General features: G+C 43.3%; 1 protein-coding gene and 1 long non-coding RNA gene across 2 annotated transcripts; one reads left to right on the forward strand and one right to left on the reverse strand.

The window, feature by feature from the left end:
* Window positions 1-8108: 8108 nt before the first annotated feature.
* LOC143987700 (uncharacterized) lies at window positions 8109-9870 on the reverse strand. Its single transcript, XR_013276689.1, has 4 exons — window positions 9140-9870; window positions 8889-9041; window positions 8455-8588; window positions 8109-8322 (listed from the first exon to the last, which is right to left on the reverse strand). It is a non-coding gene; the product is annotated as an uncharacterized LOC143987700 (long non-coding RNA).
* Window positions 9871-14917: 5047 nt separating this feature from the next.
* On the forward strand, window positions 14918-21449 carry LOC143987701 (uncharacterized). Its single transcript, XM_077486638.1, has 6 exons — window positions 14918-14994; window positions 15093-15245; window positions 15546-15679; window positions 15812-20821; window positions 20920-21072; window positions 21373-21449. Exon 4 carries the CDS (start codon window positions 16393-16395, stop codon window positions 17452-17454), a length of 1062 nt encoding a protein of 353 aa, XP_077342764.1. The 5' UTR covers window positions 14918-14994; window positions 15093-15245; window positions 15546-15679; window positions 15812-16392; the 3' UTR covers window positions 17455-20821; window positions 20920-21072; window positions 21373-21449.
* Window positions 21450-72089: the final 50640 nt, after the last annotated feature.

A 72089-nucleotide genomic window follows, 5' to 3' on the forward strand; every position in this document is an offset into this window, starting at 1 on the left:
GCGAATTACAGACCAATTTCCCTCCTAAATTTGGATCTTAAAATTTTGACCAAGATCTTGGCTAATAGACTGAGCCCACTTTTGTCGGAATTGATTGGTCCAGAACAGGTGGGCTTTATGCCAGGGAGGGAGGCCAAAGATAACATTATAAAAACACTTTTATTGATGCAGAAAGCGCGTTTGGAGAAGATCGGAGGCCTTTTCCTGTCCACAGATGCGGAGAAGGCCTTCGATCGGGTGGCGTGGGACTATATGATGGCCACGTGTGAACAGGTGGGACTGAAGGCACGGATGATGTCCTGGATCTCGGCAATTTATCAAAACCCCACAGCCAGAGTGAGGACTAACGGCTCCTTGTCGAAACTTGTGAGCATTACGAACGGAACTAGACAAGGTTGTCCTTTGTCACCCCTTCTGTTTATTTTATCCCTCGAGCCGTTTATTAGAGCAATCAATAACGATAGCTCGATCAGAGGATTCAGGTTACGGGACAGGGAGTTCAAGGTTGCGGCTTACGCCGACGATCTGATGTTCTTTCTGACAGACCCACATACGACAATCCCCAATTTAATGGAAGCATTTGCAAAATTTGGCTATATTTCAAATTTAAAAATAAACTACTCCAAGTCTGTAGCCTTAAGTGTAGATCTGACTCAAGAGGAGTTAAGCAGAACTAAACATAATTGTCCCTTCCAATGGGAGGATGTGGCACTTAAATACCTGGGAGTTTGGGTATCCCCGGATACCAAAAAGATCTTCGAACTCAACTTTACCCCGCTCTTGAAAACCATTGAGAATGACTTACGGTCTTGGGATGTGGGGTGGTTCTCCTGGTTTGGGCGGGCAGCAATCCTGAAAATGTCTGTGTTACCAAGGCTGATCTACCTGTTTAGAGCTTTACCAGTCCACATTCCTAGAAGTTTCTTCCATAAACTAAATTCCTTGGCCCTGCGATTCCTTTGGCATAAGGGGAGAGCGAGGATCAAATTTGCTTTACTGACGAAACCTAAGGAGCAGGGAGGGATGGGGCTGCCAGACTTTAAGAAATATCAGTTAGCAGCGCACATCACTAGGATAATTGACTGGCACTGTCATGAGGCGGACAAAGACTGGGTGAGATTGGAAGGAATACTATCAGAAAATAGACTGCGCTTTTCGCCTTGGACTGCCTTGAGCAGACTCAAGGAAACGCTCAGTTTAAACCCTCTGACAGAGACTACACTGACGATACTGCATGCCAACACAAAGCGATTTGCTGTGACGTCCCCTCTCAGCCCTTTGACACCACTCCAAGACAATCCTGACTTTATCCCAGGTATGGGGAACGTTCTCTTTCATAAGAAAACTGCTGCTACCTCAAGAGTGGTGAAAGATTGCTTGGATCGGGGCAAAATGAAAGATTTGGAGACTCTTAGGAGGGATTGGGAGGAACCTTCGTTTCCCCTGTGGGTATACTTTCAGACTAGAAGCTTTGTCACCTCCACAAAACATAAAAAAACACTTCAATAGACCGATGACTGATTTGGAGATGGTCTGTGCATCTGGTGAGAAATTACAGAGGGCGACCTCAGTGGCCTACAGTTGGCTGCAAAAGCTAACAAGACAAGTTGCTGACAGATCCAGGGAAAAATGGTCTCTTGGACTACAGAGGGATATCACAGATTCCCAATGGGGGATCGCCTGAACACTGGCCCACAAGTGCTCTATAAGCACAAAAACACAAGAGACATGCTACAAGCTGTTGACCAATTGGTATCATACACCTGACAAAATACATAGATGGTTTCCACAAGTCCCAGAAATGTGCTGGAGATGCCAAGGTGATGTGGGTACACTCACGCATATTTGGTGGAGTTGTGCTAAGCTGACGCCCTATTGGGATGAGGTGAGACATTTGATCGTACAAATTACAGATACCCCAACCACATTAGATGCGGCTTGTTGTCTTTTGCACATTAATGATGTTCCCCTGAAGAGATACAAACATTCACTGCTTAAGCATCTCCTTAATGCAGCCAAAGCGCTGGTGCCGGTGTACTGGCGTTCCCCCAGAGTCCCCACGTTAGTTGAATGGTTGAACAGAGTTACAGACACACACTCAATGGAAGAAATGGTGGCCCAGGCCAACGAATCTGTGGACAAATTTCATGCTACTTGGTCTCCCTGGATAGCATTCCCATACTCCAAAAAATATGCTGAAATTCAGAGAGACAAATGCAATATAATTTGGCCTAGTCAGAGGATCTAATCCTACCTTGTTTCTGTTACTTAGGTTTTTTCATTCTTTTTTGTTCTCCTTTTTGTGTTTACTTTCAAATTTCAACTGAGAATAATATTGGAATAACAGCTCGGTACATATGGTTGATGATCACTTTTAGCTTTCCTTACCACTAGGTTTGGGCTTTATAACTAGATGTAAGAATACCAGATATAGACTTTGGATTTAGGAGGGTTTACCAACATCTCTTTAGCAAAGGTGGGGGTTTCCACATGGCCATGTACAGGCATACCTGATGAGGACACGTTCCCAAATACTCCAAACCACATTGAGCTTAATGCCCTATATGATGTATAATGCTCTATATCACCGTACGAGTGTGGAGCAGTGATGTGGTATAATGAATGTAAAATTATAGATGTTTCTTAGAAATGTCAGATCTCAGTTGAGCTGTTGTATAACATGTTAATGCCTTCTTTTCAATAAACGCTTTTGATGTAAAAAAAAAAAAAAAAAAAAGCTGAGTTCCACTCAAAAGTAAAAGCTCCGCTTGTTTGCTAACCCCCCCCCCCCCCCCCGTGCCACATTTAGCATTTTCGGGTGGGGGGGGGGGGGGACATTCACCTGTTTTTGTCAGGTACCTGGCTGTGGCAAGATGCGGTGAGGTCCCCTCAAAGTTTGGCCCCCTCCTCTACCACTGGGCCAGTTAGAAATCGCAGTTTGCTTTGCGCATGTACAGTAGGGAACCAGCCGTGGAGCAAAAGGCTTTGTCACGTACCTTCTAGTAGCGAGCTCGGATTGCGGAAAGAGGCCTCCCTTACAACTCCCACTACCGGTTTCCTGGCAATGTAACAGGGAACACAGGAGTAAGGAGGGGTACAGGTGCCTGGCAGGATCAAAAGATGAGAAGGATGGGTAGGTGAAGTTCAGTGGAGCAGGTAATCACAGCGAATGGATCAGCAGGTAATTTATAGCAGATAACACGGTTCAATGGAACTGGTAACTTGCAGCAGATGAAAAGCAGTGCAGGGAAGTAGGCAACTTGTAGCAGATGAACAGTGTAATATACACAGGTACTTGCAGCAGATGAACAGTTCAATATGAGCAGGCTACTTGCAGCAGATGACACAGTTCAATATAAGCAGGTACTTGCAGCAGGTGAACAGTTCAATAAGACAAGTGACTTGTAGCAGATGAACAGTGCAATATAAACAGGTACTTGCAGCAGGTGAACAGTTCAATACAAGCAGGTTACTTGCAGCAGATGACACAGTTCAATATAAGCAGGTACTTGCAGTAGGTGAACAGTTCAATACAAGCAGGTTACTTGCAGCAGATGACACAGTTCAATGTGAGCAGGTTCACCTTTAGCAGACGGATGGTCAAAGCAAGCCGGGTCGGATATCAGACTGGAAGCGAAGTACAAGGGAACAGGCAGAAGAATCGTCACAACAAGCCGGGGTCGGGTGCAGGCAGATAGCAGATGGGTCACAGGCAGGCCGGGTCAAACAGGAACGAATGCTATGGATCAGGTCTCACAGGTATAACACTGTAGAGCAGACAGCAGAGACCATTAGCAAGAGGCTAGTTTAAATAGGCCGTTTGGCGCCAACACGGATGCACGCACGCGACCACGCACGTGCCCGCGCACGCGCACTGTGTACGAACGCATGCGCGTACATACGATCGTGCGCACCCGCGACGATCGTAAACCAGAAGACCTGGAGGTCAGTCTCTTCATGCGATTTTCATGACAGGTTTCATGACCTGTTTCCCTTGCCATGAATGGTGGCGGCAGTACCCGAGAGCCGATCGGAAGATAAGCTGGGGTGCCAACATTGCGTGATCCTTGGACAAGTATGTATCCTAATATTAGTATTTGTAGCTGCTGACTTTTAATTCTGGGGTGGGGGGGGGGGGGGGGGGGGGCTGGAGCTTTGCTTTAAAGTAACCTGTCCTTTATATCCCTTGTGTTCTAACTGCACTACAAGTTGAAATATCAAAAATGAGTGACTCTGACACTCAAAAAGTCTTCATTTATCAGCCTCCAAATGTGTAATTCTGCAAGGGAAAAATGTAATTGAACTAAGTAATTATGGTAATATGGAATGTTACCAATACATATGTTCTACAAACATTGGGAAGTTTTGCTAGCCCCAGTTGCTACTTTATACATAAACTTGATACCAACAGTTCTTTTATATGAACTAAAGTTAGTTTTGTAACAGTCCCTAGGCAAACTCACAATAACTTAAGAGGAAGTAAACCCTGATGGGTTTACTTCCTCTTTTTTTCCCTGCAAAGGTAAAGCATAATGGACTACTATGCATCGCATAGTAGCTCATTATGTGTCACTTACCTGACACAGGAGCCAGCGAAGTCGCCGCTGATCCCTGTAGTCCGCCGCATCCATGTTGCTGGTGGCGTCTCGCAGCTCCGACGAATCACAGCGGCGAAGCCGCGATGACGTCACTCCCGCGCATGCGCACGGGAGTCGCGTCTCGCAGCTCCGCCGCTGCCACTCGGCGAAGCCGCGATGACGTCACTCCCGCGCATGCGCACGGGAGTCGACAAATTTGGCAAATCCATTCATGGATTTGCCGCATTTAGTGCGCCTGTGCGCCGCTGTCTACGGCGCATGCGCCGTAGACAGCGGTGCCCATTTTCGGGCAAATATCTCCTAAACCATATAGGTTTAGGAGATATTGCTTGGACCTACAGGTAAGCCTTAATCTAGGCTTACCTGTAGGTCCAAGTTGTTTGGAAGGGTTTACTTCCTCTTTAGTAACAACTTCATTCACTTTTCTATGGGACCCACAAGGGGTTTTCTGACCCAATTGTCAATCAATAATACTGCTATCAATTATCTTCTATGGAACTCAGGCTACAGTATTTTAGGGTTTTGGCTGTAATCCATATGTGTTTTTACAGGGGGAAGATATTGGCACCTGAACTTTTACTTTGATCCTCACTATTCCATGCCACTTTTCAAAATGGCTTAGGAATGGACTGAAAACATGGAAGATTAAGAGAGAATATGAGTTCTGTTCTAAACCTGAGACTGTTTACTGAAACAGTTCACAAGCTTGCAGGCCTCAAAGGCACCATACATGCATACACTCTAAGCATGAACCACTAAATACAATGTAAATTTCAATAGAAATTGGTTAGTCTTCATTGGGCAGTTCTTAAAGTGGAACTTCACTAGTAAATAGATAGGAAAGTATATCATATTTACTTATTTTAAACTTTTTTTTTACATTGCTTCAGTTACTTCCTCAGTTTCCAGGTCTAATTACGGCATACATCCCAGGAGTCTTGGGGGGGGGGTTCTCAGCACACCCTCCAGCCTGCGTGCGAGCTAAGGCAGATGGATTCCAGGAAGTAAATTCTACATGAATCATCTGCCCTTACTCAAGATGGCAAAGACCAGAATTGCTAGGAGTTGTTTTTTAACCACTTCAGCCCCAGAAGATTTTCCTGCTTTCCATTTTTGGCGATATGGCATTGCGTCGCTTTAACTGATAATTGCATGGTCCTGTGATGTTGTACCCAAACAAAATTTATGTATTTTTTTTCCCCCACAAATAGAGCTACCTTTTGGTGGTATTTGATGACCTCTGCATTTTTAATTTTTTTGCGATATAAACAAAAAAAGTGACAATATTTTTTACTTTTTGCCAAAAATGTTTTTATTTTTTAAAAGCACCTTATTCATCACTTTAGGTCAATATGTATTCTTCTACATATTTCTGGTAAAAAAAAATCACAATCAGCGTATATTTATTGGTTTGTGCAAAAACTATAGAGTCTATGGCATTTTTAGTATTTTTTTTTTACTAGTAATGGCAGTGATCTGCAATTTTTAGTGGAACTGTGACATTTCAGTGGGCAGATCGGACACCTTTGACACCTTTTTGGCACCATTGACATTTATAGAGTGATCAGTGCTATAAAAATGCACTGAATACTGTGTAAATGTTACTGGCAGGGAAGCGGTTAACACTAGGGGGCAATCAAGGGGTTAAATGTGTTCCTTTGTGAGTATTTCTTGCTGTTGGGGGGGGGGGGATGGGGTGGGACTGATTGAGGGAGGAGACATATTGTTTGTAATTTCATTTCATGGGTGGCTGACGTACCAATTCGGTGATTCGCGTGAATGTGCCACTTTGCCGACGTATATAAGCTTGAGCCGGTCGGCAAGTGGTTGAAGTGATTTCTCAGCAAAATAAAGCATGCAGACATGGATGGTTAGGAGAGATCACATTGAATATTAAAAAGAAATTAAAAAGTGTTTTTAGTTTGTGGTGCTCAAATGAAGTGTAGTTCTGCTTTATTTTAAAGACCGGGCCTATTTTTCAGACTTGGTGTTTACAAGTTAAAATATTTTTTTTTTGCTATAAAATTACTTAGAACCCTCAAACAATACATATTTTTGTCAGACACCCTAGAGCAGTGATGGCGAACCTTGGCACCCCAGATGTTTTGGAACTACATTTCCCATGATGCTCATGCACTCTGCAGTGTAGTTGAGCATCATGGGAAATGTAGTTCCAAAACATCTGGGGTGCCAAGGTTCGCCATCACTGCCCTAGAGAATAAAATGGCCATTGTTGCAATACTTTGTGTCACACCATATTTGCCATATTTGCGCAAGCGATCTTACAAGCGCAATTTATTGGGAAAAAATGCACCTTTTTGAATTAAAAAATAAGACAACAGTAAAGATAGCCCAATTTTTTTATATTTTGAAAGAGAATGTTACGCTGAGTAAATTGATATTCAACATGTCATGCTTCAAAATTGCACCCGCTCGTGAAATCGTGACAAACTTTGACCCTTAAAAATTTCCATAGGTGACATTTAAAAAATTCTACAAATTACCAGTTTTGAGTTACAGAGAAGGTCTAATGATCGTGGCAATACCTCATATGTGTATTTGAAGACCATTTTCATATGCAGGCGTGACTTACATATGCGTTCGCTTCTGTGCGGCGAGCTTGGTGGGACAGGGCGCTTTCAATTTTTTTTCTTTTTTCTTTTGGGTCACTTTTATTCCTATTACAAGGAATGTAAATATCCCTTGTAATAGAAAAAAAGCATGACAGGACCTCTTAAATGTGATATCTGGGGTCCAAAAGACCTCAGATCTAACATTTTCCCTAAAATGCAAAAAAAATAAAATAAATTACATGTCATTTTTTTTGCAAACTTTTTTTTCCCATTTAAGACCATTGGGTGGAAGTGACGTTTGACGTCGCTTCCGCCATCCAATGGCGTGGGGCCATCTCTCCCTCTTTAGGCATGCAGCCTGTGAGGGGAGAAGACCCAATCGCCTCCGCTGCCACCGACGGCTCCGCTAAGCGGCGGAGACCAGCGGAGGGAGGAGGGCCCCCTCCTGCCCCTGATAAAAGTGATTTTGTGGCAAATCCACTGCTGAGACCACTTTGATCTGAAAGCGGACTGCCCTCTCTTGAAGAGGATATAACAAACGGTATTCCACGTCAAACAGCCAATGTACAACTGCGGTGGGCGGTCGTTAACCACTTCAATACCAGGCACATTCGCCCCTTCCTGCCCAGGAAAATTATCAACTTTCAGCGCTGTCACACTTTGAATGACAATGACTACTTTTTTATAATTTTCTTCCCACAAATAGAGCTTTCTTTTGGTTGTATTTGATCACCTCTGTGGTTTTTATATTTTGCTAAACAAACTAAAAAATTTAGTTTTTCTTAGAAATAAGTTGGTCCACACTATCCCAGAGACACATTCCTGTTAAAGGTACCTCATCCCCCAATAATTCTATAAATATTATATCCACGAATAGGAAAAAGGGAGGGGGGGGCCAGGGGATTTTTTAACGGTACATTAATTAAAGAGACAAAGATTTCTTAAAAAAGAATTCATAGCTTTAATGTTGGAAATATGTTAAAATTATTTTGGAGAAACCAAAATAGCAAAAATATAATAGCAAATACACATTTTATACAAAAAGTTACATGACACAAGATATAGGGGATCCTGAAATTGTTAGTTGCTGAGAATGATCATATATCCTCCCGACATGTTTCGCGTTTTTGCTTCTTCAGGGGAGTATGCAACTAACATGAACATAAACATAAAGAGAGGTTTAAGAATACAGAAAATACAATTATGCCATACAATTAGATACACATAAATTTCAGAACATTAGGTATGAAATTGGTCTCAATTTGCTCAGTCCAAATGCTTACCCTGATATAATCATTTCCTGCATCGCAACCCACAGGCCAACAGATGGTGAAATAGATGACAAGAATTAGGTGACAGGATCAAATGCTAAAAACAACCCAGCCTCATGCAGGGCATAGATGGAGGTAGACAAGCGCTACAAAGATCAAAAACAAAATCCAGAGATAAATACCAAGTATGACAAGTCCAGCACAGGTATTAAAAAATGTTAGTTTGTAACAAAGTGGGTAAGTAAATATCAATCCCTAAATTATAAAAGGGAATTGGGGCTGAGAAACATGCCTCCATAGTAGGATATGAGATGCTTATTATCAGAGGGATGGAACAATTGATTTTAATTAAGCCTAATTAGTATAAGGGTTGAAAGAAGTGGCTACTGGGGGTATACTACAAAAATACTGTTAAAGAGAGTAGAAGGAATAAGAATTATTTTTACCTGCAGTTAGAATCAGAGATGAAAGAGTTAATTCCATATGATGGTATTGGTGCAATACAAATGCAACAAGTTACAAAAAAGGAATCAATTGATTCATTATGATGTTTTATAAGTTGCAGAGTGCAGCGATATGCTGCCACTGCCAGGCTGAACCTACAAGTAAATAAAAAGAAGGATGACTAAATATAGGTATAGAAAGATGAGAGGCGGTATTATAACAGTATAAAATTCAGCTAAAGAAATATATTTACCAAGAGGAAAAGTTAGCGTGGCGGTAGTATCTGTGCTGAACCTGCGCTACAGATGAAATGACAGCGCTGCCTATTTATATCCCCCATCCATCGAGCCGGCGTCTGACGTCACCGGCTCGATGCGGACAGCCATAGGTGGAAGCAGTGAGCATGTGCAGAGCCTTTCAAGTCGGCATTTGAACTACCAACCCCATAATGCCTCAGTGCTGACACGAGGTTAATTTGGACAAATGCTGATGGAGATGGGGCTAAGCTGACTCTCCGCCCTTGAAGGGGGCGGGAAGACACAAGTCAGCATAGAGGGCAGAAGAAACGACGATTATCATGGCTTTTAACCCTAGAGGGGATTACATGCTCCCTGCCACCTCAAATCGGGCGCCGCCTGGGGATAATACCCAGCTGCGCCCTTGGGTGTCCATATGCCCTTGCATACTTGGAGCAAGGGAAGATAAAAAGCAGAGTATCAAGTCCAAATCAAAAAATATATGGCTTTGGATTGCGGTGCAGGGAAGGAGGGAGAAAGCAAAGCTCCTCAATGTGGGTGGGACTCATAGAGAGCAACAGAGATCCCAAGTGTGCAAACCATGAAACCCACCTTGGGCCAAGCAAAGCGAGACATTAGACGGTATATATTACCGGTACAGCGTTAATAATAATTGATAATGACATTAATTGATGTACAGAGATATTTTTTTGATATAACATAAATATAAAAAGAAAATAAAATAAAATAAAATATTTTGTTGAAAACAAAAAGACAAAAAGAAAAAGAAAAACCAATGACTTGGGGAGGGGGTAGGAGGAAAGGAAGGAAAAGGGAAAAAGATGAACAAAAAGGGGAAAAGGGGGATATCACCTCTCTCTCTTCATGCCAGGTTCCACGGGGGCTCACAGCTAAGGTAGGAGGGTTCATGAAACAAACAAACAGAGATTAGCTATAGAAAGGATCTGTAGCTTATATTTTCATTGAAACCAGGGTATTTAGTGGCTTTTAGAATAAAGATCCACTTAGCTTCAGTTTGTAAGAGAAGCTTGTCCACTGAGCCACCTCTTGAGTTTAGAGGTATATGGGCCAGGGCTGAGAAACGTATCCAGTTGGGGTCAAAGGCATGATAGGTGCCTATGTGCCTACTTATGGCTGTGGTGATTTTTTTATTAAGAATAGGTTTGATGTGGTCTTTTATGCGGATAGAAAATAGTCTTTTAGTTTTACCTACGTAAAATCCTCCACAACGGCATTGGGCCAAATATACAACGCCTGGAGTGGAGCATGTAACGTGAAATTTCGAAACAAAACGGTTGCCGTTTGGCAATCTGATCTTTTGAGAGTTATGTATATAGGGACACATGTCACATTGCCCGCATGCATAGGTACCTGGATATTTGGATTTAGTATCACCTGAGGAGTCCTGAAAGTGACTTCTAACTAAGCTGTCCTTGAGTGATTGAGGTCTCATATAGGTGATTGATGGTGCATCATTTATGTACTGATTAACAATAGGATCGGCTTTTAAAAGAGGCCAAAACTTATTGATTATAGCACGGAACGAATGATGTTGGTTAGAGTATTTGGTAATGATACGTACTTTGTTATCGAAATTTTTTTGTTTATTGGAGAAGAGAAGGGAAGTCCTATCTTTATTTTTTACTCTATTATATGATTTTTTCAGAGATACATGACTGTATCCACGTGCTCTGAGTCTATTGTATAAGTCATTGGCTGCAATCTTAAAGTCAGAGTCAGTACTGCAATTGCGTTTGGCCCTTAGATACTGGCTGTAGGTACGATGAATATGCTAAAATAACCTCCACTTCTAAATTTAAACGCAAGGAATCTGAATTATCCAAACACATTGAAAATTATACCTTAGAGATAATACGTTTAAAACAAAATAAACTTACACGTGATAGTAATTCCTACTCGAACGGTTCGGCATACAAATGGCCAACAGATGGTAAAAATAAAAATAAGTTCTTTAGAGCATCACGCCCCTCTAACAGGAGGGATTATAATGATGATGAAACTAGATCGAGTGCTTCATCAACCTCCTTTCCATCCAATCATTCCACAATTTATCGTGATTTATCGGGAGACAGACTCCCAAAGAGGAGAAAAAGCGATTTGGAGGGCGCCGCTATGGCAGCACCCAACCAACACCTCAGTACCCCTTTACCACCTCGAACTCATCCTATTTCCAACCAAGTCCCTGTTCGTCCCTTAATGATGTTCCATCACCCACCACCACCCCCACCTCTCATCACTCCCACCCCCATTAACACATCCTTGTCCATTTCCACCTCCAGTAACACTTCTATGTCTACCACTCTCACGTCTTCCTTCACAAAATCAGCCCCTTTGACATCATCCCTACCCATCACCAACACTAATGACATCATCATTTCACCTAGTGGTGCTCCCCTACCGGCGGACCTCCGAATCGCCCCTATTTTTTTAGGGAAAGATTCCCCTCAACCACCCAATACCTAACCCAATCTTCTCCTACCTACCCAGAACTCAATTCAGGGAATGAATTATCTATAGTCAACTTATCGTCTTATGTGCTCACGAGTCATGAACTCGATGTTCTGAAACTAGGACTGACCTTCTGCCCTGATTCAAGCTCGGACAAATTCTCTCTGATAAAGGATATACATTTATTTGCACGAAAACTGATATTTAGAACCCTTTTTCATAAGCCCAAGCAACCTACTGTACAAATAAATACATTGAAACTCACCAATGAGGTAAATAGTGCTGATCAACAAGCCCTCTCCAATTTGATGGATCTATGGGAAGAGGGCCAAGTACCTCCTGATGATGAGATAACCATCTCTTCCACTGGTTTATCGGTACAGTCAGTTTCTTTTCCCCCTTTAGAAATGTTTAAACCTAAGTCAACAAACTTCCCACTCCTAAATACAAATCCAAATATTTGGGCATTTACCCAACAAGTTTGCCAGGCAATCGAACAAACGCATTTTCCATTGACCAACAAACATAATCTAACGCATAATCAATTAAAGGCATTAAAACAACTCAAAACTAATCCCAATATAGTCATAAAACCCGCGGATAAAGGTGGAAACATCGTAATTATGAATACTTCACAATATCTCAATATGTGTAATAAGATTCTTCAAAACTCTGACTGGTATCGACCAATTTCTGTGTCTTTAATCTCTCATTTTGACACACAATATCGTTCGATAATCTTTAATGCATACAAATCTGGTACTATAGACAAAGGCACATGGAACTTTTTAAATTCTAAAGATCCAAAAGTTGCTACTTTCTATGCCCTCCCGAAGGTGCACAAATCTCTAACTGATCCTCCGGGACGTCCCATCATTTCCAGCTGTGATAGTTTGACAGAAAATGCAAGTAGCCTTGTAGATAAACACCTTACACCGCACGTCATTTCCCTTTTTTCTTATGTAAAGGATACCATCGATCTTCTAAAGATACTCGAGGGTATCAGCCTACCGGCACAGTCATGGTTGGTTTCCATCGACGTGGAATGTTTGTATAATGCTATACCACATACCAAAGGTTTACAAATAATACGCTCCTATTTGCAAGAAAGAGGCTCAAATTTCTTCGCTTATAATGAATTTGTTATGAAGCTATTGGATTTTATTTTAAAGCACAACGTATTCCAATTTAACCAATCCCACTACCTCCAGGTGCAGGGGGTTGCGATGGGGACTAAATGTGCCCCATCGTATGCCAACCTGTACCTGGGGGGGTGGGAAAAAGATACCTTCGCGCGTGAAGACCTCGTCCCTTTTCTAAGTAACATCACAGCCTGGTACAGGTACATTGATGATATTTTATTTTTTTGGTCAGGATCAGAATCAGATTTGTTGCTCTTTTTCAATTTACTTTCTGTGAATCCATTCAATTTAAAGTTTACGTTGAATTACAGCCAAAACTCCATTGAATTTTTGGACTTAACTATTAAAATTGATGCCACTGGACATGTTTATTCTGCCTTATACAGAAAGCCTACTGCTGGCAATACGGTCTTGCATGCGACAAGCTTTCACCCAAAACCTCTCCTAAAGAGCATCCCCTACAGCCAGTATCTAAGGGCCAAACGCAATTGCAGTACTGACTCTGACTTTAAGATTGCAGCCAATGACTTATACAATAGACTCAGAGCACGTGGATACAGTCATGTATCTCTGAAAAAATCATATAATAGAGTAAAAAATAAAGATAGGACTTCCCTTCTCTTCTCCAATAAACAAAAAAATTTCGATAACAAAGTACGTATCATTACCAAATACTCTAACCAACATCATTCGTTCCGTGCTATAATCAATAAGTTTTGGCCTCTTTTAAAAGCCGATCCTATTGTTAATCAGTACATAAATGATGCACCATCAATCACCTATATGAGACCTCAATCACTCAAGGACAGCTTAGTTAGAAGTCACTTTCAGGACTCCTCAGGTGATACTAAATCCAAATATCCAGGTACCTATGCATGCGGGCAATGTGACATGTGTCCCTATATACATAACTCTCAAAAGATCAGATTGCCAAACGGCAACCGTTTTGTTTCGAGATTTCACGTTACATGCTCCACTCCAGGCGTTGTATATTTGGCCCAATGCCGTTGTGGAGGATTTTACGTAGGTAAAACTAAAAGACTATTTTCTATCCGCATAAAAGACCACATCAAACCTCTTCTTAATAAAAAAATCACCACAGCCATAAGTAGGCACATAGGCACCTATCATGCCTTTGACCCCAACTGGATACGTTTCTCAGCCCTGGCCCATATACCTCTAAACTCAAGAGGTGGCTCAGTGGACAAGCTTCTCTTACAAACTGAAGCTAAGTGGATCTTTATTCTAAAAGCCACTAAATACCCTGGTTTCAATGAAAATATAAGCTACAGATCCTTTCTATAGCTAATCTCTGTTTGTTTGTTTCATGAACCCTCCTACCTTAGCTGTGAGCCCCCGTGGAACCTGGCATGAAGAGAGAGAGGTGATATCCCCCTTTTCCCCTTTTTGTTCATCTTTTTCCCTTTTCCTTCCTTTCCTCCTACCCCCTCCCCAAGTCATTGGTTTTTCTTTTTCTTTTTGTCTTTTTGTTTTCAACAAAATATTTTATTTTATTTTATTTTCTTTTTATATTTATGTTATATCAAAAAAATATCTCTGTACATCAATTAATGTCATTATCAATTATTATTAACGCTGTACCGGTAATATATACCGTCTAATGTCTCGCTTTGCTTGGCCCAAGGTGGGTTTCATGGTTTGCACACTTGGGATCTCTGTTGCTCTCTATGAGTCCCACCCACATTGAGGAGCTTTGCTTTCTCCCTCCTTCCCTGCACCGCAATCCAAAGCCATATATTTTTTGATTTGGACTTGATACTCTGCTTTTTATCTTCCCTTGCTCCAAGTATGCAAGGGCATATGGACACCCAAGGGCGCAGCTGGGTATTATCCCCAGGCGGCGCCCGATTTGAGGTGGCAGGGAGCATGTAATCCCCTCTAGGGTTAAAAGCCATGATAATCGTCGTTTCTTCTGCCCTCTATGCTGACTTGTGTCTTCCCGCCCCCTTCAAGGGCGGAGAGTCAGCTTAGCCCCATCTCCATCAGCATTTGTCCAAATTAACCTCGTGTCAGCACTGAGGCATTATGGGGTTGGTAGTTCAAATGCCGACTTGAAAGGCTCTGCACATGCTCACTGCTTCCACCTATGGCTGTCCGCATCGAGCCGGTGACGTCAGACGCCGGCTCGATGGATGGTGGATATAAATAGGCAGCGCTGTCATTTCATCTGTAGCGCAGGTTCAGCACAGATACTACCGCCACGCTAACTTTTCCTCTTGGTAAATATATTTCTTTAGCTGAATTTTATACTGTTATAATACCGCCTCTCATCTTTCTATACCTATATTTAGTCATCCTTCTTTTTATTTACTTGTAGGTTCAGCCTGGCAGTGGCAGCATATCGCTGCACTCTGCAACTTATAAAACATCATAATGAATCAATTGATTCCTTTTTTGTAACTTGTTGCATTTGTATTGCACCAATACCATCATATGGAATTAACTCTTTCATCTCTGATTCTAACTGCAGGTAAAAATAATTCTTATTCCTTCTACTCTCTTTAACAGTATTTTTGTAGTATACCCCCAGTAGCCACTTCTTTCAACCCTTATACTAATTAGGCTTAATTAAAATCAATTGTTCCATCCCTCTGATAATAAGCATCTCATATCCTACTATGGAGGCATGTTTCTCAGCCCCAATTCCCTTTTATAATTTAGGGATTGATATTTACTTACCCACTTTGTTACAAACTAACATTTTTTAATACCTGTGCTGGACTTGTCATACTTGGTATTTATCTCTGGATTTTGTTTTTGATCTTTGTAGCGCTTGTCTACCTCCATCTATGCCCTGCATGAGGCTGGGTTGTTTTTAGCATTTGATCCTGTCACCTAATTCTTGTCATCTATTTCACCATCTGTTGGCCTGTGGGTTGCGATGCAGGAAATGATTATATCAGGGTAAGCATTTGGACTGAGCAAATTGAGACCAATTTCATACCTAATGTTCTGAAATTTATGTGTATCTAATTGTATGGCATAATTGTATTTTCTGTATTCTTAAACCTCTCTTTATGTTTATGTTCATGTTAGTTGCATACTCCCCTGAAGAAGCAAAAACGCGAAACATGTCGGGAGGATATATGATCATTCTCAGCAACTAACAATTTCAGGATCCCCTATATCTTGTGTCATGTAACTTTTTGTATAAAATGTGTATTTGCTATTATATTTTTGCTATTTTGGTTTCTCCAAAATAATTTTAACATATTTCCAACATTAAAGCTATGAATTCTTTTTTAAGAAATCTTTGTCTCTTTAATTAATGTACCGTTAAAAAATCCCCTGGCCCCCCCCTCCCTTTTTCCTATTCGTGGATATAATATTTATAGAATTATTGGGGGATGAGGTACCTTTAACAGGAATGTGTCTCTGGGATAGTGTGGACCAACTTATTTCTATTGTACTCATGCGTTTTAATACGCTTTTTGTCCTTAGGCCCACCTCCCTGTGACACGGCAACTTTCTGTAATGATGATAAAAAAATCTTTTTGTTCTTTTGTATTTTTTGCATTTATCTTTACTAATCAATAATATTGTATTTTTCCTCTCCCCCTTTTCCTTCCCCAATTTTCCTTTTTCCCTTTATTTCCTTCTCTCTCTCTCCCGGGTCCATGGCGGCTTTCAGCGGCGAGGCCTGGGAGGGCCTAATGAACAAAGCTTCTGACCTTCAAAAGAATAGTGAACCATCGGATAAGGATCTTGACCTTGCTTTGCAATATTTGCAACGCCTCTTGGAACGTAAGGTTAGAATTTTTTGGCACAGAAAGTTTTTTCACAAATACATTGATCAACAAATCGTGCCTTTTGGCCTTAGAATACAAATTTTCCCCAATCTAAACAAAATTGACAATCTCATCAAGCAAAAATGGGAAGAAAACCTACAAACGTGTTCGATTGCAATGATGACTTTATTAGCCATCCAATATTCGCATGATATCGACCTGATAGATAATTCCATTAAAAAATGGTACGATGAATATGCTAAAATAACCTCCACTTCTAAATTTAAACGCAAGGAATCTGAATTATCCAAACACATTGAAAATTATACCTTAGAGATAATACGTTTAAAACAAAATAAACTTACACGTGATAGTAATTCCTACTCGAACGGTTCGGCATACAAATGGCCAACAGATGGTAAAAATAAAAATAAGTTCTTTAGAGCATCACGCCCCTCTAACAGGAGGGATTATAATGATGATGAAACTAGATCGAGTGCTTCATCAACCTCCTTTCCATCCAATCATTCCACAATTTATCGTGATTTATCGGGAGACAGACTCCCAAAGAGGAGAAAAAGCGATTTGGAGGGCGCCGCTATGGCAGCACCCAACCAACACCTCAGTACCCCTTTACCACCTCGAACTCATCCTATTTCCAACCAAGTCCCTGTTCGTCCCTTAATGATGTTCCATCACCCACCACCACCCCCACCTCTCATCACTCCCACCCCCATTAACACATCCTTGTCCATTTCCACCTCCAGTAACACTTCTATGTCTACCACTCTCACGTCTTCCTTCACAAAATCAGCCCCTTTGACATCATCCCTACCCATCACCAACACTAATGACATCATCATTTCACCTAGTGGTGCTCCCCTACCGGCGGACCTCCGAATCGCCCCTATTTTTTTAGGGAAAGATTCCCCTCAACCACCCAATACCTAACCCAATCTTCTCCTACCTACCCAGAACTCAATTCAGGGAATGAATTATCTATAGTCAACTTATCGTCTTATGTGCTCACGAGTCATGAACTCGATGTTCTGAAACTAGGACTGACCTTCTGCCCTGATTCAAGCTCGGACAAATTCTCTCTGATAAAGGATATACATTTATTTGCACGAAAACTGATATTTAGAACCCTTTTTCATAAGCCCAAGCAACCTACTGTACAAATAAATACATTGAAACTCACCAATGAGGTAAATAGTGCTGATCAACAAGCCCTCTCCAATTTGATGGATCTATGGGAAGAGGGCCAAGTACCTCCTGATGATGAGATAACCATCTCTTCCACTGGTTTATCGGTACAGTCAGTTTCTTTTCCCCCTTTAGAAATGTTTAAACCTAAGTCAACAAACTTCCCACTCCTAAATACAAATCCAAATATTTGGGCATTTACCCAACAAGTTTGCCAGGCAATCGAACAAACGCATTTTCCATTGACCAACAAACATAATCTAACGCATAATCAATTAAAGGCATTAAAACAACTCAAAACTAATCCCAATATAGTCATAAAACCCGCGGATAAAGGTGGAAACATCGTAATTATGAATACTTCACAATATCTCAATATGTGTAATAAGATTCTTCAAAACTCTGACTGGTATCGACCAATTTCTGTGTCTTTAATCTCTCATTTTGACACACAATATCGTTCGATAATCTTTAATGCATACAAATCTGGTACTATAGACAAAGGCACATGGAACTTTTTAAATTCTAAAGATCCAAAAGTTGCTACTTTCTATGCCCTCCCGAAGGTGCACAAATCTCTAACTGATCCTCCGGGACGTCCCATCATTTCCAGCTGTGATAGTTTGACAGAAAATGCAAGTAGCCTTGTAGATAAACACCTTACACCGCACGTCATTTCCCTTTTTTCTTATGTAAAGGATACCATCGATCTTCTAAAGATACTCGAGGGTATCAGCCTACCGGCACAGTCATGGTTGGTTTCCATCGACGTGGAATGTTTGTATAATGCTATACCACATACCAAAGGTTTACAAATAATACGCTCCTATTTGCAAGAAAGAGGCTCAAATTTCTTCGCTTATAATGAATTTGTTATGAAGCTATTGGATTTTATTTTAAAGCACAACGTATTCCAATTTAACCAATCCCACTACCTCCAGGTGCAGGGGGTTGCGATGGGGACTAAATGTGCCCCATCGTATGCCAACCTGTACCTGGGGGGGTGGGAAAAAGATACCTTCGCGCGTGAAGACCTCGTCCCTTTTCTAAGTAACATCACAGCCTGGTACAGGTACATTGATGATATTTTATTTTTTTGGTCAGGATCAGAATCAGATTTGTTGCTCTTTTTCAATTTACTTTCTGTGAATCCATTCAATTTAAAGTTTACGTTGAATTACAGCCAAAACTCCATTGAATTTTTGGACTTAACTATTAAAATTGATGCCACTGGACATGTTTATTCTGCCTTATACAGAAAGCCTACTGCTGGCAATACGGTCTTGCATGCGACAAGCTTTCACCCAAAACCTCTCCTAAAGAGCATCCCCTACAGCCAGTATCTAAGGGCCAAACGCAATTGCAGTACTGACTCTGACTTTAAGATTGCAGCCAATGACTTATACAATAGACTCAGAGCACGTGGATACAGTCATGTATCTCTGAAAAAATCATATAATAGAGTAAAAAATAAAGATAGGACTTCCCTTCTCTTCTCCAATAAACAAAAAAATTTCGATAACAAAGTACGTATCATTACCAAATACTCTAACCAACATCATTCGTTCCGTGCTATAATCAATAAGTTTTGGCCTCTTTTAAAAGCCGATCCTATTGTTAATCAGTACATAAATGATGCACCATCAATCACCTATATGAGACCTCAATCACTCAAGGACAGCTTAGTTAGAAGTCACTTTCAGGACTCCTCAGGTGATACTAAATCCAAATATCCAGGTACCTATGCATGCGGGCAATGTGACATGTGTCCCTATATACATAACTCTCAAAAGATCAGATTGCCAAACGGCAACCGTTTTGTTTCGAAATTTCACGTTACATGCTCCACTCCAGGCGTTGTATATTTGGCCCAATGCCGTTGTGGAGGATTTTACGTAGGTAAAACTAAAAGACTATTTTCTATCCGCATAAAAGACCACATCAAACCTATTCTTAATAAAAAAATCACCACAGCCATAAGTAGGCACATAGGCACCTATCATGCCTTTGACCCCAACTGGATACGTTTCTCAGCCCTGGCCCATATACCTCTAAACTCAAGAGGTGGCTCAGTGGACAAGCTTCTCTTACAAACTGAAGCTAAGTGGATCTTTATTCTAAAAGCCACTAAATACCCTGGTTTCAATGAAAATATAAGCTACAGATCCTTTCTATAGCTAATCTCTGTTTGTTTGTTTCATGAACCCTCCTACCTTAGCTGTGAGCCCCCGTGGAACCTGGCATGAAGAGAGAGAGGTGATATCCCCCTTTTCCCCTTTTTGTTCATCTTTTTCCCTTTTCCTTCCTTTCCTCCTACCCCCTCCCCAAGTCATTGGTTTTTCTTTTTCTTTTTGTCTTTTTGTTTTCAACAAAATATTTTATTTTATTTTATTTTCTTTTTATATTTATGTTATATCAAAAAAATATCTCTGTACATCAATTAATGTCATTATCAATTATTATTAACGCTGTACCGGTAATATATACCGTCTAATGTCTCGCTTTGCTTGGCCCAAGGTGGGTTTCATGGTTTGCACACTTGGGATCTCTGTTGCTCTCTATGAGTCCCACCCACATTGAGGAGCTTTGCTTTCTCCCTCCTTCCCTGCACCGCAATCCAAAGCCATATATTTTTTGATTTGGACTTGATACTCTGCTTTTTATCTTCCCTTGCTCCAAGTATGCAAGGGCATATGGACACCCAAGGGCGCAGCTGGGTATTATCCCCAGGCGGCGCCCGATTTGAGGTGGCAGGGAGCATGTAATCCCCTCTAGGGTTAAAAGCCATGATAATCGTCGTTTCTTCTGCCCTCTATGCTGACTTGTGTCTTCCCGCCCCCTTCAAGGGCGGAGAGTCAGCTTAGCCCCATCTCCATCAGCATTTGTCCAAATTAACCTCGTGTCAGCACTGAGGCATTATGGGGTTGGTAGTTCAAATGCCGACTTGAAAGGCTCTGCACATGCTCACTGCTTCCACCTATGGCTGTCCGCATCGAGCCGGTGACGTCAGACGCCGGCTCGATGGATGGGGGATATAAATAGGCAGCGCTGTCATTTCATCTGTAGCGCAGGTTCAGCACAGATACTACCGCCACGCTAACTTTTCCTCTTGGTAAATATATTTCTTTAGCTGAATTTTATACTGTTATAATACCGCCTCTCATCTTTCTATACCTATATTTAGTCATCCTTCTTTTTATTTACTTGTAGGTTCAGCCTGGCAGTGGCAGCATATCGCTGCACTCTGCAACTTATAAAACATCATAATGAATCAATTGATTCCTTTTTTGTAACTTGTTGCATTTGTATTGCACCAATACCATCATATGGAATTAACTCTTTCATCTCTGATTCTAACTGCAGGTAAAAATAATTCTTATTCCTTCTACTCTCTTTAACAGTATTTTTGTAGTATACCCCCAGTAGCCACTTCTTTCAACCCTTATACTAATTAGGCTTAATTAAAATCAATTGTTCCATCCCTCTGATAATAAGCATCTCATATCCTACTATGGAGGCATGTTTCTCAGCCCCAATTCCCTTTTATAATTTAGGGATTGATATTTACTTACCCACTTTGTTACAAACTAACATTTTTTAATACCTGTGCTGGACTTGTCATACTTGGTATTTATCTCTGGATTTTGTTTTTGATCTTTGTAGCGCTTGTCTACCTCCATCTATGCCCTGCATGAGGCTGGGTTGTTTTTAGCATTTGATCCTGTCACCTAATTCTTGTCATTAGTTTTTCTTAGTTTCTGTCCAAAAATTTTGTTTTCTCCTTCACTGACGGGCACTGATAAGGCGGCACTGATGGACACTGATAAGGCAGCACTGATGGGCACTGATAAGGTGGCACTGATGGGTAGAATGCATGGGCACTGATAGGCGCTACTGATGTGCAGCACTGATGGGCACCGATAGGTGGCACTGATACGCAGCACTGATAGGTGGCACTGATGGGCACTGACAGGCAGCATTGATGGGCATAGATAGGCAGCACTTATTGGCACTGATAGGCGGCACTGAGTGGCACTGACAGGTGTCACTGATGGACACTAATAGATGGCATTGATGGACAGCACTGATGATGAGGTACTGACAGGTGTTACTGCTGGGCACTGATTTGCACTGTGATGGGCACTCATTGGCACTGTGGTGGGCACTGATTGTCACTTTGGCACTGACAAATGTTATTGATGTGGCACATACTGGCAGCTGTTGGGCACTAATAGGCAGGAATGCCGTTTACTGGCAATGTCGTTTACCGGCAATTCCTGGTTCACGCAATGATCAACTGTGATTGGTCACAGCTGATCACGTGGTAAGAAACCTCTGTCAGAGGCTCCTTACTACAATCGGAGATGCAGTGTGTCAGACTGACACACAGCACCTCCAATTGCTGCGCACGCTGGCATGTTATTCTGCTGGACGTCATATGACGCCCATCAGGATAACAGAACCACCGCCCAACCACCAATCTGATATAGGCTGGGCGGGAAGTGGTTAAGTAGTTAACGCTGTAGTTTACACACCCTTTTCTAATGTGCTAAAACTTTGTAGTCTACTAAAAGACATATGAAGTAAAAAGCATCCAAGAAGTGCTGGGATTTTGATGCGAGTTCATACAAAGTAGTGAAAGGGCAAAAACTGTTGAAGAGCTCACTGACTCAGGTTAGGCTGCTCACAGCAGACAAGATTATACTCCAATGGGTACCCCAGCAAGTTAGCAGAAAAAAAAATAACATGCACAAATGGAAGGAGTTTTACTTTGTGCTAAAAACAGCAAATGTGTTTTGGGGGACTCCCCCCTTTATCAGGGCTTCAGTTAAAATTAGAGTAAATAAGTAAAATAAGAGCCTTGAATGGACTCAAAAACTCTTTCACACACTTTCCTGTGTTAATGCAGGGAAACAGATATATATATATATATATATATATATTTTTTTTTTTAAACGGCCCCTTTAAGAAAAAAAATAAGAAAAAACATTTCTTTAACTAAGTGCACTGTGTTCGGGCGCCGGACACAGTGCACTATGGGAAGGGCCACGTCAATGCAATCACAAGATTGCAAACGGGGTGCTTCATTGGCAGGGTTTGGGGATGCTTTGCGGCACAAACGATCACGCCGACCAGCATCCGCCCGGCGGGCTACAAAAAAAGTGGCCCCTGTGAGGACTAATCCCTTTTTGTTCAGTGGAGAGGCCCCTCCCCTCTCCACTGACCACACAGAGAAAACAAGGAATAGACGGGCCGCAACTGAAACATATTTCTTTTAGTGCCCAGTCTCATTAGTCTCATCATTGTCCAGTAGTGACACTTACGAATTTTGAACATCAATTTCTATGCAGGATCCTGCCCACCCCCTGCACCTGCCAGGCCTGCCTCCAGACTACAAACCCCATCATGCTCTTCGGGAGGCAGACAGGAAGGGAGGCTGGGGAGCATGCTCAGGGAGGGACCCAGTGATACAGTGAAGTGACAAAGCTGGCAGTAGAAGGTGAATGGTGGTGCTTATGATGCAGGACACCTTGTGATTGCCCCCATGTAGTTTCCAAGCTGGAGACTGATTGATCGGGGAGCCCTCTCCTTTCCTATTGTACTCCTTCTATTGATGAACTGAGCTGTGACCCCCCAGAAAGATGGCAGACCATGCTGAATGCAGCATCAAAGATTCAAGGTGATGTGCCATTTCCGGCCTCTCAACACCGCCGAGATCCAGAGAGGGGACAAGTTCATCCCGGCCTTCGAGGGGGAATGACACCATCCTCATCGGGGGTGAGTCCTGGGGGGATCTATAGATGTCAACAATTTGTATTTGTTCATTTACCTGTGTGTACATGGATATGTATGATAGTGTCTGGCCTATAGAGGTGACAGTTGGTTCTGAGGAAGAGGGGATATATAGGTGTTTATGGATATGTGTCCTGTATGCATCATATACGTGTGTGTGTGTGTGTGTGTGTGTGTGTGTGTGTGTGTGTATCACTAGTCAATATATATAACAAGTTCTATATGTACTTGTATTGTACTTATTTCTAGTGTGTTTGTGTGTATGTATATAGTATTTTCTCCCTGGATCTCTGCAATGGATGTGTCTTTATGTGAATCTAATCTTCTGTATATAAGTATACCTGCCTATTACTTCCATCTGATCATACTGCACCTGTGAACGTATCAGTGATGTGTGTTATGGAGGTTATAGAACAAATATAAATTTGTATCTATTAGTCTTTAGGTCTCCTATATATTTCCATGGCAGCATTTAATGGGCACAGTGGCAGCATTTGGGGCACAGTGGCTGCGTTTGATGGGCACAGTGAGGCTGCAATTGATGTTTTTTGAGCACCAGCCACCACTGGTGGGGGGGATTGGAGGTTCTCTGACTCCCCTTAAACACAGCTGTTTTTTTAGTACAAATGAATTTGTACTCTTATCCTTTGGTCTGGCACTCTTCCATTTCAAAGTTTCATAGTTAGTAAGGTTGAATAAAGACACCAGTCCATCCAGTTCAACCTGAGTGTCTACAATTGTCCCTATTCCTGTACATTGCACACTCACATTGGTCCCTACCTTAAATGAGCCCACAATCCAATGTCCCCATTCATATACTAGGGCAGTGATGGCGAACCTTGGCACCCCAGATGTTTTGGAACTACATTTCCCATGATGCTCATGCACTCTGCAGTGTAGTGGAGCATGATGGGAAATGTAGTTTCAAAACATCTGGGGTGCCAAGGTTCGCCATCACTGTACTAGGGCCAATTTTGGACAGAAGCCAATTAACCTACCTGCATGTCTTTGGATTGTGGGAGGAAACCGGAGTACCCGAAGGAAACTCACGCAGGCACAGGGAGAACATGCAAACTCCAGGCAGGTAGTAATGTGGTTGGGATTTGAACCAGCGACCCTGCTTACTGCTAGGTGAGAGTGCTAACCACTACACCACTGTGCCGCCTGTTTTTTTCTTCTAAAAGGCATACGTCCAGTTAAACAATTGTTTGACTTGTGATTTCCCCAACATTCTGTTATGCCGCATACACACGGTCGGAGAATCCGTCGGAATGCGTCTTATCGGACCGTGTCGTCAGCTAATCCGACTGTGTGTGGTATGCATCGGACTGATTCCGTCCGAATCTCCGTCCGACCCAATTTTCCAACATGTTGGAAATATTTCCCGACCAACTGGGCCGGTTGGACCTAATCCGATCATGTGTAGAGCATTTTGTTCGGACCAAGTGCCACGCATGCTCACATTCAAATTCTGACACGGAAGCGCTTGTTCAGGTAAAACTACTGCTCGTAAGCGATATAGCACATTCGTCACGCTGCAATGTTAAAAATTCATTCATCAAGCGCATTCTCTTGTTCTTTAACAATGCTGCAAGAACGAACTTCTTTTGATGCTCATAGTCACACACACTTCTCGCGAACGAATTTTATTACTCTTTTTTAACCATTTCAGCAATACAATTTTAGTTTGCGTCACATCTACACAATGTTTGATTTGGTTTTTTATTTTTTTGAATGTTTTTTTGGGGGGGGGGGGGGGAGGGATTCCCTAAAAATCTCCTTTAAAGACACTTTGCTCATTTCTCCTTATTTTTATTTTTATTTTTTTTGGGTGTAAACTTCCAACAACAACATTATTGTATTTTTTATATTTTCTTTTTTAATCTACAGGAGGTTGTTTAGTGTTGGTACCCCTTGTTATTTAGTTCACTTTGTATTTTGGAAATGTACCTGCCTGCTCACAAATAAACTGTACTTTTTGAAGGAAAACACATTACACAAGTATTTCATCAAAGAAAAACATTTTTTTTTTGTTTTCTAGAAAATAAAACTAGGAACGCAGCACTGCAGAAACTTCTTAACTTTGGTGCAGCCTTTGGCCCCCAGGGCAGACATGACTAAATGAGATATTAAAAAATTGGTGGCCTGAGGAGTAGATATCTCAGGGAGAGAAGTCTGGTCCCGAAGTCCTAGAGAGTAGGAAATTCAGATGCCATTTCTGTCCCCAGGATGTGGATCTTCAAGAGGCTGCATCTTCTGGCACACCAGACTCAACCCAGGCCATCACTCTCTGGTCTTCCTTTGTGACTTCCCACCAGGCATCCTTCCAGGCTGTGGCTGGACTCCTGTAGCTGGGGCAGGAGAAGGAGGGCGTTGGTGGACCTCCTGGCTGCCACTTGCCACAGCCTCCCCCCGACTGAGGTCTTCCTGTGCATGAAAAGGGGACATAGTTTTAGTTTTTGGATCGTCAATCACAACATTTTGTTCTCCTGGCTTTTGCTAATTGAATGTTACCAAATAGAACAGACTATCATTCTGACACCAGCATTTTTCTTTCCCGTCCCAATCATTTTTGGTTACTACTGTCTATTGAGATGTAAACCACTTGGAGAAATCTCAACTTACTGATCAATAAGAACATCTAGTTAACATCATTAAATGTAACACAAGAAATATGTTCAACAATGCAATACCTGTCTCAAGCTGGGCCCCACCACATGGTGCTTCCTGGAAGGCCCAGATTGGACATCAGAAGCCTCAGCTGGGGGTGAAGGATGCCTTGGAGGAAGCCTGGAGAGTGGTGGCCTGAGTGGTGGCCTGGGTACCCCTTGGTCTACCAGAAAATGCAGCCTGTCAAAGTGCACCATCCTGGGGTAATAAACAGCATCTGGATCTCCTGCTCTCAAGGACTCCAGGTGCTTCTTTCTCTCCCTGAAATATGTAAGCTTCATGGACACAATTTTGCGATTCAGATAGGTCATGTCTACCGTGGGGACCCTGATCTGCAACAAAGCAAGCAGTTTCTCCAGTGCTGCATTCCTCTTTGATCTGTCATTATAAAACTTGTTGTGGAACTGCCACAGGCAGGACATCTCCATGTACAGTTCTATGAATAGCCCCATAAAGTTGGCATTGTTGAATGGATCCATTTTGTCTGCAAGACACAACACAACACAAACCCTCAAATACTAATAATGCAATTAAAATCCCTCCTAATCTTGTCCCAACATCGGCCTAGATACAAGCAGTCTAGTCTAGTGAAGCACCAAGTTAAAAATGTTACCTTCGTTTCCACGTTCGCCGCGTCCGTGACTCACACTCTCCTCCCAGATCATACGGACGATACACATGTGTTGCGTTTTATATACAGTGCGCATGCGTGAAACTCCGCCCGCCCCTGACGTTCTTTCCAGACTATTCCCCGCCCCTTCGCTTCCTGCGCAGTGGGGAGAGCACATGGCGGAGAGAACGCAGGTGCGCAATAATAGTTCCACTAACGAGGAGGAGGGTGAGGAAAGCCCGGAGCCTGAAACGTCCCGATCCAGGAAGACAAGATTTAAGGCCTCAAATATGTCTTTTGGAGAGATGTTGGAGATGGTCGACATATTGAACAGGACCGACTATGATGGGAAGTATGGACCTTACCCAAACCCAAATATCAGAAAGGCCAAGATCATGAATAAAGTTGTGAAGAGTCTTCTGAAGAATTTTGGGGTACGCCGATCCAAGGATCAACTGAGAAAACGCTGGTCAGACCTGAAACTGAGGGAGCACGAGCAGTACCTAAGGATCAAGCGTGTTCTTAAAAAAAGTAAGTAGTTGTCGTGTGTTCATATGATTATTCTTGCTTGCATACATACTCCATGTGCTTTGATTTCATGTTGTGCATTTTAAAATGGCCACTTTCAAGGTCATGGTTTTGTTCGTTCGTATGAAACATCGTTCTGCAGGGAAGTATTCCAGCTTAACAAAGTGTCCCCAATAATGTTCTCACCTTGTAACTCGGCCCAATAACACAATTGTACAACACTTCCAAGCAATGTTTCAGATTCCTATTTCTGCCCTCTGTGTGCTAATTAATCTTTGTTTACATTCTCATAGGGGAGAGAAGACTCTGCAAGTATGAGGACACCAGGGACCATGAGGACACCAGGGACCACACCCCTCCCAAAGAAGGGCAACTTCCAAAAGAAGAAACAGAGGAGTAGGAGGAAGGAGAGATCGTGGAGGTTGGACAAATTGTCACCACAACAGGTGAGTGTCGGAGAACACAGCTTCCGGTAAGCTCATCAAAGTATATCACCATATTTGGATTACATGGTGTGTTTGTTTGCTTTGTTTTCTAGGTGATGTGGAGGAAGATTCCCGTTTTACCAGTGAAAGTGCCCAGATCTTGATCAGGGAGATAATGGGGTGCAATAGGGATTTGGAAATTGTACAACAAAACATCAATGATGTTAAAAATAAAATGAAGAACATCATTGATGTTTTGGGGAGAGTGTGAAAACTAAAAAAAAAAAAAAAAAAACTAGATAGAGTTTTATTTTTGCTTTTTAACATAGAAATTTTGTATTTTGCATAATTAAAAATTTGGAAGATGCACAGAGTGTGTAAACATGCGCTATCTCCCATCATGGGGGATCAATGTACATGTTTTGTGTAAAGTGTCTGAGATTAAGGGGTTGCAGCCCCAAAGCATGTACAATTGATCCCTCATGATGGGAGTTAGCACATGTTGATACACTGTGTGCATCTTCCAAATTTGGATTTTTCAGGGGTCACACCCCATGTGATGAAGGCAATATCAGCCCAGTTTGTACATACTCATGTCTGATATTGTCTTCACTTTTCCAAGTTGAACTTTGTAAGTTCCTGTGTTCTGTATTTTACGGTTTGATACATGCCTGTTTACACAAAAAAAACAAGTAAAAAAAATATGATTAAACTCTGTTTTGGATACCCAAAACATCTTGGTTTGTTGTAAAAACCTTTAATAAAAGCACATATGAATGTGCTTGTATTAAAAAGTTGAATTCTCAACAATGTGTGGCTTCCTTTTTCATTGGGCTTAAAATGTATTTGTAGTCAAATTTGAGTTTTTGCTGAGAAGGAGTGCGATTTAATAAAGGCAACTCCACTTTGCACTCCAAGTGCAGTTTCAGGTGTACTTTTGCAGTGCACTTGTAGTGCATAGTGGATGTGCCTTTAGTAAAAAGCACCCACAGTGATGTGTAAATTTGGACAATCATGCCATTTTCCTGCCATGGTGCTGAAAATGAGCATGATTTTGGTCAGTAATTCACTACAGTACATATATTAATTACAAAAAGAAGGTGTGTGTGTAGCAGACCCACAACATAATAAGATTATCTGAAGAAGAGACTGTCCCCTCATCTCGCTCTGAACTTGGGTTAGCACTGTTGGTGAAAAAGGCACAACTATAATAAAAATGGCAAAGTGGTAGGCCACAGTCTGCCATTCCTGTTGCGTTGAAGGACACTGTGTAGTGACACAAGAAAAAAAAATAGTAATTTGACAAATCAACATTGCATGCAGATTAGACACCCACATTTTTTGGCAAAATTAGTATAACATTTTTTGAAATGAGTATTTAAAGCCTAAAGTATAAGGTCCCCTTATGAGAGTCATAACCCCCCCATCTGATGGGCCCTTGCTAAAAAATGAGGGGGGATGTTTAGGACAGGTAACGCTCTCCACTTGATTGAGAGCTGAATGCCTAAATAATGTGTGATACTTTGTGAAGCCCCTCCTTACTTACACTATTGGCAGCCCACCGGACAGGTAAGAAGTGTCATAATAACAAAATGGAAGGGCATTTTGACATTCTGCTATTACATAGCAAGAAAATGTGTTTAAAAAATAAAAATAGCATTTGAAAGTATTGAGGCAGGCCCTTACACTACATGCTTTGGTAAATTTGTCCATAAATGTGATCATGATAAAGGTATTTAGAGTGTGTATTGGGTTGGGTCAAGTCATCAGATAGAAGATTGCTATCAGCTGAGGTAGCAGTTGGGGAGAGGGGGGTTCCTAATGAGTTTGGCACAACTCCAAAAAAAGGTCACTTTGCATGAATTGAAGCACACACATCACATTTGTAGAGATTTTAGGGGGTGTTTAGGGTAAAGCAATACTATGGAGCTGCCAAAAGACATTGTTAAGTGACTAGACTAAAGTTTTAGGGGCCAAGAAGAGCATGGTGGGGAAGTTAGTGAGGCAAATCTGCATGTGGACAAAGGGGCAGAGCATATGAATTAGAGCATATTGCAATGATGGTAATTAGGGAATGACGAAAGAAATGCAAGACATTAGCAAATCATGAAATACATAGAATGTGATGTTTAAGGCTAAAAATTAGCATAATATAGTCCTTCTGCAGGAGCTGAATGATGGCAGAACAGGTCTCTGGAATAATGATCCCCAGAGCCTGGGGGGAGATGCCTGTAGAGAACTTTAGGTCCTGAAGGCTTCTCCCTGTCGCCAAGTAGCGCAACGTGGCGATGAGCCTCTGCTCCGGAGTGATGGCTTGCCGCATGCAGGTATCCTGCCTGGTGATATAAGGGGTGAGCAAAGCCAGCAGACAGTGAAAAACGGGGTCCGTCATCCTGAGAAAAATCCAGAAATGATCAGGATTATTCTCGTAGATCTCAATTCTTGGTCCACAAACGCCTCCCCTCTCTGTTCATGGACTGGGCTTGTGTCAAAGTCAAAGTAAGAACCCCTGCACAGCACAAACTGTACGGTGAGTACGTAGACTAAACATGTTTGGAAAATGGTCGGCTGGTCAGAACGGACACCAGAAAGCACCGATAAACAGCAAGGCCTGAAAGGACGACCTGAATAGCAGAAGCAAGCAGACAATAAAAAATGCCTTTCAAAGCGTACTATACCAAGATATAGTCCACAATGAGAAGCAAATACTTAATGACTGCACACACTGATTATCAGATACGCAAAGACAAGCACAAACTGAAGAGCGGTAGCGATCTGAATCACTAATCTGAAAAGCGCGAATCGTCTCTCACCAAACTTCTACTAAAACACGAGATCAGCAAAAGGAGCCCAAAGGGTGCCGGACGTGGTGCTGAACTTCCTTTTTCTAGTCCCGCCATACACGGCTTAAGTCACCGCATTCTTGGCAACCGCTAAATCAGTCAACTTGGCCCGACCGTGTGTATGCAACAGTTTCGGACACAATCTGTCGGACTAAATCCGACGGATTTGGTTGGCAAAATCTCCGACCGTGTGTACGTGGGCTTAGGGTTTCCAGAAAAGGCCATTTCTAGTAACCTCTTGGCTATCTTTACTATTAAAAGGGATAGTGAGTTCTCTGCTAGAGAATTATTGCTCCAAACACTCATTACAGCTGCCTTTGTATAAGGATCTGCATGCGTGGCAGCTGTTCCTCACCATACCCTGAGGTAGCCTTGCATTTTTTGGCTCTGATGGACTCAGCTGGCACTGTCACTTCTGTCCTTCTAAATTATTCCATACATATGTAGCACTCACCCCCGAAGGAGCTGCTGAATTTTTCTGGGCTTACCGATTACCTCCTCCAGCTCGTACTCATTGTCCTTGTCTAGGGGTTCCCAGGGCTGATAACCCAGTAACTGTAGAGACCGATACTTAAATTCCTTGTTAGGATTTTTATTTTGCATAAGACGGTTGAACAACTCAGTCTCTAAATTGGGAATAGAGGGTATCAGGGTAGAGTTTAGCTCAGGTGCTTGGAACTGCTGACTTCAACAAAAGTCTCTCTCTATGTATACAATCCAGGGAACAGCCGCTCACAACTGGACTCTTTAACTGTTGGATAAATCCTTAAGTTTGGGTTTAGCAGCCAACAGGCAATTCTAGCATTCAAAGTCTCTCACACAGACTTGGTTGGAAACTTGGTTACAACTGGAAGGGTAGAATTAGGAACTTTTCTTACTATACCAGAAACTTTCAGCCAGACCGGCGATACTGCAAGAATTGTGGATTCAATCAATGTCCATGGCAGCTCAGCTTCCAGGCTCATACTGAGCAGCCAGCCTTGTGCATGGCTCTCTTACTGAAGAGTCCTCCCCTGGTCGCGTGAGGAGTTGCTGGGCCTCTCCAAACCCGAGACGGCACCGGAACACCTTAGAATCCTCCTTCCAGTCACTGCACCTCGAACTAGCCAGTTCCGAGGCTCGGAAATAGATGGATCCACACACCAGGCCATGAGGGCCCCTGGGGGCTGGTCAGGAGGACCAGGGCCGGGTTAACATAGGGGTGTTTGGAGCTGAAGCTCCAGGCCCCCATCATATTATAGGCCCATACACTTTAATTTACATGCAAAATAAGTCCATCACCACGGCCCGGCCTCTGGCCGCTATATTCCTTTGTTATTGCCAGGCAGCTGCATTATAGGCCCACATATTGTGGCGCTGATAATGTTGCAGACAATGCCCTGCAATGCGGGCGGTATGTATCAGCGCGCCGCCGAGACTGAGCGTGCTCGGCTGCTCGCATCCTTCCTGTAGGCGGAGCTTGACGTCCGGGCTGGCGTGACGTCATCCGGAGGCCTTCCCCAGCGTCCTGAGGCTTGACTGGGAAAGGACTGGATGTACTGAGTGCGAGCGGCGAGTCAAGAGATATATCTGCCTGGAGTGGACACAGCACAGTTAAGTTCAAGTAAGCCACAGGCGCTAGCCGCTAGGGAAGTCAATAGCAGACTCAGGCAGAAATTTTTGAAATTGGCTAGTAGTTAACTTACATTGGGGGGGGGGGGGTGATAATATATGTGTGCAACTCGATAGTGACTGTGCAGGCAACCCATCAGTGCCCATTTAGTGCATCTTATCAGTGCCACTGTGTCAATGCCCTCTATCAGTGCCACCTATCAATACCAGTGTCCTTTATCAGCGCCAGTGTCCTCTATCAGTGCCAGTGTCCTCTATCAGTGCCTCCTTTCGGTGCCAGTGCCCTCTATAAGTGCCATTGCCCTCTATCAGTGCCTCCTATCAGTGCCAGTGCCCTCTATCAGTGCCAGTGTCCTCTATCAGTGCCTCCTATCGGTGCCAGTGCCCTCTATCAGTGCCAGTGTCCTCTATCAGTGCCAGTGCCCTCTATCAGTGCCACCTATCAGTAGAGCTCATGAGTGCCATCCAATCAATGCCAGTGCCCCCTATCAGTGCAGCTCATCAGTGCCACCTCTTAATGCCTCCTATCAGTGCTGCCTATCAATGAAGCTCATCAGTGCCATCCAATCAATGCTAGTGCCACCTATCAGTGTAGCTCATCAGTGCCACCTATCAGTGGCCATTATTGCAGCTCAGCAGTGCCAGTGCCACCTATCAGTGCTGCCTAACAGTGCAGCTGATCAACGCCGCCTATCAGTGCCACCTTGTCAGTGCCCATAAGTCCTGCCTGTCAGTGCCGCCTATCAGAGCCCATCAGTGCCCATTAGTGCAGCTCATCAGTGCCACCTATCATTGACCATCAGTGCTGCCTGTCAGTACCGCCTATCAGAGCCCTATCAGTGCCTATAGATGCATTTAATCAGTGCCCATTACTGCAGTTCATCAGTGCCACCTATCATTGACCATCAGTGCTACCTATCAGTGCAGCTAATCAGTGCCACCTATCATTGACCATCAGTGCTGCCTATCACTGCATATCATCAGTGCCACCTATCAGTGTCACACATCAGTGCTGCCTATAAGTGCCCATCAGTGCCGCATAATAGTGCTGTCTCACCAGTGCCACCTTATCAGTGCCCATAAGTGCTGTCTGTCAGTGCCGCCTATCCAAGCCCATTAGTCCAGCTCATCAGTGCCACCTATCATTGACCATCAGTGCTGCCTGTCAGTGCCACCTATCAGAGCCCTATCAGTGCTGCCCATCAGTGCCCATTAGTGCAGTTCATCAGTGCCACCAATCATTGACTATCAGTGCAGCTCATCAGTGCCATCTATCATTGACAATCAGTGCTGCCTGTCAGTGCAGATCATCAGTGCCACCTATCATTGACCATCAGTGCTGCCTGTCAGTGCCACCTATCAGAGCCCTATCAGTGCCCATTAGTGCAGTTCATCAGTGCCACCAATCATTGACTATCAGTGCAGCTCATCAGTGCCATCTATCATTGACAATCAGTGCTGCCTGTCAGTGCCACCTATCAGAGCCCTATCAGTGCCCATTAGTGCAGTTCATCAGTGCCACCAATCATTGACTATCAGTGCAGCTCATCAGTGCCATCTATCATTGACAATCAGTGCTGCCTGTCAGTGCAGATCATCAGTGCCACCTATCATTGACCATCAGTGCTGCCTATCAGTGTCAGTGCCACCCATAAGTGCCCATCATTGCCACATAATAGTGCTGCCTCACCAGTGCCACCTTATCAGTGCCCATAAGTGATGTCTGTCAGTGATCCCTATCAGAGCCCATTAGTGCAGCTCATCAGTGCACATCAGTGCTGCCTATCAGTGCAGATTATCAGTGCCACCTATCAGTGTCAGTGCCACCCATAAGTGCACATCATTGCCACATAATAGTGCAACCTCACCAGTGCCACCTTATCAGTGCCCATAAGTTCTGTCTGTCAGTGACCCCTATCAGAGCTCATCAGTGCTGCTCATCAGTGCCGCCTATCAGTGCAGCTCATCAGTGCAAGTTTTCATTGCCCATCAGTGCTGCCTATCAGTGCAGCTCATCATAGCCCATCGCTGATGATCTGCATATCAGTGCAGATTATCAGTGCGCCATATCAGTACAGCCTCAGCAGCGCCCCCTTATCAATGCCTCATCAGTGCACATCAGTGAAGAAGAAAAATGACTTATGACAAAATATTATCACAAACTAAGAAAAACATTTTTTTTTTTTTAAACATGTATTTTTTTCATGTTTAGCAAAAAATAAAAACCACCGTGGTGTTTAAGAACCACCCAAAAAAAAGTCTATTTGTGTAAAAAAATGACAAAAATCAAAACACATTAATTTTAGTGGGTGCAGTCTTAATCAATGTGACTCAAGGCGCAGGGACAGTAATTCCAGTAATTTTATGGGATTTTGGTGCAATTTGGGTGAAGTAGACTGCAATGTTAAATCATAAAAGATGCAAAAAATTCACACGACTTTGGGTCTCAGCAGTGTGAACCGAACTTTGCCATCTTGGGATGCCTCCACAGTGGACAGACTGCCACTAATTTGTTTTAACAAAAAATTGTTTGTATCTTCATTTTATTTATTTCCATAAAAAGGCCCACCGAAATCCTCAGCCCCAGGCCCATGATGCTCTTAATCTGGCCCTGAGAAGGACCAGGACCATGGAGTTGGCAACAACTTCTGGACCTGAACCGAGAACCACGTGAATTCGGCACCTTAAGTAACCCTTCCCGGATTACGCAGTAAGACAAACGCACTCACTGATTGGTTCCGAAATATTGATTGGTACCCGATGCGTCCAACCAGACTGTGTGCTATAGCCTCCCACAGGTGTACAACCCCACCTATGACCAGACAGAACTTCTATACAGCCCAGCCAAACTGATGCCAAAGTACAATTTAACACAACCCCAAAACTCACTACAGTTTTGGGCAAAAACTAAATTTAAACATATAACGCGTACTCGTTAGGAGTACCGGCGCTACACAGTTACATAGTTAGCAAGGTTGAATAAAAACACCAGTCCATCCAGTTTTTAACCTGAGTGAGTGTGTGTGTCTACAATTAATCCTATAAATTGCATCTCATCATTATTATTTATTTGAGGCACCCACATAGCACTGCCAATTTACACATAAATCACACACTAACATTGGTCCCTACCCTCAAGGAGCCCACAATCCAAGGTCCCCTACTCGCATTCATATACTAGGGCCAATTTTGGGCAGAAGCCAATTAACCTACCAGCATGTCTTTGGAGTGTAGGAGGAAACCGGAGTACCCGGAGGAAACCCACGCAGGCACAGGGAGAACATGCAAACTCCAGGCAGGCAGTGTCGTGGTTGGGACACTCTCTTCCCTTTAATTAGTTTTGCCATAATTTGCAGAATTCATTATGCTATACAGACCATAAAGCTTCTTTTGGCAAATATCTTTTCTAAAAACAGTAGGTGCATCAAAATCTATTAACCGTAATACCCAAATAGACGATACCTAGTAGCACTAGTGCTATGTAAAAATTTAATTCACTCACCCTATCTATCAACTCTTACTCTGTATTCCCACACAGAAGAATAATATATTCAATAGAGTAAATAATCACTAATAACAGTGAGCATGCACGTATGCAATTACTTATACAAAAAATTGTGAATCACAATATAACCATATAATATAACCTGCGATTTCCACAGACAAAAAATATGTAAAAAAATATAAATAAAAAAGTATATACAAAAAGTTTTTTTGTGTATATAAATAAAGCAATATAGTCCGTCACCCAGGGGTGATTGCAGATCTTCCCGCAATATTCCTGCTTTTTTATGTGAAAACAGTTAATTCAGTGTGCAAACAATTTTCTGAGAATCCTTCACACCAATAGTGTCCGTGACCCCCCTCGTAGGAGCACTCTCGTGCTAGGCTAATAGAGCATCAAATCTCTCACGATATGATAATAAGTGTTCAATCATCAATCTCTGGACATTCTCCTTTAAGGCTTTAATAGATATATTTCACAAGAACCTCAAAAGAAAAAAGACCTCCAATAGTGCAATACTGTAAACACTCTTTAAATAAAAGTAATCCACTCGTTTTATGCACTCACATGAATCAATATGAAAGAAAGCACTCCAAAATCACATCAAGCCACTTCAATCTTCAATAACATCACACTATACTCCAAGGCATTGGTGGTCACAGCGGACACTAGTTAAGCCGACAGCATGATTGCTCTCTCTCACCCTTCCTTGCGTCTCCTGCTTGATTTCCCACAACAGAATATGCAGCTTGAATAGGGCGCCACAACCTCCTATCGCCGTCCCTTACGTCCAGCACCTCCCTCCACCTTTGTATGCAAGCCTAGTGTGTCAGTGATAGTTGCCAGATAGCCATGTGTATCCATTTGAAATATATTTTCTAGTAAATCATTGCACTTTTTAAGTCAGTAGAGATACAGGCAGGTGCCTACAGGGTAATGTGGCATATGTCTCTGTTTGCTGTCATAAAAGGATTTTTTTTTTATAGTGTTACTGTAGTTGCTGTACTGCATCATACTTATGCTGTAATTACAGTGTGTATTGCATGTGCTGGTACTGAGGGAGAAAAGTGATTGCTAAGCTGTTTCTATAAAAACCTCCCATCCCCTCTGTAATGTAACAATAAGTGTCTCTGTGCCTGTGTTATATAAAAAAATATGCAGATCTGTATCTTTTATCCCAGCAGCTCCCGGCGATCACGTGACTCTCTCCGCTGCCTGGCTGACAGCTCCAGAAGAGAGGAGAGAGAGAGCCGAGAAGTCATGTGCTCGCTGGGAGCTGCTGTGATATAGGTACAGATCAGTTGTGATGGACGAACTTCCGACGGGACGTTTTGCGAACGCAGACCGTGAACGCGGCTGATAGTTCGCGAACCGTAACGTTTGCGGCGGGCCCCATTGACTTCAATGGGAGGCGAACTTTACAAACCTACAGGTTAAATTTGCAGCCACAAAATAATTACTAGCTGTGCACACATAGTCCCACCACATGGCCAATGACATAACACATGTATGAGGTGAATCTGGGATCGACAACTACAAGCATTCTTTTTTTATATGTGAAATTGTGACAATTCAGGACTGTGGAGCGCATGAAGGCAATGGAGGAGAGGGAAGGACAGGGTAGGCAAAGAAGAGGGTGCAGGAGATGATCACCAGCAGCGTGACATACAGCAATGACACCTGCACCATGATAGAGTGATCTGACACCAGCACCGTGATAGAGAGCACTGACATCAGCAGCGTGACATACAGCAATGACACCTGCACCGTGATAGAGTGATCTGACACCAGCACCGTGATAGAGAGCACTGACATCAGCAGAATGAAATACAGCAATGACACCAGCACCGTGACATACAGCACTGACACCTGCACCGTAAGCAGCCCCAGGAGTAAGTCAGCATAGCACAGGGATGGTGGGAGCCCCTCATAATGAGCATAGCACAGGGATGGTGGGAGCCCCTCATAATATGCACAGCAGAGGTACAGCCCTAGGAGGAAGTCAGCATAGCACAGGGATGGTGGGAGCCCCTCATAATAAGCAGCCCCAGGAGGAAATCAGCACAGCACAGGGATGGTGGGAGCCCCTCATAATAAGAAGCCCCAGGAGGAAGTCAGCACAGCACAGGGATGGTGGGAGCCCCTCATAATGAGCATAGCACAGGGATGGTGGGAGCCCCTCATAATATGCACAGCAGAGGTACAGCCCCAGGAGGAAGCCAGCACAGCACAGGGATGGTGGGAGCCCCTCATAATAAGCAGCCCCAGGAGGAAGTCAGCACAGCACAGGGATGGTGGGAGCCCCTCATAATAAGCAGCCCCAGGAGAAATATGACACCGCTCAACCTCTTCAAACAGGAGGGTACGGGTATATAGTACGGTGTGCTTTTTTAGTACAAGGAAGTGAGCCAAATGAAGAAAGAAGGTCTGTGTGCTCGATTAATAAAATCGTTTCTAGACATATACATGGTCTACTGGTCACATGTGTTGAATTCCTCCGAGATCCATGCCTCATTCATTTTTAGAAATGTGAGGTGTTAACACTGTCGTGAGCTAGGCGAGTACGCTTATCGGTCATGATCCACCCTGCTGCGCTGAACGTCCTTTCGGACAGGACACTGGACGAGGGGCAAGCCAACAGTTCGATTGCAAATTGGGCAAGCTCTGGCCAGAGGTCAAGCCTGCCCACCCAGTAGTCCAGGGGTTCATCACTCCTCAGAGCGTCCACATCGGCCGTTAAACCGATGTAGTCGGACACCTGACGGTCTAGGCGTTCCCTGATGCTGGATCCGGATGACACCTGTCGATGGGTCGGTTGAAAGAATGACCTCATATCAGAAGTCACCAACACATCTTCAAACCGGCCTCTTCTTGCAGGCGCTGTTGAATTGGTACCCGCAACTCCTTCTCTGGGAGTGGGAATTGCTCCTCTGCCAGCGCACGCAAAAGCAGAATGCAGCATTTCTCGAAGCAAGGCCTGGAAGTGCTCCATTCTGACAGCCCTCTGTGACGGCGGTAACATTTCCGCCATTTTGTGTTTGTACCGGGGGTGTAAGTACGTTGCCACCCAGTACTGATCCTTGACCCCTATGCTTTTTATACGGGGGTCCCTGTTAAAACACTGGAGTATGAAGGCCCCCATTTGCACTAAACTGGAAGCGGTGTGGTGGCCTGGCTCCTGCTCATCCAGGATAATGTCGTCCTCTTCATTCTCCTCTCCCCATCCACGCACAACAGGGATCCCAGAAAGGTTTAAAGCATGCTCTTCTTGCTCCTCCTCATCCGCCCCGGCACCATCCTCCTCTGACTACTCTTCAGACTCCTGTTGTTCACTTGTCTCAGATAGAGTAGTCCCCCCGGGAATTCATCCAGCATTGCGACTTCCTCATCTTCCCGCTCCTGCTCCTCCACAGCTTGATCAATGACACGACGCAATGCACGCTCCATAAAGAAGGCATAAGGTACCATGTCACTGATGGCGCCATGGCTGCGACTGACCAGTTTGGTGATCTCCTCAAATGGCCGCCGAAGTCTGCATGCGTCGCGCATGAGCAGCCACTGGCGCGCTGAAAAAAACCCCAGCTCCCCAGAACCTGTTCTGGCGCAGAGTTCATACAGGTAGACGTTAACTGCACGTTTCTGCTGGAGCAGTCTATCAAGCATATAGAAGGTTGAGTTCCATTGGGTCGGGCGATCGCAAATAAGACGTCTGACCGGCAGATTGTGTCGCCGCTGAATGTCAGCAAGGCGAGCCATGGCCGTGTAAGATCTTCTGAAATGGGCCGAGATTTTCCTTGCCTGCCGCAAGATGTCCTGGCCCCCTGGGTATTTGACAACGAAACGCTGCACGACCAAGTTTAAGACGTGTGCCATGCATGGCACGTGCGTCATTTTGCCTTGTTTCAATGCGCTAAGCAGATTGGCACCGTTGTTACACACCACTTTACCAACTGTCAAATTGAGCGGTGTTAGCCACTGATCTGCCTGTGAACGCATAGCTGAAAGGAGTGCCGGGCCAGTGTGGCTCTTGGCTTCCAGGCACAACAGATGCAGCACGGCATGGCAACGTCTCACCTGGCATATCGAATAGCTTCTGGGGAGCTTGGGCAGCGCAGCGGAAGAGACGCTAGCAGTGGAAAAGGAGGAGTCAGCCGAGGAGGAGAGGGAGGAGGATGGAGTAGGAGGAGGAGGAGAAGAGCCAGGCCTGCATGCAATCCGTGGCGGTAAAACTAAATCTACACGGGTGCCACGGGTTACATGCTTGACGGCCGTCAGAAGGTTCACTCAGTGGGCAGTAAAAGTGATATACCTTACCTGCCCGTGTTTGCTAGACCACGTGTCTGTGGTCAGATGTATCTAGGCACCGACACTGTGTGCCAGAGATACATTCACTTGCCGCTGAACATGGCCATATAGCTCTGGGATGCCCTTCTGTGAGAAATACTTCCTTCCTGGGACCTTCCATTGTGGTGTTCCAATGGCCACAAATTTTCAAAAGGCCTCTGAGTCCACCAGTTTATATGGCAGTAGTTGGCGGGCTATCAGTTCTGACAAGCCAGCCGTCAACCGTTGGGCAAGAGGGTTATCCGGCGTCATCATTTTTTTACGCTCGAACATTAGGCCCATGGAAGCCTGCCTTTTTGCAGAAAAACGTGAGCTTGGCATGATGGAAGGTGGAGTGGAGGACAATTGTGAGGAGAGAGGAGAAGAAGTAGAAGACGAGGCTGGATGGTGAGAGCCTGGAGTGGGGCTTTGTGTGTTCCGTTGCTCCCACTGGGCTCGGTGATGGCAGCTCATGTGCCTTCTTAAGGTGGTCCTCCCTAGGTGAGTGTTGGGCTTACCGCGACTAATGCGTTGACTGCAAAGATTGCAGATGGCAACACTATTGTCAGCAGCGGACACGTTAAAAAAAGCCCACACTGCGGAGCCATGTGCCGGCGTCCTGGGAGCGCCAGATGTGACCGTACATGGTCGATGGCTCGCTCCTGATACATTAGCAGTCTGCTTTGTCCCTCCTGTGCAATGTAAGTTCTTCCTGCTTCTCCTCCCTATCTGCTGGTCCATATCTCCCTCTGAACTCCCCTCCTCTTCCTCTCTTGTGGGCACCCACGTGACATCACTACACACGTCATAATCGACGTCACATTCCCCACCGCTATAAGTAGAGATCTCGGAGTAGGCAGCAACACCGGGGACCAACCTCCTCCTTGGGCTGATCTGGGTACTGTCGTCAGACTGCTGAGTGGCGGTTGTTGCTACCTCCTCTTCCTGATCCAATGCCAAGAGTGGCTGCGCATCAGAAATGTCTTGATATTGATCGGAAAATAATTCCTGTGACTCAAGCGGAAGGTATGTGGTGGTGGTGGTGGTGTTGGTGGAAATGTCTTTGGGGGTGCACATAGCAGAGAGTGAAGAAGAGGGTGCAGATCGAGAGGATGAGGAGGGTGCAGAAGAGTAAGGCTGAGTGAGCCACTCAACCAATTCTGGTGCTTCCTTTGACGTACTCGCACGCACCTTCTGCAATTTCCCACTTTGGCTCAAGCCTACCACCCCTGCGGAAGGGCCTGCCTCTTCCTCTGCCTGTCATTTTTTAAATGACCCTGTGACAAAACTGTCTAGAGACGTGCAGTATGTATGTGGAAGAAGGTATATAACACCCCGCTTCAATCTGTTGTTTTTGGGGGCCACTGGTCTATCACACCAGTTACAATACTTTTTTTTGGATTGCGTTTGTCACTCTTTGTAGTATCGCTGCAGAACCGCTCAGCAGTCACAATGCTGCACAGTGGAAACGCACTATACTATGCTTTCTATATGTGCAAGTATTTTATACGTGTATTACACAACTATATACTGCACACCAAATAGTACACCCTTACCAGTCCTTAGAAGGACCTTTGTGGAACTAGTAGGATGTGATCAGCAGACTGTACCTCAGTCCCTATACTGATAAAGGACTGCTGCAGAATAGGGCAGCAGTCAGCAGTAGTGCACCTCAACCCTATATATTGTGGACCTATACCAGTCCTTAAGGATTAGCAGACTGTACCTCACTCAACCCTATATACTCTAGTACGCTATACCTTACCAGTCCTTAGAAGGACCTTTGTGGAACTAGTAGGTTGTGATTAGCAGACTGTACCTCAGTCCCTATACTCATAAAGGACTACTGCAGTAGAAGGGCAGCAGTCAAGTATAATATTCTTTCTATATTTGGAAGAAAGAATATTATACGTGTACAAGCCTATTACCATACCAGTCCTGAAAAGGACCTTTGTGGACCTAATAGTAACAGCTACTGATTAAACTGAGTGTCCCTCACTGCCACACACAGCTTCCTACCTATCCCTATTTAAACTGACAAAACACAGGCTGCTGCAACAATAACTTGAATAGCACTCAAAACTATATCCTGTACTACTACACCATACCAGTCCTGAAAAGGACTTTTGTGGACCTAATAGTAACAGCTAATGATTAAACTGACTGTCCCTCTCTGCAACACACAGTGTCCTATCTGTCCCTCTCTCAGCCCTGACAAAAGACAATCTGCAGCAACAATGACTTGAATAGCAGTGCCTCAAACCTATATCCTGAACTACACCTATACCATACCAGTCCTTAAAAGAACTTTTGGGGACCTAATAGCTAGCGATTTGGGTCACTGCAGTCTCTCCCTGCTCCACACAGCAACCTCTCCCTATAGTGACAGTAGAAAGAATGTAAAATGGCCGCCGGATCGGGTCTATTTATAAGTTAGGGGGAATGTCCAAGTGTCCATGTGCTGTAATGTCTCAATTGGCTGTCCTGTACCCCATGATGGATGTGTCATCATAGGTCAAAGTTCTTTTACACAGTAAACATGTAAGTCCACCGGGCGAACAGCGGCAATAGTCCGCCGATTAGGCGGACCGCGAACAGCCGAAATTCACCGCGAACCGACCGCCGGGCGAACAGTTCGGCCATCCCTACCGATCAGCATATTTTTTATATAGCACAGGGGCACATGATGTTATATTACAGAGGGAATTGGAGTATTTTATAGTAATTATGAGAGCAGCAGGAGCAGGGGGGCAGGCGCTGACACAAACAGACAGGCAGTGAGGGAGGGGGAGAGGATGGAGGAGAGGACAGAGAAGGACAGAGCAGGACTGCGGATGACAGAGGCATGTAAACTGACCACGGTGTCAGGGCTCAGCAGCCATGATATACCGTGGTCAGTTTACTGAGGGGGGTATAGCCAGGCAGGTTCAGCCAGGTTTTATTTATTTTCAAAATGTTTTTATTTTTCAAATCAAAGCTAAATCATCACATTAAGCTATATCAACATACATCATGGTAATTGACAGTACATTGGAGATTCATGGTATGAGTACATAACCATGTAACTGACATAGATATTTTATAGCTAGGCAACTCCTATCCTCATATTGATTACTAGTGGTTCCAAATTAATAATAACTATTGCAGTAGGGAACAGACACAAAAGATACGCTCAGCATCTTTCCAAATAACTGTTCTCCTTTATTATGGCGCATTTGAAGGTTTTTATACACATGATTACGTAGGTATCACATTAATATTACAATTGTACATTTATGGTAACAAGGGGCTTTACATAGGCAGGCTAATTCTAATGACAGAATGCAAAACATGTACTGAAAACATTAGTGCCATGTGCACAGTGAGGGCATTGTGCAATACATATAAAATAGAATACAATTATATACAGAACTTACAAATTTCCATTACAGTCTCCTCTCTTTTGATCAATATTTTGATCACTATCGATACCTGCTATCACCTTTAACCTGGAACCTCCACACGCTTAGGTGGAGGTAGTCCTGGCCAAAGAGGCAAAAACTCCATTGTGGAGAAAATAATAGCTGAGCAGCTTTTTTCATTACAAAATGACTTTTCATTGTGAAAAACAAATGATTGATAAGACATATTTACAGAGTACTGCCTGTACACTCCTGTGGCCACTGGCCAGAATGGCCTTCTAGCTTAATTGTTGGTATGCTGACTTATCAACACATGTAAACACAGACAATTCTACAAAAAATTGAAGAGGTACAAAAGACAAATATGACTTCAACATGGCTAAACGACTTTCCAAATATATATAACCCTTACAATTAAAGACATTGAACCAAAACCCTAGACTGATCGCAAGAGGGAAACGAATCAAGCACAGAGATTTCTTTAATGTATTAATTTTGTCTTTGGATCCAGGTGACTTTTCCTTTACGTTTTGAAAAACTGTACATGAAATAGATGCTGTATTGACTCTCCAAACATTTCCTTATATATAAATGTCTCTTAACAATCCACAAGGAACCTGGCTTTAGTTTTAGATCCTTCCAAACTCTTAGGATCTCGAATTGGGGAGAAAACACATAAATGAGTTTGTCAACAACCTTAAAAGATCAGCAACATTCTTTGTGAGAACCGAATGGAGGACTTCAGCTGCTGAGACAAAATATAAGCAAGTGAGTAATGCACTCCCAAACCAAATCCCATAGGGAGAGAGTCCACCATCCCCTTAGGGGCTTGATAAAGTATAATAAAACATTCAGGCAAAAGTTTTCTAGTTTCTTACTCTACTTTTTCTGCTACATTGTAGACAGTAGGGGGTGTAAAAATAAAACCTCAAAACTTCTAGTAAGGACTCTCCTATACAAATTATTTCCTCTGTTACTCTCTGTAGATTCTGGCACTCTGTACTTAAAAACTACTTCTGATAACACTTTTTACTGTGGCCTTTGCAGTAGCATTTGCCACTGGACATCTAGAAAACATGCCCATACAAACAAAATACATACTCGTAAGATCCTGACTTGGGCATCTGGATATATCTTTTTGTTATCTCTGGAAGGGATGTTCAGCTTTTGGTAACAGGTAAAACAAGAAGTGGTATGTTATAAAGACAACTATGTTGAACCCTGGCTCTATCCCACGCTCATTTACTAAGGCAGCCATAACTACTTGTGACTGATGACACAGTCCATGTGTCAAGCTGGAGGGAGTGGCTGGCAGACATAAATGATCACCTTTTCCAAAGTCTTGTTTCGTAAGAAGTTGCTCTCTGTGGACCACTTGTGCGTCATGTTCTGGGGTCCTTAAAGTTGAATTATTAATCCAGGCTATACTGGGCCAGAACTAGGGTGGAATCTGTGAGTTTCACAGACCCAGCAATTGTCCGGGGCTGTAAATGCACCTTCCTTAGAGTCGCCTGGTCTGCTTCCATATGTGAGTTTTACTGTTAGTATGGCTAATTCAGCAAGAACCTGGAAGGCTGAAAACAGCTGATCAAATTAACTTAGCATGCTTGATTGGTTTACCTGACAAAGTAAAAACAATCTGCTAGCCCTTCAAATGGAACCAAAAGCTCTCTAAATCTCGACTATATATATATAAATATATACTCTTTTTATAGCTCACAGGCTTTGCTAAAACATGGAGCTCTGCTTCTTGAGCTGGGGAAAAAAAGGATCCAATGATTCTGAATACAGAGTATCCTTCTGGGTGATAAACTGCATCCTCAGTATAAAACCGGGAATAACACTACAAAAAGTAAATACTCGGGTCTCCAGGGAGTGTGTCCTGCACTGGGCTCACAGCAGCTGATTCCTACATCATCAATTTAACACATGTGGTTTCCTTTGTCTCCAGCCTCCTCCAATAGAGGCAATAAGGTGGCTGGATTCAAATGTACGCATTTTTCATTGTTAGATTTGTACATAAACAAACAAAACCAATTCATATTTTGAACATTTCATTAGATAAACATTTAGTTAGCTATATATTTGCTGTGCAGAATGTCGGACCATTAAAAAATTTAATATTTAACCAAAATAATGCCTGTGACTTTGTCTAGTAGCACCTTTGCATAAAGCTACAGCTCTGATATATCTGGGTGAACCCTTCATTACTGGGTCCAGCTTGCATACATATAACAATGGCTTGCTTTCTATCATGCTGTTTGTGTAAAAACTCCAGTTTCATGTTTCAAAAAGACAACTTTTTCCTGGCAATATTATAATAAACGATAACAATACCCTGCGGTCATGCAGAGATGCCCATAAATCCAAAATATTCTTCTGCTTATACCCACTGCACTTACAAGGAAAAGGGGCACATCATTTCACAATCCACACATTCTGCTTTGGATTTCAAAAATAGAAATATATAAAAACAAAAGGACCAACAATATGTATTCCGACGGATTTAGTCCGGAAGTGGTCCGGTAGTGGTGTTACATACACACGGTCGGACTCAGTTGTGGGAATTTCCGGTTGGCAAGAACGCGGTGACGTAAGCCGATCCGACGGCACTAGAAAAGGGAAGTTCAGCACCACATCCAGCACCCCTTGGGCTCCTTCTGCTGATCTCGTGTTTATCGCGTGTTAGTAGAAGTTTGGTGAGAGACGATTCGCGCTTTTCAGATTTGTGCTTCAGTTCGTTACTGCTCTTCAGTTTGTGCTTGTGGGTGCGTATCTGCTTTCCAGTGAGTGTAGTCAGTAAGCATTTGTTGCTCATTGTGGACTATATCTTGGTATAGTACGCTTTGATTTTCATTGCTTATTGTCTGCTCGTTTCTGGTTTTCAGGTCGTTCTTTCAGGCATTGCTGTTTATCGGTGCTTTCTGTTGTCCGTTCTGACCAGCCGACCGTTTTAAGCCATGTTTCGTGTATGTATTCATCGTAGAGTTTGTGCTGTGCAGGGGCTTGGTGTTGGGCTTTTAGCTTTGACACAAGCCTGGTCCATGAACAGGGCGAGGAGGAGTTTGTGGAACAAGAATTGGTTTCACCAGCGTGACCAGTTCTCGCACATGCCTTTGCTTCGTGAGATCCAAGAGAATAATCCTGATGATTTCAGGAATTTTCTCCGGATGATGGACCCCGTTTTTCACCGTCTGCTGGTTTGCTGTCCCCTAATATCAGCAGGCAGGATACCTGCATGCGGCAAGCCTTCACTCCGGAGCAAAGGCTCATCGCCACGTTGCGCTACTTGGCGACAGGGAGAAGCCTTAAGGACCTGAAGTTCTCCACAGGCATCTCCCCCCAGGCTCTGGGGATCATTATTCCAGAGACCTGTTCTGCCATCATTCAGGTCCTGCAGAAGGACTATATAAAGGTAAGTTTTCTCCATTAACATCACATTCTATGTATTTAATGATTGCTAATGTATTGTATTTCTTTCCCCATTCCCTAATTACCATGATTGCAATATGCTCTAATTGATATGCTGTGCCCCTTTGTCCTCATGCATGCTGGAAGCTTTTCAAGTTCCTTTTTTGTCCTTCATGCATATTTGCCTTCACTAACTTCCCCAGCATGCTCTTCTGGGCCCATAAACCTATAGTCTAGTCACTTAGCAATGTATTTTGTCAGCTCCATAGTATTGCTTTCCCCTAAACCCCCCCTAAAATGTGTACAAATGTTATGTATGTGCTTAAATTCATGCAGAGTGCCAGATTTTTTTTTTTGGGTTGGGCCAAACTCATTAGGAAACACCCTCCCCCAACTGCTAGGTCAGCTGATAGCAATCATCTGCTGACTTTGCCAAACCCAATACACACTATACCTACCTTTCTTCTGGTCATATTTATGGACGAATTTACCAAAGCATGTAGTGCAAGGGCCTGCCTCAATACTTTCAAATGCTACAGTTTAAAGAATTTTTTCTCCTATTATTATCTTGATAGGTAATAGCAGAATGTCAAAATGTGCTTCCATTTGTTCCTTTTTTTTGGTATTATGACACTTCTTACCTGTCTGGTGGGCTGCCAATAGTGTAAGTAAGGAGGGGCTGGCCAAAGTATCACACATTATTTCTGCATTCAGCTTTCAATGAAGTGGAGAGGGTTACCTGTCCAAAACATCCACCCCCTCATTTTTTGCAATGGCCCATCAGATGGGGGGGATGGGGGGTGATGAATCTGATAAGGTGACCTTATACTTTAGGCTTTAAATACTAATTTCCCAAAATGTTATATTGATATTGTCCAAAAATGATTGTGTCTAATCTGCTTGCAATGTTGATGTGCAAAATTACTAATTTTTTTTCTTTTTTCACTCCACAGTTTCCTTCAACGCCACAGGATTGTCAGACTGTGGCCTCCCACTTTGCCAGCCATTGGGACTTTCCCAATTGTGGAGGTGCAATTCATGGGAAACACGTCCGCATCGTCCCACCCCCCAACTTGGAGTCGTACTATTAGAATTACAAGGGGTTTAATAGTATGACTTCCTGTATGTGGACGTGGGGCAAAATGGCCAGATGTCGGATGGTGGAGTGTTCACACGGACGGAATTCTACTGGCGTCTCCAGAGTGGCAGTCTGGGCTTGCCACCTCCAGAGGAAAATCTCAAAGGACTCCCGTTCATTTTCGTCATGGATGAGGCGTTTGCTCTGTCAAACCATTTGATGCGGCCTTTCCCCGATGAGGACCCTCACCCCGGATCAGAGGATCTTTAATTTCCAGCTGGCCAGAGCCAGAAGAGTCGTGGAGAACACTTTCGGAATACTGGCCAGCCGGTTACGCCTATTTCTGACGCCAATACACATGGCGGAATATAAACAAAATCATATAGTGCTTGCCTCCTGCGTTCTGCACAATTTTTTGAAAAAATATTCCTCAAACTATGTGGTCTCAGTTGGCGCAGATGCAGACTTGCCGGAAAATGACAACCTCACGGCTCTTGAAGCTGCTCATCCTGGCTTGCCCCCCCAAAGCGCCTGCGAGGTCAGAAACCAATACATGGAGTACTTTGTGGGTAGGGGGGCCATTGATATGCCAGACAATGTCTGAGAGGCATTATTTTAATACATTTTTCTTGGAAATTACAATAATCTTTGTTTTCAGTTACTGCTCGGCTTTGTTTTAGGTGTCTCATGGGTATTTTTCCTGTTTTTTTGTGCCTTTTTTAACAACAGTGCAAATCCAAGTTCTGAGCAAGATGAGGTGACAGTCTCTTCTTCAGATAATCTTATTATGTTGTGGGTGGGCTACACACACACCTTGTTTTTGTTGATAATGTATGTAGTGCATTACTGACAAAATCTTCAAATTTGGAAATTTGGAAGATGCACACACATTGAGAATACAAAAGTGGCCAGTTTCCTCCTGATCCCATGCCTAATGTCAACATGTGCTATCTCCCATCATGGGGTATCAATGTACATGTTTTGGGGGTTCAACCCCTTTATCTCAGCCACTTTAGTAGCAAGGAAGGGGATGCACCCACAAAACACGTACATTGATCCCCCATGATGGTAGATAGTACATATTGACACACTGTGTGCATCTTCCAAATTTGGCTTTTTGAAAAATATAAAAGTTTTTCGGAAAAATAAAAAACTATGCTAGCTAGTTTGGGGTGTTAAAGACGCTCCCCAAACATCAATGATGTTCTTAATTTTCTGTTGAACATCATTGATGCTTTTCTGTATATTCTCTAAATTGCGATTGCACCCCATTATCTCCCCAATGAGGATCTTGGCACTTTTTACTGGTTAAATGCGATTCTTCTTCCACATCACCTAAAAAAAAAAATAAACACACCATGTATTATAAATATGCAGACATACATTGATTAGCTTACCGGAAGCTGTGGTCTCCGACACTCACATGTTGTGGTGACAATTTGTCCAACTTCAACAATCTCTCCTACCTCCTCCTCCTCTGCTTCTGGTGTTGGTATTTCCCCTTCTCTGGGAGGTGTGGGGTCCCTGGTGTCGTCAGACGTCCCGAGTCTTCTCTCCCCTATGAGAATGTAAAAAAGGAATACTTAGCACACAGAGGGAAGAAATAGGAATATGAAACATTGCTTGTAAGTGTCCTAAGATTGTGTTTTTTGGCCGAGTTCAAAGGTGAGAACATTATTTTTGACACTTTCTAAAGCTGGAATACTTACCTGCAGTGTGAACAAATGTAGTGAAGTGTAAGTTGGGAAAACATTGGTTTGGGAGTGGGCTAACGAACGATGTTTATTACAAACGATTGAACCCATGAACTTGAAAGTGGCCATTTTAAACTGTACAACATTAAAACAAAGCACAGCAAATGCAGTATGCAAGCAATAATAATATGAACACACGACAACTACTTACTTTTTTGAAGAACTCGCTTGATCCTTCTGTACTGATCGTGCTCCCTCAGTTTCAGGTCTGACCAGCGTTTTCTCAGTTGATCCTTGGATCATCGTACCCCAAAAGTCTTCTGAAGACTCTTCACAACTTTAGTCATGATCTTGGCTTTTCTGATATTTGGGTTTGGGTAAGGTCCATACTTCCCATCATAGTCGTTCCTCTTCAATATGTCCACCATCTCCAACATCTCTCCAAAAGACATATTTGAGGCCTTAAATCTTCTCCTCCAGGATCGGGACGTTTCAGGCTCTGGGCTTTCCTCGCCCTCCTCCTCGTTAGTGGAACTATTATTAGTGCGCACCTGCTGTGTCTCCGCCATGTGCTCTCCCCACTGTGTCGAAAGAGAACGGGCGAGGAATAGTCTAGAAAGAACGTCAGGGGCGGGTGGAGTTTCACGCATGCGCACTGTAGATAAAACGCAACACGCATGTGTCATACGTACAATCTATGAGCAGAGTGTGGATGATCGTGCAAACGAAGGTACAATTTTTAACTTGGTACATCACTAGCCTATACTGCTTCTATATAGGCCTATGTTGGGACAAGATTAGGAGAGTTTAGCATGGCATTATTATTATTAGGGTTTGTCTTGTGTTGTGTCTTGCAGACAAGATGGATCCCTTCAAGCACTCAAATTTTATGGGGCTATTCATTGATCTGCTCAGGGAGCTGCCCTGCCTGTGGCAGAAGAACAACCCCTTTTATAATGACCTAAGAAAGAGGAAGGCAGTGCTGGAGAAACATCTTGCTTTGGCGAAGATCATGGTCCCCACGGCAGACATGACCTATGTGAAGGGCAAAGTTGGTGCTCTGAGGGTTATATATCTCAGGGAGCGAAAGAAGCACCGGAATTCCCTGAGATCAGGAGATCCACATGACATTTATTACCCCAGGATGTTGTACTACGAGAGGCTGCATTTTATGGCAGACCAGGGGGAACCCACGCCACCACTCTCCAGTCTTCCTTCAAGGCTTCCTTCACCCCCAGCTGAGGCTTCTGATGTCCAACCTGGGCCTTCCAGGCAGCAACATATTGAGGGGCCCAGCTTGAGACAGGTATAGCATTGTTGAACATATTTCTTGTCGTGCATTTAATGATGTTAACTAGATGTTATTATTGATCAGTAAGTTGTGATTTAACAAAGTGGTTTACATCTCAATAGACAGTAGTGACCAAAAATGATTGGGACAAGAATGAAAAATGCTGGGCTCAGAATGATAGTCTGTTCTATTTATTAACATTCAATTTGCAACAGTCATGAGCACAAAATTGTGTGATTGATGACCAAAAAACTAAAACTATGTCCCATTTTCATACACAGGAAGACCTCAGCCGGGAGGAGGCTGTGGCAATTGGCAGCCGGGAGGCCGACCATCGCCCTCCTCCTCCTGCCAAAACTACAGGAGCCAAGCCACAGCCTGGAAGGAAGCCTGGAGGGAAGTGCCCAAGGAAGACCAGAGAGTGATGGTCTGTGTTCAGTCTGGTCTGACAGAAGATGCAACCTCTTGTAGGACCACAGCCTGGGGACATAGATGGCATCTGCTCTTCCTGATCTCTTGGACTTCTGGACCAGACTGCTCTCCCTGAGAGATGTACTCCTCAGGCCACCAATTTAGCATTTTCAAATTAGTTCATGTCTGCCCTGGGGGCCAAAGGCTTCGCCAAATTGACCAGTTTCTCCAGCTTTGCCTTCCTGTTTATTTGTTTGACACCTAAATAAAGGTTTTTTTGGTTGAGGAAATACTTGCCTATGTGTTTTACTTCAAAAAGGACAGTTTATTTGTGAGTAGGCAGGTACATTTCAAAAATACTAAGTCAAATGAATAACAAGGGGCACGAACACCAACAACAACCTCCTGTAGATTAAAAAGAAAACAATAAATTAAAAAGATAATAATGGTGTTGTGGTAAGTTGAAACACAAAACACACCAAAAAAATGCAAAGATGCAAACTGTCAAAAAAGGAGATGCTGATTAACCAGTTGAGATCCACGCTATAGCGAAATGACGACTACAGCGCGGACCTCCTTTGCCGGTACTACATCTATTGACCTCGTCCCGTGCACGAGCGGCCTGCGCGCCCCCTGAGGGGCGCACGCGGCGCGCTCTGTGATTGGCGAGTCTATGAGACTCGCCTGATCACGGATCCGAGAAAGGGGTCGATCCCGACCCCTTACCACGTGATCAGCTGTCAGCCAATGACAGCTGATCGTGTGATACAACGGAGCCGGTAATTGGCTATTAATCGGCTAAAAAAAAAGAGCTGATCACCGGCGGCCGTGATCGGGACTTCAGTCCCGATCACGGCCAGCCCTGCCAGTGCCCACCTGCCCCCTACCAGTGCCACCTCATCAATAAATAAGTGCCCCCCCCGTCAGTGCCACCCAGCAGTGCCCATAGTGCCACCCAGCAGTGCCCACAGTGCCACCCAGCAGTGCCCACAATCTGCCTCAACAACGGTGCTGCACCCCAGTGCCACATATCTGTGCCCATCAGTGTCATCTACCAGTGCCCATCAGTGCCCAGCAGTGCCACCTATCAGTGCCACCTATCAGTGCCCATCGGTTCCATCTACCAGTGGTACCTATCAGTGCCCCTTAGTGCCACCCATCCATGCCACCCATTCGTGCCACCCATCCGTGCCATCTTATCTGTGCCCATCAGTGCCGCCTTATCTGTGCCCATCAGTACTACCTTATCTGTGCCTATCGGTGCCACCTTATCTGTGCCTATTGGTGCCACCTTAACTATGCCTATCAGTGCCCACCAGTGCAGCCTATCAGTGCCCACCAGTGCAGCCTATCAGTGCCGCCTCATCAGCGCACTTCAATGAAGGAGAAAAATGACCTGTTTGCTAAATTTTATAACAAACTATTAAACATGATTTTTTTTTTGCATCTTTTTTTGTTTGTTTAGCAAAAAATAAAACTCCCAGCTGTAATTAAATACCACCGAAAGAAAGCTCTATTTGTGGGAAAAAAATTATAAAAATTTCATTTGGGTACAGTGTTGTATGCCTGCGCAATTGTCATTCAAAGTGCATCAGCGCTGAAAGCTGAAAATTGGTCTGGTCAGGAGGGGGGTTTAAGTGCCCTTACTGGTGTGCAAGTGGTTAAAAAAAAACAACCACAAAATAAAAAAAATAAAAAAGATTGGGGAGATGTGACGAATTAAAATATTGTATTGATGAAATTAGTAAAAAGAAATACGTTTGGGAGAAGTGTGTGTGAATATGAGCAGCAAAACAACTTCATTCTTGTAGCATTGTAAAGAAAAAGAGTGCGCTACATGTGATGAATGTGCTATATCGATTACAAGCGGTAGTTTTACCTGAGCGAGCGCTTCCGTCTCAGAATTTTATTGTGAGCATTGTTATTGTCCGTCGGACTAGGCTACACGCAATTGGAACTGACATGATCGGATCATGTTGTCGGATTATCCGACAACGCGGTCCTATCGGACATTGTCCATCGGAATGTCCGACCGTGTGTACAAAGGGCTAACAGGGTGTGTGGACTTGATGTGATGGGTCTGTTATATTTAAATTGTATTTATTATTACTCTCACATCATGGACTGCACATCAAGTTATTATCAGACTTTAAGATTTCATTTTTGTAGAAAAACTTTCTTATGTATCCCATCCATCTTGGCTTTTTGAAATATTATGGCAACTGTATTCCAGTTATCAACCTCCTCTTAATCCTTTATTTTTTTTTCTTTCCACTCAATAAATGAAAAATTACAAAATTGTTATCTAAACTAATCCCATTTTTACCAATTTCCCCATTAACCTGGATTTCATTTCAACCAAAAGTTGTCTATACTAATTTCAGTATATCTATTTTTATTAATAAAATTAGAAATGAATACTCATATGATAATTTCAATATCACACACTAATATATATGCACATATACATGTCCTTAAAGGGGGACATAATAGTTAATTTTACTCAATTTCTCTTTTTTTTTTTTAAATGCACTGTTTCCACTATGAAAGGATATTCAATTTGTGTAAGACACGGTTAAATGTAACTTTCATTTTACCATGTTTGGAAAACAGATTTAAAAATAATTGTGATCACATTGTTTATCATTAGATTCGTTAACCTGGCACATTTTGTTATAAATGTTTTGTCTACAAAACTGAAATTTGCATGGCGTCCTTCCAGCTTATCACTAACCTCTCATCCCAGCTACATTCTTTCATGAAAGTGCAAAGGAAGGGGTCACATCTGCGTACATGACACACACAAGCGATGGAACTAAAGGTTCCAGCATTTACAAACATACACAAATATCTCTCTAAAATGGCTTACATTATTCCCATTTGTACACAACACATGCATATCATTCTCTCCCTTTCTTTTATCTTTTTTAATACTCCCTTGCTTAAACATCTGCTTTCCTTATTTTGTTCTGATATCCTTTGCATCCAATGTATTGTAATACCACACTTCACATACTGTACCTTCTATGATCAGACGGGAAGCCATAGTGCTCATCCCATCTTCCCTCTCTGACAACATATAAAGTATTCTGTTTTAACTCTCATTACTGTTTCTTGACTTTACTAGTTGTAGTGCCTGACCCCAAATTTATCCCACAACTTAACATCAAAATGTCCCTTTCTGTCTAGTGTTAATTGTCACCCTTGATCCATCCTGCTCACATACATAGCTATTTCTCTAGCTGCATACTCTGCATGATTCTTAGTCCCTGTGGACTTTGGTGGTAACCCAGTTACCCATTGTGGATCCCTGTCCACTTTAACCATTAATCTAGGGGCTCAGTATAGGTGGAAACCGCACCTTCGGTTCATATATAGCGCTCCTCTAGTGCTGGGCATTTTTGAGGGTCTCTTACCCCTCATTCCCTTACTTAATTTAATGCCCATAATAAATGGCCAGTCTTCTCTACGTGTGCCTATACCCTCTTGCCTTTAAACTACTTTATCTAGCAGATGTACTTCATATACCTGTGAACAGCACTATTCTTCCCTTTCTTATCTCTAACACTCCGATGGACAGTAGACAGTGACAACATATAACCACCAATCAATACAGATCGATTAAGGGGAGTAAAATAGGTACCCTTTGTCTGGAAAATGCCTTACCGATCAAGGAAGTCTGATAACTAAAATGTAAGCAAAAGGCTTACCTCAGCCGGCTGATTATCAGATATTCCCGGATCATCTCCAGTTTCTCATTTCGGATACTCAGAGTCACCTGGAAACCCCTCCTCGGCAAAGCTCGCCACCTGACATAGATATTTTATAGATAGGCAACTCCTTTCCTCATATTGATTAGTGGTTCCAAATTAATAATAACTACTGCAGTAGGGAACAGACACAAAAGATACGCTCAGCTTCTTTCCAAATAACTGTTCTCCTTTATTATGGCGCATTTGAAGGTTTTTATACACATGATTACGTAGGTATCACATTGATATTACAATTGTACGTTTATGGTAACAAGGGGTGTTACATAGGCAGGCTAATTCTAATCAGGACTTGAAAGAATGCAAAACATTTACTGAAAACATTATTAGTGCCATCTGCACAGTGAAGGCATTGTGCAATACATATAAAATATAATACAATTATATACAGAACTTACAAATTTCCATTACATAACCAAGTCAGGTCACTAGAGGTTTTCTGTCAACTATGGCCTGGTCTTTATGGAGACTTCCACAGGTTTCTTGGACCTGGGCTAGGGTCCGGAGGGGAGTGGCAGCAGGACCAGAAGGGGGAAATCCCTGCCCCCGGCACCCTTAATGGTATCATTGTGTGCCAGGGGGAAACCCCCTCCCTCCACTACCACCACCCTGCCCCGTAACCATCAAATGGAAAGCAATCACTGTAGGATTCGACTTCAGGGCAACCCTTATTGGCGAATTACATGTACTACGAGGTTTGCATTGCTGTGCAAAATTAATTGTCAAGTGCAAAATATATAATTTCCTTAATTTTAACTATTAGAAATAAGATAAGAAAGGAGGAGAAGGAGGGGATAGTTCGGCCAGGTTTTTTAGGTGTTACAGGGAGCCAAATTACACAGCACAAGCACTGTGCTGTATAACATGCTTTAAGGCTAGGTTCACACTATTGCGATGCGGGAACGCCGCGAATCCGCGGAGTTTTCCCGCATCGCTCACCTCCCGCCGGCAGTTCACACTGCCCTATGCGGACGGCTGGGGGTGTCAATGTTATGTTAATGACACCCCCAGATCCGTCGGCATATCGCAGTGCGATCTGCCGACTCGCACAGGAATCGGATCGCATGGTGTGAACCCCCATGCGATCCGATTCCGTTGCGGACCCAAAAAAGGGTCCTGTGCGAGTTTGCTGCGGGACAGCTGCGAGTTCAGCCATACTATCTGTATGGCTGAACTCGCAGTGCTACGGAGATCGGATGTGATTTGCTGTGCGAATCACATCCGGTTCTCCCCCCGCAGCGGTGTGAACCCAGCCTAAGTCAACAGGTCTTTTTGTGATGAGTCATGCTGCTTCCTCCATGTTCATGTGTCTGCCCCCTGATGGAGACACATAAATACAGGGAAAAGCAGCTTCCTGTGAGAGTTCTGCTCCATGCTTTGGCAGGGAATAGGAGCTGTGTAAGGATGTTACCTTGCTTGAAACCTTTACTTGTGGGAACCCAGTCAGGATTCCAGGGATATGGACTTATGATACTGCTTAAAGTGATTATAAACATATTTATTTTTAAATAACAAACATGTCATACTTACCTGCTCCGTGCAATGATTTTGCACAGATAAGGCCCAATCCATCTCTTCTGAGATCCCCCCGTCGCTCCTGGCTTCTCCCCCCTGCCAGGTCCCCCAATAGCAAGCCACTTGCTATGGGGACCCTCATGCAGGCTCAATCCCAAGCCAAGCTGTGTGTGACTATAGCCACACACAACAAAGCTCACTCCACCCCCAATCTCTCTTCACAGGCTGTGACTGGCTCCTGCTGCTGCCACCATATCCAGTCAGGGGAAGGAGTGTGGTGAGAGCCACTGCTCTCAGGCCCAGTGCTAGAATGAGATTGGGCTCAGGTAAATATAAGAAAAAGGGGTGGGGTGAGAAACTTGTGCACATAAGGTTTTTTACCTTAATGCAGAGAATGCATGATTGTTATAAAAATAACAAAAACTTTATACTTACCTGCTCTGTTGCAGTGGATTTGCACAGAGCCTCCTAGATCATCCTCTTCTCAGGTCCCTCTTCTGTCCTCCTGGTCCCTCCCTTTTGTTAAGTGCTCCCACAGCAAGCAGCTTGCTATGGGGGCCCCCAAGCCAATCTGCAGCTTCATGTGTCCATTCAGACACGGAGCTGTGGTTCGGCCCTGCCTCCTCTCTCTCCTGATTGGCTAACTGACTTTAATTGACAGCAGTGGGAGCCCATGGCACCACTGCTGAATCTCAGCCAATCAGGAGGGAGTGTCCCAGACAGCCGAGACACTCATGGACATTGCTGGATAGAGATAGGGCTCCGGTAAGTATTAGGGGGGCTGTGGGGAGCTGCAGCACACAGAAAGACCTTCTGACTTTACAACCCCTTTAAAGTAATAAAACCTTCTACCTTTGCAACCACTTTAATGGACTCTAAAAGGACTTTCTCACCTACATAAAGTAATACTATCTCATGGGGCAGAGGCACCAGGAGAATATCTGAGGGGCACTAAGATTATGTACAGGAATGTGTATTAAAGACATTTTTGTGAACTGTTCATTTGTTATATTTAAACAACATCAGTAAAATAACACTTATTGTTATTTAATGTTGCCTGGTCTGAAGATACTTGAGGACAACAATAAAGGGGTGTATGCATATATGTCGTATCAAAGAACATGGTTCACATCAGAGAATGAGATAAGATAGAAAAGATGCAGTACATATGTCTAACATGTAGTGAAACTATTCAGAGCAGGCAATATTGCCATTGCCATGATTACAGTACTAGTGCCTAAGCAAGTTGGGAAGTGATGTGACTTGGCATAGGAGACAAAAGACCCTGGTAGTGAAGGAACTTGTGTGCTTAGGCTCGTTCTTTAGAGGCCAGAATGCCAATTCTGGGTCCAAAGGACACCGCCTGGAAGTCATGGTAGATGAGTAAGCCTTGGGAGAGTATAAGCATGGGTTATGTACAAGAATCAAGCTTCCTAGTATTTCAATTTAATATGAATTTATGGCACTATGGGGGAGTTTAACTAAAATTGGAGTGTGCACAATCTGATGCAGCTCTGCATAGAAACCTTCTAGGTTTTTTTGGCACAGCTTAATTGAACAAGCTGAAGTTAAAAGCTGATTGGCACCCATGCACAGTTGCACCAGATTCTGAGTGAACCAGTTTGAGGTTGGGTGCACACTGGTACGACTAGCGCTCTGACATTGGGAGCCCATGTCGCATGACATGTGAAAATCAATGTTTCCTTATGAGAGCCATCTTAACTGGTCCGATACAAGTTGGCCCAACTTTGAAAATACTCCCTGCACTAATTTGGTCCGACTTTGATCCTAGTTCAGCCCAAAGTCCGATTAAAGTAGGATCGCCGTCTTTACTGATCTGACTTTGGCATGCGACTGATGATCTTGAAGGGGAACTCCACGTCAAATAAAAAAAAATGGCGTGGGTTTCCCCTTCAAAAGCATACCAGGTCCTTCGGTTTGGTATAGATTTTAAGGGGAACCCCACGCTGAAAAAACGGCTTGGGGTCACCTCAAAGTCCATACCAGACCCTTATCCGAGCACACAGCCCAGCAGATCAGGAAAGGGGATGTGGACGAGTGAAGGACCCCCCTCCTGAACCGTACCAGGCTCCATGCCCTCAACATGGGGGGCGAGGGCTTTGGGGCAGGGGGGGCCTGCACCCCCCACCCCAAAGCACCTTGTCCCCATGTTAATGAGGACAAGAGCCTCTTCCCAACAACCCTGGCTGTTGTTGGGGTCTGCAGGCGGGGGCTTATTGGAATCTGGAAGCCCTCTTTATTAAAGGGGGTCCCCAGATCCCGGCTCCCCACCCTATGTTAATGAGTATGGGGTACATTGTACCCTTATCCATTCACCTAAAAAAAAACACATTACATGTTTTTAAAGTAATTTATTAAGGCAGCTCCGTCATCTCTTCCGATTTCTTCTCCCCTCTCTGGCTCTTCTTCCTCCTACACTGATGTTTTCTCCCCTCTTCAGGTCTTCTCCACTCTCCACTGATGTCTTCTAGCCATCTCTGGTTCTTCTCCCTCTGTCCACTGTCTTCTGCCTCTGCTGGGTCTTCTCCGCTATCTTCTCGCTCTTTTGCTGGGTCTTCTCCCCTTTGTGCTCTATGAGGAGGTGAGTTGCCATATAGATAAAAGAAGGCCCGTAGATGTGGTGTATCTGGATTTAGCAAAAGCATATGACACAGTCCCCATAAACATTTACTGTACAAAATAAGGTCTGTTAGCATGGACCATTGGGTGAGTACATGGTTTGAAACCTGGCTTCAAGGGCAAGTTCAGAGGGTGGTGATAAATGGAGAATACTCGGAATGGTCAGGGGTGCAGGGTGTGGTCCCCCAGGGTTCTGTGCCTGGACCAAATTCTGTTTAATTTGTTCATAAACGACCTGGAGGATGGAGTAAACAGTTCAATCTCTGTATTTGCGGACGATACTAAAGATACTAAGCTAAGCAGGGCAATAACTTCTCCGCAGGATGTGGAAACCTTGCAAAAAGATCTGAACAAATTAATGGGGTGGGCAACTACATGGCAAATGAGGTTCAATGTAGAAAAAATTTAAATAAAGCATTTGGGTAGCAAAAATATCAATGCAATCTATGCACTGGGGAGAACCTCTGGGGGAATCTAGGATGGAAAATGACCTGGGTGTCCTAGTAGATGATAGGCTCAGCAGTGGCATGCAATGCTAAGCTGCTGCTAACAAAGCAAACAGAATATTGGCATGCATTAAAAAGGGGATTAAGTCCAGAGATAAAACAATAATTCTCCCATTGTACAAGACTCTGGTCCAACCGCGCCTAGAGCATGCTGTCCAGTTCTGAACATCAGTCCTCAGGAAGGATGTGCTGGAAATGGAGCGAGTACAAAGCTAATAAAGAGTCTGGAGGATGTTAGTTATGAGGAAAGGTTGCGAGCACTGAACTTACTCTCTCTTAGATAAGCACCTGAATGACCACAACATACAGGGATATACAAGGTAATACTGACATATAATCACACGCATAGAATGGATCTGTGTCTTTTTTCAACCTCACCTACTATGTAACTATGTGTTTTCCCTCTGTTCTTCCGATGTTGAATCAATGCTTTCTCTCACTCTAATGCTGGGTGTGCGATGTGCCTGTCAGGCTGTGTGCTCAGATAAATGGTTGGTATGGATTTTGGGGGGTTCCCCTTAAAATCTATAAAAGACCAAAGGACCTGGTATGCTCTTGGAGGGGGAACACATGCTGTTTTTTTTTTATTTGGCGTGGAGTTCCCCCTAAAGATTCATACCAGACACAGTGCCTGGTATTGTCTAGGATCAAAGTTGGATCTCTGTTCATTGGAGTCGGATGGATGTAGGACCAATGTAGGACCGATGTAGTAATGATGTCGCAGAGCAAAGTAGGATGATAGTCGTATGACTGTCGTGTAGTATCAGTGTGAGTGCCTGTGTATTGTCTTGTTGAGTACCTGTGTATTGTCTTATTGAGTATTAGTGTCAGGAAGCTAGTTGTTAGGTCATTTGAACAGGGCATAATCCCCAATCCTCATTAAATTCATAGGTACGATGCCAGGCGGGTGTGGAGAGCTGACTCGTACATTTTGCGGCATGTATGCGTTCCTTGATCATCCAATCGAGGGTGAATACTGCTGTGCAAAATGTAAGCACATTGTTTCCCTGGAAGCCCAGGTTCTGAATCTGGGGAATCAACTGTCCCTCCATACTAAAGGACAGCCAGGAATGTACACGTCAGGGGCCAGCACAGAGGCGGGTGGAAACAAAGAGGTGCAGACGCTAGGAAAGAGTAGATGGGTGACAGTCAGGAAGGGTAGAAGGGGAAGTGCCAGGGAGGCCAATACAGGACTGGAGCATCCCAATAACTATGCTCCATTGAGTGACACTGCTGGAGCTGAGGGACTCTCCTAGCTGCCGAGGGAAGAACTCCTCCAGTGAGAGTGGGGGTGAGCGAAGGGAAAGGAAAGACAGATTCTGAAGGTAGGGGACTCAGTTCTTAGAAGGACAGAGAGGCCAATCTGTAACAAAGACCTGAAGCGCCAAGCTGTATGTTGTCTACCGGCCTCTCGGGTTTTGCACATCACAGATCTTGTAGACAGATTACTCATGGTGCATGTTGACACTAATGACTAAGTCAGAGGCAGATGGAGTGTCCTAAAGAACGATTTTAGGACTTGGGAGCTAAATTGAGCAAAAGGCACCGCCAAGGTAGTATTCTCAGGAATACTACTGGTACTTTGAGCCACACCAGAAAGACAGACGGAGAGTAGGGAAGTAAACAAGTGGCTGAAGAGCTGGTATAGTAAGGAGGGGTTTGGGTTCCTGGAGGACTGGGCAGACTTTTCAGTCAATAACAATAACCAGTACTATAGAAGTGATGGATCAGCTGGGAATGAAGATAAAAAGTCAGAAGGCTTTTTAAACTAGGCGACGGGGGGTCCAGACATAGAGACAACGTGGAACATATTCCAGAGGGTAGTATTTGAGGCATTAGTGATGAGCTGAGCAAAGCACATAAACCCAAGGTAAGTCCTAGTTCCTCTCCGAACACCAAATAAGAGGATAATATGTGACCGGTCTAAACTACGTGGCATGTTCACCAATGCCAGGAGCCTGGTGGACAAGATGGGTGAACTAGAGATGCTGTTGTATGAGGAGGATTTGGATTTTGTGGGATTTACAGAGACTTGGTTCAACAGCTCTCATGATTAGCTGGCAATAATTCAAGGGTATACCCTTTATAACAATGATAGAGAGGGTAAAAAAGGGGGAGGGGTATGCCTATATATCAAGAATAATGTACCAGTGAATGTGAGAGATGACATCACCTAGGGAGGAGGTGAAATCCTTATGGGTAGAGCTCCAAAGGGAGGAAGCTAAGGAGAAAATAATACTGGGAGTATGCTATAGGCCCCCCTAACCTGAGGGAGGAAGGGGGAGACAGATCTCCTATCATAAATTGGATTAGCAACAAGGATGGGAAGTGTTATCATAATGGGGGATTTTATTTATCCAGACATAGACTGGGTGGAGGGAACCACTCATTCATCTAAGGCTTGCCAGTTCCTAAATGTTTTGCAGGACAATTTTATGGGTCAGATAGTAGACGCAGCAACTAGAAATAAAGCGTTACTGGATCTACTGTTTGCCAACTATACAGACCTGATCACGGATTTGCAAATACAGGGTAATTTAAGTAACAGTCATCACAGGTCAATTGGCTTCAGTATAAATCACACAAATAGGAAACATAAGGGGAATACAAAGACACTGAATTTCAAAAGAGCCAACTTCCCTAAATTACAAACCTTGCTAGAAAGCATAAATTGGGATACAATTTTAGGAACAAAGAACCAGAAGAGATGGGTATGCTTTAAGAGCATATTAAATAAAATTAGCCAATGCATCCCATTAGGTAATAAGTTTAAAAGAGCGAACAAGCCCTGGATGGCTTAACTCCAATGTAAAAATGCATATAAAAGCAAAGGAGAAGGTCTTCAAAAAATTCAAGGTTAAGGGATCATCATCAGCATTCAGACTTTACAAAAAAATGCAACAAGAAATGTAAGGGTGCAATAAGGAGGGCTAAGATAGAACATGAAAGACACATAGCAGAGGAGAGCAAAAAAAATTCCAAGAAACTCTAAGTATGTAAACAGTAAAATAGTGAGGGCAGACCATATTGGCCCCATAAAGAATGAAGAAGGACATCTGGTTACAAAGGATGGGGTGATGGTGAAGTTATTGAATTTATTCTTCTCCTCCGTCTTCACTAGAGGGAATCAGGGAGCTTCAGTAACCAAAACTGCAGTGTTTATCCTCATGACACATCACAGGAAGCACCTCCATGGTTAACAGAGGACAGAATTAAAATTAGACTTGTGAAACTTAACACTAATAAATCACTGGGACCAGATGGATTACACCTGAGAGTACTTAGGGAACTCAGTCAAGTAATTGCCAGACCATTGTTCCTAATTTTTACTGATAGTCTACTGACTGGAATGGTACCAGCTGATTGGAGAAAAGCCAATGTAGCACCAATATTTAAAAAGAGCCCAAGATACATCCCTGGGAATTACAGACCAGTTAGTCTAACATCAATAGCATGTAAGATTTTAGCAATGAGAACAGTAGCATTAGCAGTAATCAGCATGAATTCATGAAGAATTGTTCTTGCCAAACCAATCTATTAACCTTCTATGAGGAGGTGAGTTGCCATCTAGATAAAGGAAGGCCCGTAGGCATGGTGTATCTGGATTTTGTAAACACATTTGACACAGTTCCCCATAAACGTTTACAGTACAAAATAAGGTCTGTTGGCATGGACCATAGGGCGAGTACATGGATTGAAAACTGACTACAAGGGCGAGTTCAGAGGGTGGTAATAGAAGGGGAGTACTCAGAATGGTCAGGGATATTCCAATGGCAATAGAAAGATTTAAAAATTCTTTGCTGACACACTTATTGATAGCAGCAAGGGCATGTATTCCGGTTCTGTGGAAAAAAAGCAGCCCTCCAGCTAGAGCACAGTGGTTTTTGAGAATTGCAGAAATTCAACAAATGGAAAATTTGACAATGGCAATGAAAGATCAAGATCAGAAATATCAGAAGATTTGGGCTCCATATCTAAATTATAGAGAAAGTATGATGTAAAACATTTGAAATATGGTAGAGCCGGGGGATCATGGGGGAGGGGGAGGGGGATTATTATTTTATTTTTTTCTTCCTTGGGAGGGAAGGATAAGGGATAAAGGAAAATGTTGTGGAATTAAAGTATAAATCGTAAATATTGTATGATATAGCTGTGAAAGAAGTTGTAGGTATATACACTGTAATATGAAATCTATGGAAAGAAAAGACGGAAAAATAAAGAATTTATAAAGAATGGTCAGGGGTGGTGTATGTAACTATGTATGTGTAACCCAGCCTGAGAAAATCTCCCCATATGTGTGAGGTGATGGTTTACTGGGCTGGTGAAGTCCGGTAGAAGCTCAATAGTACCAGCTCAGAAATGCTGCACAACAAAAATGATTGCTTTGCTTTTGAGTTGGAGTGCTTGCTTAATGCCAGCCTTATGTTAAACGGTTGCCTCAGCTGGCCTTTGAGGGCACTAGCAAGCGCTCTCTCCAGGTCCCCTTATGGGTGCAGTGAGCACCACCCACAGAGAGGCTTTATCTTTGGAGATGTTTGATGTGTCACACAGTTTGTTTTGTTCAGATAGTAATATTAAGTATGTCAACAAATGTATTTCTTAATGTTTCCCCAAATATAATCGGAGCCAGCGCTACCACTAAGTGAACCAGGTAGCCGCCTAGGGCACAGCCGCTGCAGATGGACAGAGCCTGCACAGCACATGTACACTGATTTGCTCTCACTTTGCCACAACCACAGCAAGATGTTCCCCGTCCTCATTGCTGCCATTCACAGTTAAGCTGGGCTGTCCAAATACAGGTGCTGATGTTACTAGTGGGTGGGCCGCAGTTACTTTTAACCCCCCCCGAGAGCCATGTGGCATGGATGGCCAGGGCTCAGCACTTCTTGCCCCATGGAGGAGTAAGCGGGGTCCAGTGTGCAGGCCTGGCCTTCTCTTCCAGTTGTGGAGTTGGGATGCCAGGCAGTGGGGACGTGCTGTGCTGGTCACAGAGGACTTGTATGGCGACAGCGCAAACTCTGGCTAAGGTGACATGGGTGATGTGTGTCCAGGGCCCCTCCTCTTCTCCTCCCCGGGCACATGGATCAGGAGACTGTGTGTAACCGGCCAGTGCCGGGTGTGTTGTAACTGTCAGTGTCAGGTCACGGGATCAGAGCTTGTCTGTCCTTCCTGCCAATCACTGCAATTTCTGGATATACCAAGGATTACTTATATATCCTGCACTGGTAAGAGGACCACCTGACACCATCACCATAGGGGGTCTCCTGATACTACCTCCATCATAGGGGGTCACCTGACACCACCATCACAATACGGGGTACACAAACTGTGATTGGTATGCCTGAAGTAGGTAGTAGGAGGAGAAGGGGATGCAGTGTGTATTTTGTTTATTTTTTTCCCCCCTTGGAGTGCTGGAAGTAGCTGCTCTTGTCTAGGGCGCAAAATAGTCTAGCACCAGTCCTGAATATAATTCAGAATTTCAATGGCTTTTCCTCCTGGTTAACACTTTCTGGTTACAAGAATATATTTTTCAGGACAAGAATGTTCTTGTCGTGATGTGTTGCAAACCAGAATTGCTAGAAATGTGTTTTTATAATCTTCATGTAGGAAGTACTTTTCCAAGATAAAAAAATGCCACAATGATTTTATCTGTGCCTCCTTATCCACCTACAATTCAAAAGCAGGTAAGAAATACAAACCCGTCTTCTATTATGAATATAATAGGCAAAGAGGTTATGTAGACATATCCTATAAAATAATAATAATAAACTTTATTTTATATAGTGACTTTATTGGTAGCTTCAGGATAACATAAAGGAAGAAAGGGAAAATTAAGTGAAAGCTTGTCTAAAGAAAAACGCTTTTAGATTTGATTTGAATGAGTTTAGGCAAGATGACTCTTTGATGTTCTTTGCATATTTATAGCGGCTTTGGGTAAAAATGGCTAAATGTTAACACATCTCTAGCAAATTTTTCAGTTCGGAAAATAAATAAATATATTTTTGCTTTGCATGGAGGCAGGAATAGATGTCATGTTGTTATCATAACCATATACGTAAGCTTAACATATACCATTTGTTTTTTTTGCAATGAACACAGAAACTGTGTTTGCTACCTTTTCATATGGTTAGTAAGTCTTTCTTCTCACGAAGGGGGGCATTCATAAACTCAACAATACATCTAGAGTCACTCAAGTATTTTTATAGCCTACTACAAGAATCTCCTATCGCAAGAGGACAATGATGGCACTCCTTGAGTTCTTTCACCCTTTCTATCCCTTTAAGCCTACTGGGTGTGGATCCAGACCATTTACTTTTAACTCGCAAATGTCCGATTTATAAGATCAACTCTTCACCTTATCCTGATTAACTAGCTCAAATTATACACCCAAGGAAAATAGTCACAGGTTGTTCTCCCCCCCCCCCCCCTTCTTTCTTTCCTGCCTGCTTAGTTTCCCCCTCATAACTTAGTATTCTTTAACAGGAGATCCATCCAGTTCTGTATTGTGATTTTCAGTTATTATTACCGGTTTCACTGGATTTACTGCTTTATGTAGAAAACTCATTTTTCTAACCATTGTCCCCTCCCCCCATGGGGTACCAGGGTATATTGATTACCCACCCCCACTTATTCATTAATTTCATTAATTTTATCAATTATATGTTTTCATTTGTATCAGCATATTTTACTTTATATTATTTCACTTTATATTTTATTTTATATATATTTTTTCTAAATTCATGTATTAATCTCTATTCTTCCAATGTTAAAAATGTATTATTTCAGGCAACACAGAGTTCCCCCTGTTGCTCACAATATATATCTATGTCTATTCTTCAAAACATTATTTTGAAGAAAAAAAAAAGACATAGATGCACAATGTATAGCAAAACAGCAATTCATGATAACCTCGACAGGCAGCAAGTCATACAAACATGTCTAACTAGTCACATAGTGGCCTCAGATGAATGCTGAAGGCATTTGAGTCAGAATGTACCAGTGGTGGCTGATGGTCATTGGCTCCTTTCTGCGTCTCCTTCTCTGCGGCTTCACCCTGCATCCCTGGCTTCACAGCGGCTTTGTCCTCAGCGGTTTCCCTCCTCCCTCGGCAGCCAATATGATCACTTCTCCTCCCAAACAATCAGGTCTTAAGACCCGCTTCCTGATTGGCTGGGAGAGGAATCAGAAAGACAATAGCAAATATTAATTTGCTATTGTCACAAAACTGGGTGGGATCAGTGGGGGAAAAATAGGGAAGGCAAAGGGAAGGAGAGGTACAGGTAGGTGGGAGGAAGTGGGGAAGAAGTTAGGATAGGTGGGAGGAAGTGGGGAGGAGGTTTTTTTCCTATCTTTACCTCTTCCCCACTTCCTCCCACCTACCTGTACCTCTCCCTCCCTTTGCCTTCCCTATTTTTCCCCCCACTGACCTTTATTACATGTCTCTCCCTTTCTATTATTCCCTTGGCTTCCAAGGCTCCCCCATGCTTTGTCTACCACCCTACATCAAAGTTCTGATGCTGATATTTACCAAGCAACTGGCACATTATAGCTTATCTCTTTTCAGCAAGTATTGTTACACTGACATACTTACAAGTTTCCCTCTCCATGTATGTCATGAGGGAACCCCTGTGGCATCCCTACCTTGATTGTCACCTGGGCTCTGGTCTTTCTTGGGTAAGCAATTACTGACTTCTTTCCCCTTACTATCATTTATTGATATTTTCTGCTGTTGGACCCACTCTTGGACAGATACAGAGACCCTTCTAAACACACGGTCTTAAGCCCTACTGCATTCAGTCAACTACTCTCTTACAATTGAATGGCTGATGTATGGCGCAATACTTACCCCCATACCAGAGATTACTCCTGGCTCATACCTAGCTGTGGTAGTCTCTCCTGTATTGATTTAGCCTTTGGAAACCATCAATTCCTTACCAAATTATCACCAGCCACATATCTCCCCCTTAGGGTATCTGATCACTCCCCTTTAGTGGTTACCCTCAAACTGAGTCATGCAGGATTGCTCCAGACAAGGAAAATCCATTGGCTGTCCTTGACTAGATGCAATGACTGAACCCCTAAACAACATTATTTCTTGTTGCTCATGCCACATTCCTTGATGATGTATTTTAAGTTGCATTTAAGGCATATTTACGTGCCTTGAAGTTTACTAACTCCTAAATTAAATGATCCTCATGGCAAGTCGATGAGGAACTTACAAAAGCATATGCAGAGGACAAAGGCTGCCTTTCTGGCTGTCACCTCACCATCCTCTCATGTACACTGGGAATGCATGCCCCAGACCTACTCTAACCACATGTCAGTTAAAGTGTTACTAAACCCAAAAGCCTGCATATGCTGTATATGGTTTCCCACAGTAAACAGAACATGAAAATACAATCATTTAAGTAAATGTAAACTGCTAAATACCTTTTCTCATCAGCAGTATATAGCAGGCTTGTACCTGGTTAAAGCTTGTAGGAGTAATTTTCATCAGGATACAGAACCCCTGCCACTCTGTCTGGACAGTGCTGATTGGCCCTGCGCCGATCACAAGCACTGCCTCAAGAAAAAAAACAACTCTCTAGTAATACATACAAAACTGAACATGTGCAGACTGATTTATTAACTATGTCTTACCTGGACATGTTTTGGGGGCATGGTAAGAAGGGGAGGATTTGTGCATACAGGATCAAACAGACTTTTTACACAATGCAGACCCTTAGGTTTCACAGTGAGTATAACAAGCATGCTTTACTGCATATACCGACTGATTTTACTGTTGTGGGTTTAGTAACACTTTAATGTTAAATGAAAACTGTTCTTTAGTAATCAAATACTTTGAATACGGAAATCAGTCCAGGAAACTTCTAGCATTCATGGCCAAACAATAATTCACTAGTTATGTTATCACTAAAATAAGAAAGAATGATGGGACAACAGCCAATAAGGCCAATGATATGCTCTCATAGCTTTTATAATAATATGTATGTACTTCAATACTTTGACCTGAAGATTGAGGACTATCTGAGTGATTTAAACTTTTCCTCCCTGTCAGAGAACCAGGTTATCCTATTGGATGCAGAGATAACAGAAGAATAGGTGAGATTTTTACAAGCCTCTATATGTGGGTTTGGCATTGGAAAACGTTTTCAACAATTGGTTTCCATCCTTTAAGGTATAACGTCTGCTGACATCCCACCTGGCTTCTTATCCTGCTTGTGGTTGCTCTCCTTGGATCCCTGACTTCCGGCCTGGCTGATTACCCAATCTGGTTAATGAACTTTGGACTGGCTGACTACCCGATCTGGCTACAGGACTCCGGCTATGCTTGACTACGCTTTTTTCTATTTACCTTTTTATTTTTATTAATAAACAAGTGTGATTTGATTGTACTTCTGTCTCAGTCTGTTTAATGGTTTCTGACAGTTTTCTACTTCTTTTCATTACTGCTCTCTCTATTCTCACCCCCCCCCCCCCCTTTCCCAACCAGGGAGGGTGGCATGTCATGTACACTAGCAACCTTATATGCACCTAACCATGACCAGGCTAGCTTCATAGCGACCACTCTCAAAAAACTGAGGGAATTTGCCCGTGGTTGCATTGTCCTCGCACGGGATTTTAATATTTCCCTGGAACCCAGCCTGGATACATTCCAAGGGAAATCTTGTGTGTCACAGAAACGCATGCCATATATAAGTAAGCGTTTGCATGACACTCAACTGATGGATGTGTGGAGGATAGCGCACCCGCGGACGAGAGACTATACTTACTATTCTCCGGTACACCACACCTACTCTAGAATCAACTTTTTCTTTATCGACCACCACCACTTGTCACTAGTTAGGAGGACGGAGATCGACACCTCGACCATTTCAGACCATGAAAAATAGTAGAGTACTGGATAGGGGATTTTAAAGGTACAAATTTCAGATATACACTACAACGTGTTATTATAAAAGTACAAAAAACGTCTCTTTATTTATACACAACACTCCAATAAAATGGATGCAGACATATATTCAGAATCATAGGTATATACACAGAATCCCTATTAGCGACATTGTTAAATGCTGCAATTCCATACTTAAAATACTGCGTCCAAAAACTTCTACATGTTTCGCCATAAATGGCTTAATCCGTAAAAATGGACGAAGTTGTTCAGAAATAATTTTTAGATAAATTCTGATATAGATTCTCAACCTTTGGTGTATAGAAAAGAAAGAAAATACAAATCAATGAAATACACATAAACATAAACAGCATTAGATCAATCCGAAGTGGCCACATGAAACCCCACCAGGGATGTCCATATCAGACGTAATCTCCCATTCCTATCCAAAATCCCTCCCCTTACACAAAGGGGGAAAAAAACCCACACAACCCACCTATATTGCAACACTCCATACCTCAACGTAGGTCCAGGGGTAAGCACTTACAGGGAGTCAACCTAAAATGTCATCCGACAAACATATTTTGCACTCCGTGGTCAAACGCGGCCGTGTTGGGTCACCCGTAGGGGGGGGGGGGGGTGACTTGATGTACATTTTATCACAGCGGATATTGAATAATAGTACCTAAGATACAACATATGTAGTTATAGTCCTTAATAGTCAAATTCTACCACTTGGAGTTGGACAAATTATTTATGTATATAAAAACGGGAGAACGGGTCAGTGGACTAAATATAAACAGACCCCAGACTCACCCCTTATAATTCCTAAATTTACGCTGAATATATCTAGTATCACTATTGGGAGCTCAAGCACATGGAGCCCAGGCAAATAACACACAGCACACCTAAAAAAAAAAAGAAAAAAAAAAGAAATGACAAAGTATAAAAAAGTATATTCACAAAAATACCTCTGTATAATTTTCATAATCTTATCTGGAAACAGAGGAATTAAAATCATAGAGAGCATATCTCACCTCTTAATAAGGTATAACGTCTTGACATGCACACCTGAAAAATCAGTTGGTGTGCGTTATCACATGAAAGAGGGAAAAAAGCCAAACTATTGTTTCTCCATGATACAAACTGAGGTATGTTCTTAATAGATGGTTCCACTACACACACAAAAAAAGGGAAACCATTTAATCATTACTGCTTGCTATTTGTGCAATGTCCAGACCAAGCTGGACAATATATCACTCTGGGGAGGCCCCCAGGGCACGGACTGAAACCAGGAAACAGGAAGTAGTCACTTCCTGTCAGCACAGCCGCAATAACATACCCTGCTGGGGCAGTCAAATGTCATGGTGTAAAATACACAGGGTGATGCAGCAACAGGCAAACCTGGAAGCCGTGACCAAAGGGGGCCTCAAGGTGGGCACACGGCGAGAAGGACTCATAAGTCCAAACCACCGCGCACCCTTGGGTGTCCATATGAGGACCCCTATACAGCCTTGCACCCCCCACGGAGTGCAAAAAAAAAAAAGACAAAAACTCCCAAAACCTTTTTATAAAAACAGTAGGCGATTACTCCAACGAGGAGCCCAATACTCATTCCTGTGGCCAACTCGGATGTCACGAGTAGGGATGAGCTTCGTGTTCGAGTCGAACATACGCTCGAATAGCACATCTGCTGTTCCCACGTTCGGCTAATACCGAACGTTATGGGCCGTTTGCGCCAAATTCGTGTGGCGCTCACGGCCCACAATGCACTGCGCCATCGCAGTGCATTGCTGGCTCATGATTGGCCAAGCATGCACTTTGACCCCGCATGCTTGGCCAATCACGGTGCCAGCAGCGAGGAGAGCCATGATTGGCCACAGGCAGGATGCCTGTGGCCAATCATAGCTCAGGCTGTGTAGTACACGCCCCACACTATATAAGGCCGCCAGCGCGGCGGCCTTGTGTAGTGTGTTGGTGTCTGTAGGAGTTAGTGGGTGTTCTCTGTGTACCTTCAACACAGTATACACCGTTTGTTATCGGCCAATTTTGGGTTCTTGCTCTTCTGTAATTGAGCTGTTAGCAATCTGCAGGAGATTGTGCCTGTTGTCTGCGTGCCCTGACCGCAGTATACACCATTATATCCACCTATATAGCTAGCTATATTGCTCTTTTGTAATAGAACTTGCAGTCAGTTGTAGGAGATTGTGCCTGTTGTCTGCGTGCCCTGACCGCAGTATACACCATTATATCCACCTATATAGCTAGCTATATTGCTCTTTTGTAATAGAGCTTGCAGTCAGTTGTAGGAGATTGTGCGTGTTGTCTGCGTGCCCTGACCGCACTATAAACCGTTATTTCCACCTATATAGCTAGCTATATTGCTGATCTGTAATAGAGCTGGCAGTCAGTTGTAGGAGATTGTGCGTGTTGTCTGCGTGCCCTGACCACACTATACACCGT

This window comes from Lithobates pipiens, unplaced genomic scaffold, assembly GCF_037356315.1.
Source record: "Lithobates pipiens isolate NorthernLeopardFrog02 unplaced genomic scaffold, aLitPip1_a1.2 Scaffold_18, whole genome shotgun sequence".
NCBI lineage: Eukaryota > Metazoa > Chordata > Amphibia > Anura > Ranidae > Lithobates > Lithobates pipiens.

What these genes read in the sequence shown, in the direction of transcription:
- LOC143987701 (XM_077486638.1), top strand. Translation starts at nt 16,393, where the DNA reads ATGGCGGCTTTCAGCGGCGAGGCCTGGGAGGGCCTAATGAACAAAGCT.